Genomic DNA, 72089 nt, shown 5'->3' with positions numbered 1-72089 from the left:
AATGTGAAAGTTGTAGGCAGGGTGTGTTGCATCAGCCACAACGTGCAGTTAACGCCCAAGGAAGACATGGGGGGAAGGACACCCGCTAGTACTTTCACGGCAGCACGCTGTAGAACTAGAGTATAAATATCACGAGTACGCAGACCGTAGTGACAGTTGAGCAACTGCGACAGCCTGCCTTCAAGCCGACCATGAAGACCCTGGTAAGTGCAGGCGCTTACCATAGAGCTCACAGCTGAGCTAGGTGTGTGGCCGGTACAACTACACGCCTTACTTCGTGCAAGCGTCCGCTCTCTTGAACAACAGGTAGGACGTCCATTTCCGCTTACAGAAACTTTCATACAGCAGCCCAACATCACATAAATATGTGATTTCTATGGTTTGCTTCTCCTTCCAGAAACTAAGTGGCTACACAAGATTCAATTTCTGATCACTAATAATGATATAACATTTAATTCTGAGATTTTCCTTAAAGATGCAAGTCTATCGTTGGTCAGGTCCTACTGGCAGTTGTCGAGGAATCACAGTGCCGTGGAGATAGAGTCGAATTCAGAAATATGTCGTTCAGAATCATTCCTCAGTAAGTAGCATTTTTTAGAATTTGTGTAAACCCTCCAAATAATTCAGTGAGAGAGTGAATCTTATACTTCTCAGCGGAAATGCCAAAGATCAAACGATCTTTCCGGTGACTAGACGTTAATCCTGACAGCTAACACAGCTTAACAATAGTACTTCTCTATTCGTCCGTGTGTCTGAATGCTGTATTATTATTATTACAAATTATGGAAAATTTAATTCAGTATGTAAAACAGGCTGTAAAACATCAGAACATATAACAGTTTTTACTGTAAACGTTTGCTGTAATCGATTCACTGTGAAAAGGCGATTTTCACACTAATGCAATTCTATTATAAAAAAAACTGTAAACGACGGTTCGGTAGTAACCCACTTCCTCAAGCAGTAGGAAAATTCTACTCCCATCTACAACTGATAAAAATTACCACCATTTGTTGTATGCAAGTTTATTCCGCATCGTTACTAGGTACATAGTGTCTCATCACATATAATGACCTCTGAATTAATGGAAACTGACAATTCACCAAATAGAAGCATTCCTTGGACTCTACAAAATGCTTCTTAAGGTGAATACTACCAATAAGCTATTGTAATGCAACTGAGAGGAATAAACGTTTCCAAGCAGATGAAAAGTAACTAGAAGTACATATACTGAACATAGCAATGTACTCACATAGGCCCAAATTCACTGGGTAGCCTTTAGGTCTGAATAACAAAAGGGAGATGCATTCAATAAGAAATAAAGTATGAACCAGCTGTAAGAAGAAGCGTACACTATCACAAAGCAACGCTGTCTGGTCAGATATTATAAACTCTTAGATACGAGGAATGCTGGCTAAAATCCGGTCAATTAAGAGGATTGGAGGTAGCACTTGGCTTTTTCAGATCAATATGTACGAGGGTTGTCCAGAAAGTAAGGTACGATCTGTCGCGAAATGGAAACCACAGTGAAAATCAGAAAAGTTTTATTTGCAACAGTTAGGTACACCTTCACAGTCGCCTCTCCAACTTCGAGTGTTGTCGTAGTGTTGTATGAACTTTCCAATATCCTCGACACAGAAAGCAGCCGCCTGTGCTTCCGGACAGTTATCTGCACTGGCCTTCACCTCGTTGTCTGTGGAAATTTTTTGTCTTCACAGCCAGCGGTTCTTGTGAGCAGAGATGAGACTCAGGGGGAGCCAATTACAAACTGTATTTTGAGTGATCAAACACTTCTCATTGGAAACGCTGCGGGAGCATCTTCATTGCCCCTGCAGTGTGCGGCCGAGAATTGGCATGAAGAAGGAACTGCTCGACAGTTGTGTTATGTGGGCTGCATGACACAGGCGAAATCTCTAACCAGGCTCTCATACCTGGCGGGAGACGCTATTCTCTACGCATCTTTACGAGCTCACTGTTCACTCAAAACTGAAAAGAGATATGCGACACGATGGACGCTCATACTAGAGACACTGCCCAACACATCTGTGCAAAGCTTTACCGGCTTTTCCCAGTGGTTTCCGTTTCGCGACCGATCGGTTTAGGTCTGTCCACATTCGTTCCTTTTAATGTGTGTCAGGGCGCTGATAACCTCGACGTTGAGCGCCCATAAGCCCCAACACACACACACACACACACACACACACACACACACACACACACACACACACACACACACCGATCGGAACCTACTTTCTGGACAACCCTCGTATGTTCGATTTCAGAATTCTCTGAAGGGTTTCTTGGGGTGATGGCACAGGTAGAGGTTTCGCCACCTTTCTTTTTTCGCATTACTCTTAACCACACATACGTGACACTGCAGTCTGCATGGAGTGCTCACAGAGTTCAAATTATGGCGTGACCTACAGACTCTATAGAAGATGAAGAAAAATATCTTGCTACTATGGTCAGGATATGGGACGTACAGTAGAGGAAAGTTTTCAAATAGCCATAGGCCAGAAATACATAACTGTGGAGCTACAAGCATAACTACCTCAGCCAAAGATTTTGGGTTCGAGACGTTGAATGGTGTATAATTTTCCAGATAGCCGTTTGTCACAGATGTACCATTGTGGAAGTGAGGTCTAAACGACTGTCAATGATGAGCACTAGGAAGTTTGTAAGTATAACCTATGTTTCCATGGCTAATAATTGTACTAGTTTCAGTATCCGCTATCCTGATCTGACCTTATTAACAGGCTGTTTTTCTCCTCGCTATATGTTACTATATTAACATTATCGTTTAGGCTTACACTACTCAATTACGCAAAAATGGCTTTAGAGAGTTGGAAATAATGGGCAGAAACAATTCACAGATTTCGAAACATTTCATGTTAAAAGACTGTCGAAGAAATACTTTCAGAGGCCGCTGTTGAAGCTTTGTGCAAGCCTCTTGCGTAAGCTACTGTTGAAATTTTGTGCAATCTTCTTGCGTAGGTTGTTATTTGTTTTGTCTACCTTTATCTCAAACTATAAATGGTGAAATCACTGGATGCGTGGGTTCCACAGATCATCCTGAGCGTGGTGCTGGCCGTGGCTGTGGCGAAGCCCGGTTACCTGGGGGCTGGACTGCTGGGTGCTGGTCTGGCAGCCCCGGCCATCGCCGCCCCCGCCGCCATCGCCGCCCCAGTCGCTGTCGCCGCTCCCGCCGCCATCGCCGCCGCCCCCGCCTACGCGGTCGGTCCCCCCGCGCTGATCGGCGGCATCGCCCCCTCGATCGCCGCCCTCGGTCCAGTGGTGGCTGGAGCCCCTGGAGCCCTGGCTGCCGCCGCCCACCTGCACGCCAAGGCTGCCCTGCTGGGCTGAACTCGACAACACCGTCCTCTGCTGTCCACCGACTGACAGTCTCTATGTCCAATTGGAGGCAACAACACTGAGGCTGCAGACAATGATGTATATAGATATTTATCAATAAATATGCAAATTTACACTTCATTTTATACAGAAATTTCAAATTTATTATTTGTTGAGAAGACATCATGGCACTGTTTCGTGAATCGATACTAAGAACGTTTTGCACCAACTATCAAATGTGTGATATTTTTATCACAACACGTTTCAGTACTAGGTTTTCCTACTATTAAGTGCTATGAAACAAGGAAATAAATTGATAAATCGCACCCTTACACGTACTGAGATGAACATAAATTATTTACATGGTACTGCATTGTAACCTGTCTCAAGGCATCTATCTCATTAAGCACCATCAACAGTAAAAATCCAGCAGCAAACGTGCTTGGTCAAACATAAAATACTTCCCAGCACATCTCATGTTGGCGTGTTATACTCTCAAAGCAGTTGCTGTCGCCTGTCCAAGCTCCATACTTCTACCATAGGATAAAGACACATTAATTCGGGGGCCAATGAGGCCAGTTATAAGTAGGAGAGGCGGACCTGGAGGAAAATTAATTAAACAGTTCAGCGAGATGCTTCGACAGTGACACAGCTACAACGAAATCTTTTGGTTAAGGATAGTAGGGAGGTGGCACAACCGATACAAAAGGACAAATTATATGAGGACACAAGGCTGGCTTTATTGGAAGTAACTAATTTGTATACACCTGTGTCAGTTGAGGAAACGACAGACACGTTGGAAAACAGCTTATGTCGGCATGGTAAATTAAAAGAAGTTGAAATAGATGTATTTGCAGAATTACTAAAGATTGTCTTCTCATTCAACCATTTTAAATTTAATGGTAAATTTTATTTACAGGAGAACGGTTTAGCAACTGATTGTGCATTATCAGGGCAGGTCACCGTTTTCAAATGCATATGAAACTGTTTCCTTAAAGGAAAATGATAAGTACAATGACTGAATACGTATGTCCAGAAGATATGCTGACGTTTTGGTTGTAGTGTATCATGGATTCGAGGAAGAAACAAGTGAATCAGTGAGTGATCATAACAAAATGCATAGGAACACAGTACTTACAGTAGAGCATGAACAACAGGGAGTTTTTAATTATTGATTTGAAGATCTAGAATAAGAATAACGGGCATGAGATAGGAATATTTAGGAAATATACCTTTACAGGTGCAGCAACTGACAAGACCTCACGGCATCCCCATAAACACAAAGTGCCATTCTTCAAAAATGTTGTGCACAGCATTAATTCCATCCCACTAATTCTCTTAGAACAAGGATGATGAAACAAAAAAATAACTTAGGTGAATTTCAGTAGAAAATGGTTTTGATTCACCTATAATAGATTGAATGGATGCAGCCATAGGGCGTATAAACCAGCAAAACGAGGGGAAAAAAAAAACGCAGAAATATAGAGATATGCCTTAATGTAGAGTTACTTCATATGAAAACGGTAAGGTTATTTCACAAGAAAGGGCGAAACTTGGATTCAGGATGGATAACAAACTTGAACCAAGGCTAAAGCTTAAGATTGGCACAGGAGGGAACTGGATGGGGAAAGCGAGAGTTCGTGAAATGAAGTGTCAGGACTATGGAATGAATTAAGTACAGGAAACGGGACGAAACTTTAAAGTAAGGTTTAAAGACCAATATTATAAAGAGAAAGGCTCGTCGATAGTGGAGAAACTCCTAAAGAATGAGCAGAATTCATTGGGTAATGTGAGGGTATTGCACTTTTAGGATAATGGATAGCTGTTAAATTTAGAGGAAGGGAAGACTGTTTGCACTTTAAGGAGGGAATGCTTGAGCGTGCTACAAGAGAAGACAGATGTGCCCAAGGAGCATTTCTGAATCCACTTTAGTGATGTACTTCCTGGGAAGCAGTCATCAGTATATTCGAAACAGCGACATTGAAAATAAAAACTGACAGTCTTCAGTCTTCTGACTGGTTTGGCGCAGCCCGCCACGAATTTCTCATCCAGTCTCTTCTCCTTGTCAGCGTTTTTCAAATATTCCTTTCCTCTCTGATTCTGCGCAGATCCGCCTCATTCCTTACCTTCGTTACATTCTCACCACCGAATTATAATTTATTTACCATGATCTACTTGATGACAGAGTATATATGAATTATACAAGGGGCCTTCAGTAAGTAATGCAACTTTTTTTTTCTCGCCCAGTTTCAGATGAAAAAATTCGGGATTGCTTGTGGGACATCGTGGAATATTTCCGCTTCAGCCACTATAGTATCACGAAGTCCAGATAATGATGGCTCTATACTTAGACTTAAAATAGCTTTCGTGACGGACACGCGTTCCACCGTACAGCCCGGATCACGCATCTCCCGACTTCCCTCTGTTTGGTCCAATGAAGGATGCACTTTGCAGGAGGTTGTACGTGGATCATGGTGAGGTTATTGGCTCAGCAAGACATTGGCTCCAACGTCGACCAGTAGGGTGATACAGTACAGCCATGCAGACTCTCCTAGTTAGGTGGTGCAAGGAGTCACATGGAACAGAGATTACGTTGAAAAGTTGGGTATGCAGCCAAAAGAGTGGGCAATAATATGCTGTCTTAAATATTGAATAAAGCCGATCTTCTTTCAGGGAAAAGAAGTATTGCATTACTTATTGAATGCCCCTCGCAAAAGGTAATGGTAGTGGGAATTACAGGAAGAACTCCTGTAGATTGGCTGTACCATACAAAAATTTTCGAGCATTATGAACAGTTCTGACTCACGAATGACCATTGACGCAAAGTTATATGCGGGAAGGAAATTGAGGCTCACTCAGTTCACAATAAATCAGCGAGAAAATGTTTAAAACTACAGTTTTCTGGCATGTATATACGAGTACGCGACGTTTCTTCCACGACACACTTGTCTGAATGTCAGAGAAAGAAAATGTAAATAATTAAAAACTGAGGCTTTAAACATAAAAATATGTCTGAACTAGCAGCAGAGCCAGAGGAGATATAGTAGGAGATCATTCCCTTTCTGTTACCGGAGATAAACGACAAAGTTCATGAATTTACTAAAAAACTTACCTAATATGCCATGCCACCCTGTAGCTTTATCTAGCCAGTGGTTTCCACATATTCATTTCCTCGTCAGTTCCAGAAAGGACCTCCTTCTTTCTAATGTTATCAGTCGACTTCATTCTGTAATATCACGTTTCTAACAGTATGATTTCCTTCTCTTCCGTCACTCACTTCTATAAATCTGTGCTCTAGATGGAAATTTGTTGACATTTGTGTCACGTTCTATACTAGTAGACTGATTTAACCAAGATAATCACTCTTTGCTGATCCTAGTCAGACCCTGTACATATTCCTTTCATCGTCCCCATTACATTAGTTTGCTTCCTAGAAATTGGAATAACTCCACATCGGCTACTGCGTTTTTCCTGATTTTGATGTTATGTTCATCATTAAAGTCATTTTTGATATCCCTCAGGACTTCCTTCTCTCATTGTATAATCCTCAATTAATGTTCTGTGCTCAGTAGACTGTTCATTTCCTGTACTTCTTCCACATTTCCATTAAATATAGTAGAGTTATCAGCGACTGTTATCAGTAAGTTTAAATCTCTCATTTGCAGATTTATTTTGTTTTCGTCACAGTTTCTTCGATTCCCATACAGAGGAAATTACTACATGTTCCTCTTCCGTCGATAAACTTAAGTATTATTTTGACTTCTATTCCTTTCCCGACTATTAATTTACAGTTATCTTCCTAGTAGATACATTTGTCTTCCCACTTCTGCGGTTGCCCTATTTAGGATTGTCCTGCTCAACTTGAATGTGTATTGTACTATTCTTTATCGTAGTGTCTAAAACCTGAGCATAGCCTTTCGGTCTAGTATCTGAATTGCGAATCTCTGCCTCACCATAATGTAATACAGCTGGGTCTTGAAGAGCCCCCAGGCGTTTTCTAAGCCTACCTTATCTCCTTGTGATTACTGAACAGTGAATCTGCTGGTACTAGCTGAAATTTACTTCAGTGCTCAGGAAATCTATTCTTTTTCATTCTTACAATCAGGTTCAAATTATGCTATAGTTCTAACCTCTATTCCTTTCCTGACTATGGCGTTACAATCCGCTATGAATAATAGATTTTACTTTTTGAGTTCCCCACTCACGCCCTCATATACTCACACTGTCTCTTCTTCATCTGTTTGTAATGTCGGCATGCATATTTGAAATGTTGCTGTTACTGGCTAATGGTTCAAATGGCTCTGAGCACTATGGGACTTAACATCTGTGGTCATCAGCCCCCTAGAACTTAGAACTACTTAAACCTAACTAACCTAAGGACATCACACACATCCATGCCCGAGGCAGGATTCGAACCTGCGACCGTAGCAGTCGCACGGTTCCGGACTGAGCGCCTAGAACCGCGAGACCACCGCGGCCGGCTGCTGTTACTATTGGGTTGCTGTCGCTTTTGTTGTTAATATCAGTTCATATTGAATGATCAAAATAAAATTTGAATTGTGACGCAGTCTTTGCTCTATCTTCTTACTCACAACGAATCCTACTCCCATAATACCATTTTCAGAAACCCTTAATGATGTCTCACAACTAGGTTTGGGGTAGATTTAAGGGAAAAACATGGAAGGTGGGTTGACATATTTTGTCATGTAATACATTTCATTACTTAAAAACAACATTAATATTAGAATTTAAAATGTTATTAAAAGAATCAGAATTCTCAGTAAAGCTTGAATAGGCTCAAGTCATTAAAAAAAATCTTTAACAATTGTACCATTAAGAGCAGGACAGGAAAACTGGAAGTACAGAGATCCCAAAAACAAGAAAAGTCACGTAAACTGGGCGTGGCAGCAAACAGGTTCAACAAACAATTTTACCAGCCAAATGAATTACAAAAACAGCTGTTAAATGTACTAACAAAATTGCTAGCCTAGGTAACCGTCACACAACTGGGCAACTTTCATCCAAATAGTGGAGTGATCACAAGAAATGATACTGTTTGTAGCTGTTGGAAAGCTGCTTAGCAAAGCATAAACCTTAATAAGGAAATGACTTAAGCAATAAAATACATAGTCCCTCAAACAGACCAACTGGGAAGGTATAAAATTTAAACGTAAATGCCCTAACGTATATTCCAACAACCCTCCATAAATGTGCAGTTGCCCAAAGTTCACGATAAGTTGAAAGTACATGCAATTCAAATGTACTTCAACTGGTATACACCCGCAGAAATGTTGACACAGCCCTTAATAACTATACAATTGCACATAATTCAAAGTAAGCTGAGAGATGCAGCAGATGACTACCACAGACCACAAGTAACGAACAGCGAAATTTCAAGGCAAGTGTAATAGCTAATGACTGTGGATCAAGGTAAGGTATGGTAGTTTCTATTTATAAGTCACAGATCTTAGGCTTAAGGCGCTGAGATGTAGTAATAAGAGTGCCAGCTTTAAACAAACAGTTACAGAAGTATAATGAGGAAGAATCTCAGGTTTGGTAAACACGCCTTCACATTCAGAGCTCTTTTAATTCACCAAACAGATCCAGCTACTGGTAACTGCTTAAACGGTGACAAAACTCCGTGGCACGTGTAAAACGATCAACTTTACTTGAGCCACCACGACGCGACTGGTAGGGGTGGCAGACTGCCGGTCAACCCAGACGTCGAGCTATGGTGCGAGTGTCACCGCTGTAACAAACAAACATGCCTCAGCTCTGGACCCAGGCAACAGGAACTCCGCCAAAGCTACCCTGCCAACAAACTTGCGCAAATAAAGCTTCTCACAAGAATGGCCAGGGAGTAAAACAAACATAAATTAATGGTAAAGCAGGTACCAATACAGGTTAAATTTAACTGCTTCCGCCGTGTCATCCTCAGCCCACAGGCGTCACTGGATGCAGATATGGAGGGGCATGTGGTCAGCACACTGCTCTCCCGGCCGTATGTCAGTTTCCGATACCGGAGCCGCTACTTCTCAATCAAGTAGCTCCTCAGTTTGCCTCACAAGGGCTGATTGCACCCCGCTTGCCAACAGCGCTCGCAGACCGGATGGTCACCCATCCAAGTGCTAGCCAAGCTGGACAGGCTGTAAATTCAACTAAATACTTAGGGACTGTAATTAAAAATAACCTAAGCTGGAACGATCACTTAGATAATATTGTGGTTAGAGCTTACCAAAGACTGCGATTCCTTGGCAGAACATTTAGAAGGTGCAACAGGTCTACCAAAGAGACTGCTGTGCGGTTTGGGATCCGCATCAGATGGGACCGACGGATGACATCGAAAAAGTACAAAGAAGGGCAGCTCGTTTTGTATTATCGCGAGATAGGGTAGATAGTGTCACAGACATGATACGTGGATTGGAATGGCAGTCATTAAAACACAGGTGTTTTTCGTTGCGAGGGGATCTTCTCATGAAATTTCAATCACCAGTTTTCTCCTCCGATTGCGAAAACATTCTGTTGCCACCCACCTACATAGGGAGATATGATCATGAAGATAAAAAAAAGAGAAATCAAGGCTCACACAGAAAAATTTCAGTGCTCGTTTTTCCCGCGTGCCGTTCGAGAGTGGAACGGTGGAGAGACAGCTTGAAGGTGGTTCATTGAACCATCTGCCAGGCGCTTTATTGTGAATAGCAAAGTAATCACGTAGATGTAGATGAGATGTAGATGTAACTTCGGTGACCTGACGGGAATCGGTGTTGCCACTGCGGCAAGGCTGTTGGCCTACAGGTCAAATCAACATTCCCTAAAATTACTAGCATTCACAAGTGATCATATCAGCGCCTGCTGGTGCAAACATACACATGTACTACCTTGCCTCGCACACAGATCACGCTACAATTTATTGCCTTCACGGAACGTACCACAGGGAATACTCTTACACTTCCACGACAAATGGCCTAGATCACAAGCTGCAATTAGTGGCACTGACCAATGGTCAAACGCTCATAGGCGCGTTAATATCTAAAGTCAAATTCCATATAAAACAGACATGGCCTTACAATTTCAAGTACACAAAATAAGAGATCAATACTTAACTCCACTCAGGTGTGAAGAAGACGTGCCTTGAAGGTTTCCAGCCCGGGTGTTACCGCCCCCAACACGTATAGGCGAACGTCGAGGTGCCGTAAACCCCAAGTTTGCAGAGTAAGCCGGGAACTTGACGAGCATGTTGCTCGCGACGTCCGTCATTCTTCGTGCCGCCCGGCGCTACCAGCTCTTAAGGGACCTGCCCGGGCATGTCCCCGACAGATTTAACCTTATACCGCTTCTCGAGACCCTCGCCGGACAGCAGGAGCCCCCAAACAGCCACAATTTGCCAGTCACGTGCCCTTTAGCCAACTGATCCTCAGGTCCCGCCTAACCAACCGCACACACATCTCGACCAAAGACCTTCGTTCGCGACACTCAGTGGAATCTATATCGGCAACCTAAGTAGGTAGCGGCGCCAGTGGAATGTCGTAGCGCCAAGATTAGAGCCACCACGGCTCACTTATCTTCTTTCCATTTAACTTTAATGACTAGTTGTATCTATCTAGAGCCACTGCATTTCCCTTGTGTGGCTTTCTTATTTCCTTTCTGTATTTCGACTTTTGCACTCCAACTCTTTCGTTTTAAATTTTTTTTCTCATACTCACCCTTTGCTTTGTAGTCCCCTTCTAGGTATCCTAATGGGAGAATAATCGGGAATATTTTTCCTCTGGATAGATTATCCTGACTCCTCTTCAGTTCCAGACTACATTTCCTGCGGAGACGAATCACACTGTGTTGATGTATCGATTTCCTTTGCATTTTGAATCCCCATGCCGTTGATCGTTGGTGATTAGGGACACTTTACTACTTCAAGGATAAGAGCGTGGCCTTAACTTCAATTTCCTCTTCCGCCTACCTTGATAAGGCGGAAGGCAGAATTATGGTGACTTCCTATACCGAAAGTGATCGGGTGCCATAGCTGATGATTTTTGTTCAGAATCCTAGCAAACACCTGGATTGATGCAAAACTCGATGCAAAACACTGGTTTCCGTGTGCGTTGTTGGATCGAAACACCGAAGACAAGAACTTCTATCCATTTTGGGGTAGCGCATAAATCTGGGATTTTGATATTGTAATAAAATGCTAGGGGACATAGAAAGCCGTCTTTTTATTCGTCGTTCGACAGATTGTAAATCACAAGATTTTCCAAAACAAAATCTAATATTAAGGGGTGCGTTCGAAAAACAATGTATTTTTTTTCTGAAAATAGTTAAGTTTTATTTTGGATCCCAATACACCTTATTATCTCCACTCTTTCGGCTACGAAACCGTGTTTTTCAATATAATTTCCGTTCAATGCGAAGGCCTTACCTCACCGTACTGGGAGGATTTATATAGCCATATGGTACCACTTTACTGGTCGACATTGGAGCCAACGTCTTGCTGCATCAATAACCTCCCCATCGTACTCGATCATCCTCGTAGCGCTTCCCGTGGTGTGCATCCTCCATTGGGCAAAGCAGCGGGAAGTCGGAAGGTGTGAGATCCGGGATTTAGGGTGGATGAGGAAGAGCGGATTTTGCGCGACCTTGTTGCGGTGAGAGACGCCTCGCTGAACAACTCACCGTGCTTTTGATCGCTGTCAGGTATCCGTAGACATTCTGCAAGCGCCTATGAATATCTACGATGCTTGGCTTTTCGCCAAAAAATATTAGTGACAGCTGTCTCCTTTGAACTCACCTCCGTTACAGACACCATTTTGAAGGTTACCTATAGCGCCCCCACCTGCTGGAATTTCATGAAACTGTAGGGGCTGAAGCGGGAACATTCAACGATTTCCAGCAACAGGTTCCGCGTTCTGTCGAATGAATCGATAAAAAGGAGTGTTGCATTACTTACCGAACACCCCTGGTATAATAGATTTCAAGTGTGTCCACCACAACTCGTTGATGATCAACTGATTGTCATCAGATGCTGTAACTGCCACTGCTTACAGTCATCTTTATGGCAAACTCACAGCTCTTACTTTCGAAGTTGCCAGCGCAGGTATTAAGCCTAAACAAAGGCTTATACCTGTCTCCACATGCGTATACTTGATTCACAGGAATCCACAGTGATTTGTCCTTAAGATGAGTACCTGTTCTGTCTAGAACCCAATAACAACAAGCGCGTACTTTTAATACTGTAGTGTTCCTTACATGACACTCGGCCAATTTTTTTTATTTTGATGATCTTCGGTGTGACGTCATAAGCGAGTGACTGCGTGTGAGATCGCTCTCTAAGTTTTCATATATTTTTAGGTTTCAGATACATATTTTAACGGTTTTTGTGATAATATTTACTATATAAGTGACGTATTAGTGGTTTCTTCATTCACCTCTGCCTTTCTTGTGTTGTGACCTGATATTGGTGAGTGTTTCGTATCGAGCAACTTAACCTCTTGCCTGTGTTTACATTCCGCGCCGACCAGTTGCAGCTGTAGCGGCGCATCGAAAGCTAAGAAGTAATTAATTGTTTGTGTATAGTGGTTTATTTAGGAACTTTAGTAGTCTTCAACCGGTGTTCTTGGTGTTTTCTGGTGAAATAATTTCAGAAGAACCTTTTGGGAACTGTTGTCAGCTTCGTTACTGTGTCATTAGACGTTTGATTCTTTTTCTGTATTAGTCTTTTGTTATATTCACATTTGTTGTTTATTAATACTGTTAATAATAGTAGTTACTTCCCTTGTAGAGTAAGTTTGTGATTATTGTAGTCAGGTTTTTAACATCTTCTTATTGTAGTAGCGGAACTTAGAAAAAGTAAAATTTTACCATGAGTGAGAAGTGTGGGCTTTGCCGTAGGTTCTTTGAGTAGTGGATTGCGGTGTGAGACTAGTTCGAAGTATTTTCACTGGGGGGAATGCAGTGGGGAAGCCAGTGGGCATTCTGGTGAGATCCTCTCCTGGAACTGCAGGTTATGTAGCAAGAATAAGTTGATAGAGGAGCAGGAGCGTAAGATCTGTGCCCTTCAGGCGCAGTTGAAAAACGCACAGGCGGAGCTAGATAGGATGAGGAGGGAGAAGGGAGTTAGGGAATGGAGCTGGCTGTTGGCAAGAGATCTGCTAGGAGAAGGAGATTTTAAGATAATTTTACTATTGGTGTTTGCAATAGATATGACCAACTGTCAGAGTCTAGTGGAGAGGAATCTCTAGTAGCTGTAGATGTAGGAGGTACGCAGCAGACCTCAGTAGTTACTGTGCCTAGAACAGTTTCAAAATCGAAGAGGAAGAAGAAGGTTCTGCGGTTAGGTAGTTCTCATGGCAGAGGTGCAGGCCAGCAGTTGCAGAAAGTGCTGGGGAGTGAGTACCAGGTCACCAGCATTGTGAAGCCTAATGCAGGGTTGGCTCAGGTGACTGTTAACATAGGGGGGTTATGTAGGGATTTTACTAAAGAGGATCAGGTAGTGATTGTGGGTGGGGCTGGTAACAGTATTGATAGGGATGGGGAGTATAACAAAGATGGTGACCTGGAAAAGATAGCCACTCAGAATGGCAACACGGATGTGCATTTCAGCGTCACGATCGGCCTCATCTTAATACAGCCGTCAGGCGTAATAACATGAGACTTGGGGGGTGCGCTGATGACAGAAAGCATGGGTCACATTTCAGTGGTGTCGGTGGAGTCTATCAGCAGGATGGGTTTCACTAGACATGGCCTGCACCTCAACAGGTATGGGAAGGGGAGGTTGGCAAAGCTTATAGGTGACAGCATAGGTGGGGTTGGTGGGATCACTCATGGGAAAATTCCTGCAGTAGTGGGTGTTAGAGCTGCACCTTTTTTAGATTGAAGTCAGCTGATAGGTATTCCTGCTTAAGGGAAGTCTCTCTAACAAGGGAATCACTTTTGACAAAGCTTAGGTATCCGAGTAATGAGGGAATTAGTATATTTCATCAGAATATACAAGGTATTAGAGATAAAGTTAGTGAACTGCTTATAGATGTTGACTCTGAAATTATTGGTATATCTGAACACTTCTTAAATAAGGAGATAATTCAGAGGCTTCCTTTACCAGGATACAGGTTGGCTGGCAGCTTTTCGAGGAGCTCTTTGTGGTGTGGGGGAGTAGCCATGTATGTGAAAAACGGTATCCCATTTGAGTCAATTGATGTTTCAAAGTACTGCACTGAAAAGCTGTTTGAATGTTGTGCAGGTGTTGTTAAATTTAACGGAGCTAAACTTCTAACTGTTGTTATTTACAGATCCCCAGACTCCGATTTCACAACATTTTTGCTAAAGCTAGAGGAGGTTCTTGGTTCACTTTATAGGAAATACAAAAAGTTAGTTATATGTGGTGACTTCAATATTAATTGTATAAGTGATTGTGCAAGGAAGAGGATGCTGGTAGACCTCTTTAATTCATATAATCTTATGCAAACCGTGCTCTTTCCAACGAGAGTGCAAGGGAACAGTAGAACAACCATAGACAACATTTTTGTTCATTCCTCATTACTAGAAGGGCATTCTGTTAGCAAAAAGGTGAATGACCTTTCAGATCATGATGCACAAATTTTAACTTTAAAAAATTTTTGTGCTGCAACACGTGTTAAATATAGTCATCAGCTGTTCAGGAAAGCTGATCCAGTTGCTGTAGAGACCTTTGTAAACCTTATAAAGGAACAAGAGTGGCAAGATGTTTATAGCGCTGATACAGTGGACGATAAATATAATGCTTTTCTCAAGACTTTTCTCATGTTCTTTGAAAGCTGCTTTCCGTTAGAACGTTTAAAACAGGGTACTAGCACAAACAGGCAGCCTGGGTGGCTGACTAGAGGGATAAGAATATCTTGTAGAACAAAGTGGCAATTATATCAAAACGTTAGAAACAGTCAAAATCTAAATGCAGCAGCCCATTACAAACAGTATTGTAAGGTGCTTAAAATGTTATTAGGGAGGCAAAAAGTATGTGGTATGCAGATAGAATAGCTAAGTCTCAGGATAAAATTAAAACCATATGGTCAGTCGTAAAGGAAGTTACTGGTCTGCAGAGACAGGTCGAGGATATAGAATCAGTGCATAGTGGGAATGTCCGTGTTACTGATAAGTCGCATATATGTACAGTATTTAATAATCACTTTCTGAATATAGCAGGTGAACTAAATAGAAACCTAGTCCCAACAGGGAATCATATAGCGTTCTTAGAAAAAAGTGTTCCGAGACTGTTACCTGAAATGCTCCTCCATGATACTGACAATAGGGAGATTGAGTTAATAATTAAATCACTAAAGACCAAGAACTCTCATGGATATGACGGGGTATCTAGCAGAATACTGAAGTATTGTTCTATGTATGTTAGCCCAGTTCTCAGCCATATCTGTAACTTTTCCTTTAGGAGTGGTCGGTTTCCTGACCGATTAAAGTACTCGGTAGTGAAGCCACTTTATAAAAATTGAGGCATTGATAATGTTGACAATTTTAGACCTATTTCTATGCCATCGGTGTTTGCTAAAGTTATCGAGAAGGTTGTATATACAAGGTTACTGGAGCACTTAAATTCACATAATTTGCTGTCAAATTTTCAGTTTGGTTTTAGAAATGGTTTAACAACTGAAAATGCTATATTCTCTGTGAGGTTTTGGGCGGATTAAATAAAAGGTTGCGAACGCTAGGTGTTTTCTTTGATTTAACGAAGGCTTTTGACTGTGTTGACCACAAAATATTACTGCAGAAGTTGGACCATTATGGAGTAAGGGGAGTAGCTTACAATTGGTTCGCCTCTTACTTTAAGAACAGAAAGCAGAGGGTAATTCTCCGCAATATTGAGAGTGGTAGTGATGTTCAGTCCCAGTGGGGCACTGTTAAGTGGGGCATTCCCCAAGGGTCGGTGCTGGGGCCACTGCTGTTTCTTATTTATATAAATGATACGCCTTCTAGTATTACAGGTGATTCAAACATATTTCTGTTTGCTGATGACACCAGCTTGATAGGAAGGATCTTGTGTGTAATAATGAAACAGTAACAAATAATGTAGTTCATGAAATAATTTCGTGGCTTGTGGGAAATAATTTGATGCTAAATCACAGTAAGACTCAGTTTTTACAGTTTCTAACTCACAATTCAACAAGAACCGATATTTTGATGAGACGAAATAGGCATATTATAAGCGAGACGGAACAGTTCAAGTTCCTAGGCGTTCGGATAGATAGTAAGCTGTTGTGGAAAGCCCATGTTCAGGATCTTGTTCAGAAGCTAAATGCAGCTTTATTTGCCATTAGAACAGTATCTGAAATAAGTGACATTTCAACACGAAAAGTAGTCTACTTCGCATATTTTCATACGATTATGTCGTATGGTATTATTTTTTGGGGTAATTCTTCTGATTCAAAAAGGGTATTTTTGGTTCAAAAACGGGCTGTTCGAGTTATATGTTGTGTAAGTTCGAGAACCTCTTGTCGACCTCTATTCAAAAATCTGGGAATTCTGACATTGCCCTCACAGTATATATTTACTTTAATGTCGTTTGTTGTTAGCAATATTAGCTTATTCCCAAGAGTTAGCAGCTTTCACTCAGTTAATACTAGGCAGAAATCAAATCTGCATGTAGAATGCACTTCCTTGACTCTTGTGCAGAAAGGAGTGCAGTATTCTGCTGCATCCATTTTCAATAAGCTACCACGAGAACTCAAAAATCGTAGCAGTAGCCCAAACACTTTTAAGTCTAAACTGAAGAGTTTCCTCATGGCTCACTCCTTCTGTTCTGTCGAGGAGCTCCTGGAAGAGCTAAAAAATTAAGCAAATTGCAGTGTTACATTGTTGATTTTCTTCATTTAAACTTACGACTTGTCACCTGAATATGTTTTTTTATATTTCATTTTATCTGTTTCTAATATCGTATTATAATTTCATGTATTGACTCGTTCCATGACCATGGAGACTTCTCCTTAGTTTGGTCCCACGGAATAATAAATAAATAAATAAATAAACAAACCTCTTTCCTGCTCACCAAGAAGACAATCAAGAAATGAAGTAAACGATCACGACTGGGTGGGTATACGAGATAGAACTGGGGAACCGTCGGTGGATGGTCCCAAGCAGTATTTCAATATACTGGCGTTTGGTGTTCAAGGCCCCGCATTGCAGAATATGTGTGAGTAACAGTGACCTGAGCGTTTTATCTCCCTGCTGTGTTGCGAGATCTAGAGAGTACATTGTGAAGACTCGGAATTAGTGACTTCTGTGACTTTGTGATAGTTCCTTGAACTGTTCATTTCTGGTGTTGTGCACATATCGCTGCGGTTATGAGTGTGGTACTTTTGTATACGAATTTAACTCGAGGACACAGACCCTCAACAATATAGTCTGTTTTTGCCGCGTGAGTTTGGCATTTACATTGGTGTCCGGAATTAAAGCAACAAACCGTTATTTTCCCTTCCTGTGTCTAATTCACGATATAATCATACAAACTGTCAACCAGATGTCCGTACGATTGTGTTCTGCGTAGAAGATGGCTTTCCGGTCAACGGACAATCATGCCAACAATAACGTCGGGGCACCTATGATACGAGATAGTGTTTTCCCGGTAGCCGCACATTGACATTTTCTGTGTACACAGTCACAGACAGTGCAGTGTGGCACAAACTAGATGCCTACCAGACTCTCTGCGGTGGAGGGCCAGACAAAGAAAGGAAGCAGGACAGTCGCAAACTGATTTGGCCCGATGGCTTAATGTGAATCGTTCTGTTGTTTCTCAGACGTGGCGACTGTTTGTAGAGACCGAAATTGTATCCCGAAGGCCAGGGCATGGCCGACCAAGTGTGGCTTCAGAAGAGGAGACCGTTATTTGGCTGTAAGTGGGTGACATTGCCGCCTTAGTACTGCATGGGAACTGGAACGTGAACTCGCGGCATCCATGGAGGTATCGAGGCAAACGGCAGAATGGCCTTTATTGTCAGAGACCTGTTGTATGTGTACCTCTGATGCATCTTCACAGAAGAGAACGTCTAGAGTGGAGTCATCAACAAGACACCTCAGAGGTCGAACACCGTTGTTTTCATAGATGAGTCCCGATTTAGTCTGGATCCGGCCGTTGTAGCCGAGCGGTTCTAGGTGCTTCAGTCTGGAACCGCTCGACCACTACGGTCGCAGGTTCGAATCCTGCCTCGGGCATGGATGTGTGTGATGTCCTTAGGTTAGTTAGGTTTAAGTAGTTCTACGTTCTAGGGGACTGATGACCTCAGACGTTAAATCCCATGGTGATCAGAGCCATTTGAACCATTTTTAGCCTGGAGAGTGATTCTCGATCGATTCGCATCGGAAGAGAACGTGGAACGCGAGTTGTGGAAAGCGACTGAGATCCAGGAGGATCCGTAATGATGCGTGCAGAGGTTATGTTGGCCACTCGAACCCCTCGTTATGATATATATGGGTGACGAGGTCGTGGGACCTCATCCGCAGTTGCGAGATGTTGTGGCCGAGACGTTGTACTGATGGACGATCATGCTCGACACCATAGAGCATGGGTGGTTCACGTTTTCTTGGAAACGGAACATATTGCACGCTTGGGGTGGTCCGCTCGCTCTCACGACTTGAATCCTGTAGAGCAAGTCTTGGATGCACTATGAAGACGGCTTGCATCACATCAGCATCCACCATGCACTCTCCGACGCTGCGAGCAACGCTGGAGGAAGAATTGGCGTTACCGCCCCAACATGAGACTCATGACAATTCACTGCATGCTTCATCGTTGTCAGGCCTGTATTGCTGCCAGAGGTAGTCACACCCCGAATTGACAGTTGTCGGAATGTGTGTGCAAATCCGTTAAGTTGGAAGAAACCGTTATGCATTTTGCAGTCATTTGTGTTCTGTATTCTTTACACTGTTTATAATTTACTATAACCTTTTTATAGTGTTTTGTGACAAAATAAACGCAACCCTGCAAAATTTCCGTTCATTACTTTAATTTTGGTCACCAGTGTATTTGCTAGCCGACCGACCTCCTTCCCGGCCTCTCGTTTCAATCAGAATGTATCAATGTCGAAACAGACCACGTTAGGGCTTGTGCAATGGAAGGGTAGCAGGTGAATTTTAGAGGCTGCAGCGTCGTTGAAGTCATTCGGAATGTGTGAATGTCTCTCCAGACAATATTAAAGCTTGTGCACTGAAAGCGTGGCAGTTGAGTTTTACAAGCTAGGGCGTCGTTTAACTCGGCGACTGGTCAGACCAAGACGGTGAGCGCGAGTCATAGTGGCTCTAACTTGGCTAGCCGCCACTACCGTGAGTTACTTATCCTTGAGGCGTTGTGTTTTTTTGCTTTTCATTTATATGGTAGAAACCGTTGCAGAACTAGGAAATCAGTGACTAAATTACAAACCGGTTTACGTTTATAGTTGTAATTGTTCATTAAACCTATATTCATGTGAAAGCAACACAACGACAGACAGAGTCCTTAGCAATTACTGCACACAGTGTTACTGTAAAACGTTAATTTTCTTGTGGTTAACTGCTGAAAAATTCACAAGTCCACCCCGCTTCCGTTTAAAGATAATATTCGCTGAAATATAAGTCACAAAGTTTTACATGTCCCAGCGTTTCACCAGGCTACCTACTGAAATATTAGCAGGTCCACACACTAACAGCTCTGATGTAAAATCTACGGCACAAATTGCATGAAAGGCCAGGTGCGTATCTGTAAAAAAGTTAAGGCTCGCCCTGCTGTCAAAGTACCTGCAAGTCTAATTGGGTAACTGCTCAGCGTTAGAGTCCATAAACTAAGTTTAGAAACTTTACTAAGTTTTCAGAACTCACGTGTAAAGTGTTAGAAGTAAGCGGCACTGTCGCCCTGAAACTCTCAATCACTCACGGCCAGGTTCTCATTCAAACCAGCAAAAAATAGGCAACGTTTGGAATTTTTTTGAGACTCTCAAAAGATATACAAAGGATCTGTTTGGGGATTAGCTTTGACCTTTATTTAAGATTTTTCGTACAAAACCTAAGAAAATGGCATCCATAATCATACTCTGCAAGTTTGAAATGAACAGACTGCGTGCAGTGTAGCTCCTCAGGAAATTTATGCGAGCTTATGTCTAAAAAAAATGAAATAGCCTTAAATTTAACAATACGGTGCTAGCTCGACCTCTGAGTTCGCTTTTTGAGGGTTTGTTAAAAAACTTAGTAAATTTCATATATTACAGGTACAAGCTCTCAAGAAATCTGTTTACTTTTCGGGGTTCAAAGGTAGAAATTACCAGGCTTAGCCGTTTTTATTTTATTCTGCACACAGACTTCAAAAATTGTTTCTCGATAAAAAACCTGTTTAAAGTTTAGCGAAAAAATTTACGTGTATTAATATTTCGTTTTCCATAAAACTACATGTTATTATCTATTTTGATGTCTCCGAATGCAAATCTAAAGCTAGAGTTTCAAAATTAAAAATGACTATTCCAGTATGACGGACAAAAAATTGTGCTTGAAAAATCTTGACCAAAATTTGACCAGAAAAGTGTTTTCGTTACTTCCTTTTAATGTTCAATTTCAGGACCGTATGTCAACACTTCCTTTGACTCGAATTGTTCCTGGAGAGCAATTACCTCGTTCTTCTTGGCGAGAAAAGCCAGTATCGTTGAGTTGGGTATGGTGCATTCGGCAGCTTTCACATATTATTCGTCAGTTGTTTCAGCGAACAAGTTTACATGCGTACTGCAGTATAAATCATTATGTGAGCGTGCGTCACGGCACGACAGATTTTCTACCAGAGCCTGGCGCCTCCGGCTCAGAGAGTCCAACGGCACAAGTGTCACTACTTCGAGCAATGAGCTGTAGAACATTCTGTGACGCATAGATTAAAATGCCGTTCCGTCCCAACATTCTAGACACATATACCGTTCAAAAATATGTAATAAAATAGAATTTTCGAGCATTTTGAATGAGAACCTGGCATTAAGATTCGAATGTCATTCCACTCAAAAAACTATAACTCTTTACTCGGCCAACTCCACAAGTTACCTGTCCAGAGCCAATATTACCGCATCCGTAAATGCATTCTGTCATTACGAAATTCCCAAATTAACCTTTTGCTAGAATACATATCACATAAGAATTAGGATAAAAGACCAGCAACATTGGTGTGATGTCGTTAGATTATAGCTGTGGTCTATAGTCCTCTTGTCCTCCCCCGAGCTGAATGGTCAACGTGGTTGATGCCCGTGTGGAGGACCGGGGTTCAGTTCCCAGACTCAGCCTTGTGAGGTCAGTTGAGCAGCTACTTGAATGAGAAGAGGAAGCTCGTACGTCTGGAAAGACGACAAAGATGAGGAGATTGGTGTGTTGACGCTACGCAGCTCCATACCACACTCAGATCACGCCACTGGCTGAGGATGAAGTGGTAGGTGGTCGGTTCCGATTGGCTCGTCTGTTACCAGAGTGGTGGAGCTATCCTTCTTCTCCTTTTTTTTTTTTTTTTTTTTTTTTTTTTTTTTTTTTTTCCATTCACAATTTAATCAGTGGGGCAGTACAAAATTTAGATCAGCATGGATGGGTACTGCGACTTACTGATTCATAATTCCACTACGTTTACTGATTTGTGATTTATTTTGCGAAGCAATACGTCCTTATTTCTCGGAATTAACAGTCGACCACACAATACGAAACGTATTATCTTAATTATAATTCGGAAACTGTGCTTCGACAGAGCTGTAAAAGTTCTTTTTACTGGCACTTGCTTAATTAAAATCGCTTAAGGTTTTGACAAGTTATTATTTGATTAATAACTTTAAAACCTGTATTGGACAACCGCCAAATATCACACAGTTTATAGAAGATGGCTTCGAAGCTCGGAATGTGACAGGAGTGTCATTTGTCGACTTATCAGTGGCGTATGATAAGGTCAATCATCAGCTACTATTAATGATGGTCTACAATCTGACCAAAGATTTAGGTCTAACCAGACTCATCGCCTCCCTTCTGCAGAATCGCAGGTTCTTCGTCGACTTTGAAGGACAGCGTAGTCGAAGGAGACTAGAGAAGAATGGCCTCCCACAAGGAAGTGTTTTGGCTTTAATTCTGTTTGATATATACACAAACGAACAACCTATAGCCCCAAACACCAGGAGCTTCTTATATATTGACGAAACCAGCTTAAACCAAGCCCCTCAAAGACCGAAGTGTGTGCTTTTCATTTGAGAAAGAAGGAAGCCTCTCGCAAGTGGAAAACAGTATGGTCAGGGGTCGAACTGGATCGCTACCAGACTCCAAAATACCTAGGTGTGACTCTTGTCAGATCTCTCACTTTCAAAAAGTACTGCATGAAATGCAAGTCGAATGTTTCCACCAGGAAACTGGCCCGATCGCAGTGGGATAGTCAACCTGAAACAATCGGAACGTCTGCAATGGCACTATGCTATTCTGTTGCAGAGTATGCCTGTCTAGTTTGGTATAATTCAACTCATGTCAAGCTGGTGGATGTAACTCTCAACCAACTACGCAGAATTATAACATGTTGCTTGAAAACCACTCCAGTCGAACGGTTTTACCACGAATAACACCACAACCTGTTCGAAGAGAGATAGCTACAAACAAGAAAAGAAGGGCAGTGAACTAGAAATTACCCATCCTCTGTATGGGCATGAACCGAATCTGCAACGAATGAGGTCAAGGAAGAGTTTCCTTAGGACATCGGAGGAACTTAGAAACCACTGCTGGAAAAGCTAGGTTACAACTATGGAGGGCTACGACCTGCCTTCTCCCTGGTTGGAAAAGAGTTGTTGAAGACTTACCTCCAGGCCATGGAGGGCAATGGAAAACTTGGATTTCCCTGAATAGACTGAGATCCGCAGTAGGAAGATCAAAAGTTATCTTGGCAAGATGGGGATACACTGATCCAAATGGTATACGGTGTGACTGTGGAGAACAGACAGCTCGGCACATGTTTCGGTGTCGATTGTGCCCAGTCTCTTGTACAGAAGATGATCTTCAACAAGCAACAGAAAATGCACTGCAACTGGCCAAGTTTTGGTCAAAAGCAATTTAATCATAACTGTGTAAAATGTATGTACATGTATCTGTACGTTTCTGACGCGAGAATAATAATAATTTATTAAGTCAATACATATTACCAAAGAGGTGCACTATCTTAAGTACTATTCTCTCTGCCGAGTGGATGTTTAGATGCCCTTTCTTGTGACGTTTTTAGCTTTTCTTTGGTGTTCTTGTCTTGCTAGTAACTCTAGTAATTCCAGTTTTATATATTTTGAGGCCGTGAAATGACGTTTTGGCCACTGGCTCTGCATCATGATGGTGCCTAACACCACCAGCATTCTGCCACCGCTAAGCGCATGGATTTTTACCCACCTCACAGATACACTCCAGACTACCACCGCTCTGCTGTTACCTAGCTTAATTTACGGCCTTTCATTCCCCCCCCCCCAATTGCAGAGTTGTGTCACTTGCTAATTATCAGAAATCTCCAGTCGCTAGCATCTCGAAAATGATGCTCGCCTGTTTCCAAACTTGCTCCCAGCGCCCCCTTTCACTTATCAAAACAGGACATTTCTGCAATGTCTCGAGTATCCCACTTGCTACTCCAGAAGTAGGTTCGGAAGAAGTATCGAATTTACCTACAATTCTGGCTGCAAGAAAGTCGTATTTTTAGAAGTGCACAGAAGATTTTTAAAACTGTTAAGTTGTAGTAGCCCTTGAGACCCTACATCCCAGGAATGGAGCCAAAAAAACTTTAACAACGAACGAGGTGATCCGCGTATGTCCTGTTGCAATGGTAGCAGCCGAATCGGCGAGTGTTGTGACAGCCAACTCAGCGAGTTCTGGCAGCTGCGGCGCCCCTGTTGAGTTGGACGAGCTTTGCACTGTCGTCATTAGGTGGCGCCACCTTTGAGACGCGATGACTGGCAGACCTCAAAGTACGAGAAATCCTGAGTGCAGGTGAGCTGGCAGAGGCTCTGACCTCACGGCTGGAAAATCCTGAAAGTTTGAGTGGACGTGGGATGGTATCCGCCATGACCAAATGGGCTGAATAAAAAAAATCAAAAAAGGAAAACAAAATAAAAACTAAACCAAACCATTGACAAAGAAGGCAATCACAAGTAAAGGCGCGAACTCTATACTAGATTTAGTTTCCAAGTTATTTAATGTTAAATGTTTTACATATAAAATTATCTTTAAAAATTAGTAACTCACTAAAGCCTTAAGCGATTCATACAAACATAGTGTCTATGGATAGGGCTCAGTGCGTACTTCTATACCGTTATGGTAGATCTTCTGTGAATATTACGTAGTTTAAATTACAGGCCGGAATGTATATTCTAAATGAAACATGAAATGGTGAAATCTGGGAGGTATTCCCAAATAAATGTAATTAGTTTAGTTGTTCAATATTTACTGGTGATGTTACGAGATAAAATAGCATCCGTATGAAGAAAAACACTAAACCATTAAACTTACACAAAGACTACGATCAGCACCTAAAAGCTGATGATATTTGGGTCCAAATTCGTGTATAATACGTGTATATAAGATCAAATTTATAGTTTAGCTATGTGTTCGGAAGTCGGAAGGGTACGAGTTTTAACCAATGTAATTGTGAGGCTATAAGTAAAGGTGCACGTTTTCGCATGGGTCACTTTGCAGTCAAGAGTCAGACGGAGTCACAACAGGTCGCCTCTTGTGTGAGTATGTATCAAAAATATTTTCAAAGTATTTGATCATGGACATGCAAAAACTTCACGTGTGATGATCAAGAGATCTGAGACATTTTTAGCTTGTGAGTACTTAGAAAAATTAGCTTCAGGTGGTCTAGTTGCGTTGGGCCTTGTAATATTTCCCGTGTGTCAGTCAGAAAGACTTTGAAATATTTTCAGTGTGAGGACTCTGAATAACTTCGGGTTCGGCGACTTAGTCTACATTTACAAATACTGTTCTGCAGTTAACTTTGATAGTGATCTGCAATTACAATATTGTCAGTTCGTGAGCTTGGAATTTCAACCTTAGATTTAAGCACAAGCAACGTTAACTACTTTTCGTGGATTTTCGAAAGTTCAAGCAAATACTTGACACTGGTATAATTCTACTTAAACTCCGCATAGACAGATGTTATTTCAATAATGAACGATGTAGGGTTAAGACGATGGATGCATTGGTTGGGCCCTGGATAGTAATGTAGCCAAAATTATGAAATCCATCCTCGCATCAGGACGCCCTACCAACAGCGTTTATTCTTGTCTTCATTCAATTTTTAATTTGTTCTGTTGGACATGGTGGTTCCCAAATCGTTAAATGCTGATAGCAAAATTATTATCATTGTCCTCTGTCAATTATTTATCAAACAGGTACCAGCAAGTAGGACTTTTAATGAACATTCATTATCTTTTAAACACTGTGCATACCAATCGACAGAAAATCGTCGCGTAAAACATTTCCTAGAATTCACCAAGGAAGTGTTATAAAACCTCTGCTGTTCCCAATCCACATAAACGATTTAGAAAATAATCTGAGCAGCCCTGTTAGATTGTTTACAGATGAAGCTGTCATTTCCTGTCTAGTAAAGTCATCAGAAGATCAAAACCAAATGCAGATTGTCTTAGGAATGGCATCTGAATGGTGCAAGAAGTGGCTGGCGCTTGTTTCTCAGTAAGGGAAAGTGTGAAGTCATCCACAAAAAGAAATCTATTAAATTTCGACTATTCCACAAGTCACACAAATCTAGGGGCTCTCAAATCGACTAAATACCTAGGAATTACAGTTACGAACAACTTTATTTGGCTCAATAACATAGATAATGTTGTGAAGCAGCAAACCTAAGACTACGTTTTAGAAAATGTAACAGGTCTACTAAATAGACTGCCTGCACTACTCATGTGTGTCCTCTGCTAGAGCATGGCTATGCTGAGTGGGATCGTTGTCAGTACTGACGGAGGAGATCAAAAAATTTCAAAGAAGGGCAACTCGTTTTGTATTACCACGAAATATGGGAGAGAATGTCACGTGTATGATAAGCCACTTGGGATGGTAGTAATTGAAACAAACGGGTTTTTTCGTTGGGAGGAGATATTTTCACGAAATTTCAATCAGCACCTTTCTCCTCTGAATGTGAAAATACTTTACTGTCGCCAGCCTACGTGGGGAGAAATCATCACAATAAAATAAAAGAAATCAGAGTTCATCAGAGCTGTTATAGAGTGGAATCGTAAATAAATAATCTGAAGGTGGTTCGAGGAACACTCTGCCAGGGGTTTAAGTGTGAACTTCACAGAGTAGTCATAAAAATAGAAGTAGTTGTCGATAGATTAATGGGTACAGGTGCGGGACTGGTTCTCAGTGAACCGACTCAGTACGCAGCGCAGCTTCGTGTCTCAAGGCAGTTCAGCGATCTGCAACGAACTTGTCGCCAAGTGCCGGGCAGTACCGGCTCGCTGCAATTACTGAGTGCTGAGCAGCCAGCTGCAGGGAAAAGTGGCGCGGAGCCAGCGGCGAGTTGCAGCCGCGGTCACTGCCAAACAGCACGCCAGGTCGCGCTGCACTAGACCAGTTCACCACAGCTGGCAACAGCAGCAGTCCTCAGCACTAAGGAGAGTGATTTGCAGTTGCTAGCCACAGCAATGGATCACGAAATTTAGAAACCAACAGTTGACTGTGCGTCTATGGCTAGTAGTCCATTCAGTTTCTGTTCTGTAAAAAATTTTTTCCTCAGCGGTGTTTCTTCGGGTGCTGAATCCCGAATTGCATTTTGCTGCTTTGTAGAAGGTCGGATTCCCAACGAAAAAAGCAAAAAAAACCTCAACATTTTTACTCTTTTTCCAGTTACTTACTTATGTCGCGGAAAGTATGCGTTTTGTACAAAATTAAAGAAGAAAAAAGCTCCTACACTGTTCGCTAGTACTGTTTGATGAGTGGATCGGCGCTACAGCGCTCTGAAAAGCAGCGATTTCTTCGGTAACATAACAAACACCGAATCTCACCCCTTACACTTCGAAAAATATACGTGTTATCACTAGAGACCACCAGGCCACTAACATTAAATTTTCCTATAAGTAGGGAAGGAGACAAACGAAAATTACGAGCCGTGCGGTTCTAGGCGCTACAGTCTGGAGCCGAACGACCGCTACGGTTGCAGGTTCGAATCCTGCCTCGGGCATGGATGTGTGTGATGTTCTTAGGTTAGTTAGGTTTAATTAGTTCTAAGTTCTAGGCGACTGATGACCTCAGAAGTTAAGTCGCATAGTGCTCAGAACCATTTTTTTGAAAATTACGAAAAGTGCCATCTGCACCCTACACCTGTCTTTCTCTGGCCGGCCCTATACATTCGTTATATTACACTTAAAAGAGGTTGATTTGAATCAACTTAAGGGCGCAGCATGTTGCATGAAGTCATTAACAAATTACATTTACAAATTTAAGGTACATGTCACTGAATAGAAAGACACATTTGAAATCTGTATGCAGTAACGTATCATGAAATGAGTGAATCTCGAGAGCAGGATCGGATCATCACTTCGAGTAGGTTCTCTACTTGTAAAAGAAAGAAGCATTTACTGACAGAATGTATATAGAAAAGGCAGATAAGTTGTATAGTGAAAGTCCGCAGTTCGTGGTCGTGCGGTAGCGTTCTCGCTTCTCGCGCCCGGGTTCCCGGGTTCGATTCCCGGCGGGGTCAGGGATTTTCTCTGCCTCGTGATGACTGGATGTTGTGTGATGTCCTTAGGTTAGTTAGGTTTAAGTAGTTCTAAGTTCTAGGGGACTGATGACCATAGATGTTAAGTCCCATAGTGCTCAGAGCCATTTGAACTATTTTGTATAGTGAAAAAAAACTATCGATGTATGAAGAAATACCGGCCAGTGGTAATTAAGTCAACTACTCTGTTTCAAAGATTGGTTGTCGCCAAACAGTCATACGAAGAAGTAGAGGATTGCTTAACCTAAAAATGAGCTCCACACACACTAGCTTTATTTGATCAGAGTGGAATGCGAAAAGGCACAACATCTGTTTTGTACAAAGGTTTTAAATCGCTTCCAGACGCCACACTGTTCGGCAGCAGTACGTTATATGTGACAGATGGTGCCGTTTTGTTGCACAAATTCGTATGGTCGAGTAGGCATACAATCGAACAAATCGAGTAGTCAGATGGTTGCAGACACACAGATAGTGCTGACATCAGAATCTCGACTTTGACACCCAAGCTTGTCGCCATTTTCGGGAAAGATGTTGACTTTCCGGTCATCATAATGGGTTTCCAAACTCCCATCAATATTTAATCCCTCGCGCCACGGTGATTTACAACTCTCAGCTCCTCTACTATCCGAGAAGTACAGTGGAGAAGCGTGTTGCCAGCCACATGCTCTTCCCCATAGACCTCAAGCTCTTCCCCTACACAAAGAGTGGTGGCGTCTCCAAATCCACGTTATTCAACCAAGGCAAGGTTAAATTTCTCCTGATCCTCTTCAAATATCAGTATCTCGAATCATACATTACCAAATGTACTGACCTTTCAGCCTAACATTACGAAATAACAGTTGCCAGTGAAATATAACTGATTGCTCTTTATGGTAATGATTTCCCGACCACACACTCAACAATCTGAGGTACAAGCAATATGTGACATCAGCATCGCAAAGCATCATCAGGAAGAAATATGGCATCCATACCTCCCACTGCAGCTCTACAACAGCTCTACAAATTTTCCATCAGATGCAGTAGCGGATCGGAAACTATGTGGATCCAGACCCATGAGGACAGAAGTTGCAAAAATATGGATTGGCTCCCATTACACACTGAATCTCCCTCCCCCCCCTCCAACCTCCTCCCCCCCCCCCAACACTTATGACGAAATTGAATGTTATAGTTGTCGCTTGTAGCAAATTTAATGCACTTTCACGTTCTGTATGGGTGTCTGTTGGTAACGTGCACATTTTTCGAGTTTTAGGTTTCGGGAGTGGCCGTTATTTACGTTTTTGTAGCATGGTCAAATATCGTAGCTTTTCAGTACGCTCTAGCGCCGATACCGCTCTTCATAAAATTAAACTGGACTTGTAAATTTTGTAGGAAATAGTACCTAATTTTCTATGGGCTGTATATCTTCGAAAAAAGACATATTTTTTGAGATAGAATTAAAAAACTGAAAGAAGTGCGAGGATTTTAAAGGTTTCTGTGTTCTTCGTTGTAAAGGCGACCTCCTACAAGGCATCATACATTCGGATTAGCACCCAAATAAACCTATATAAATGCTGAGAAAGAAACTTCCGCAATTTTGTTATGGAAAAACCACCACTTGACTGAGCTGTAGTCGGAGTGAACCTCATTGTCCGCAAGGCAGGAAGAGGTAGAGGAGCTGAACACGATGGAAATGCTTCGTTCGCTGATGAGCCAGATGGACAGTTTAGATAGTTCTGCGGAAACAAAACATAAAATTCTATGGGGGTTTAATACAGTGAACTACAGGTTCGGTTGAAAGATTCTTGGATTTCAGAGAGAGAATGGATCAGACATTGCGTCATAAACCTGGCCTTCAGGGTAGCAATCAGTGAAACAATCAGAAGGATTACCATTATAATGTAAATGACAGAAACTGGGCAAACAATCCACAGAAACAGAATAGAAATAGGAGTCATAATGAGAGTTAGAGAGGAATCAGGGGAAAGTTCGGTGATGACTGCAGGAGCCAGAGGGGCCATGGGAAAGTAATTACAGGAATGAAGCAATGGCAATGAATGGAAATAAAGCTAGAAACTGAATAAAGGTGGCAACAGAGACACGATTGAGAAATCTGAATTCTGTTCCAACTAGTGTCTGCTTTGGGACAAGACGGAACGTAAGAGATGGGAAAAAGAGACTGAAGAATGATATAGGCACAACAGCAAGAGATATTGTAGTAATGAAAGCAAGGAAGCAAGAGATGAGAGGATATATGCGACAGAGGCAGTCATAGGAAATAACAGTGTATTTTGATGCTGGTTTAGGTAAGATGATAAAAGGAATTCTCATTAGAAAAATTTTGGCAGAGAAGTTAGAGAGCAAGTGGAAGGAATTGATATTAGGCCCTATTTAATGAAAAGGATGATTGTATTGCGAATGCAGAGGAAAACAGTGTTGCTTTGGCATCTCTGTACAGTAATGAATCAGATTCAACTGTGGATCATGATCAATCAAATAAATGAGTGTTATGGTGTTGAAAATGAGAGTGTAGTTTGCAACAGAAATGATATTGAGTTAGGTGAAATGGAATCTACTATAGTGGAAGTAAATCTTAATTGTCTGGCGGCAATAGTGCCTGAATCTAACGTTGGTTTGAATAGGTGTATTCAAGGAGGCACCTGCTCCAGTGATGTGATGTGGTCAGGATGTTTTTCCTGTATCAAATGGCAAATGGCGTTGGTGGTGATTTTTGTGATATGCAGTATATAACTGCATATAATGATGATCTTTGTAGTCAGGCAGTTATTCCTGTATAAGACGGTGTTGGTGCTGTTTTTCGTAATATGCAGAATATAGCTGCAGATGATGTTGTTTTTCTATTAGAGACTATTAATCCTAATGATGTAAATTCTGTAGCAAATTGTATGACTGAAGAAGTGGGACATGCATCTTTATTGTTGAACCTTGAGAGTAAGATTTCAGCTGATTTCCCTTCTAAGGATTGGACAGCCGGGTCCGGATGATTACAAAACTGGGCACCTGAAGATCAGAAGCCCAGTAGACATGAATATGTTAGGCAATTCAAGAAGCTAAGTGAAGAGAATTGTGAGTACAAGGACGTTTTGGAAGCTGTTGCCGGCCGGAGTGGCCGTGCGGTTCTAGGTGCTACAGTCTGGAGCCGAGCGACCGCTACGGTCGCAGGTTCGAATCCTGCCTCGGGCATGGATGTGTGTGATGTCCTTAGGTTAGTTAGGTTTAATTAGTTCTAAGTTCTAGGCGACTGATGACCTCAGAAGTTAAGTCGCATAGTGCTCAGAGCCATTTGAACCATTTTCTGGAAGCTGTTTTCAAACGAAATAAATAGGGATAGAAAGTAATTTTTATGAGAACATTGACAATAAGAAAAAATTTGAATTTTCAGTCACAGGAGTCAGAATAAAAGATGCTACTGGGAATTACAATGAGCCAATAAGAAAGGTAGTAGCATTGTTTGTAGACATCGCATTTCTTGCGTGCCGAATCTGAACATAAATATGGTGCCAGGCAAAGACTTACTGGTTAATCAAGGGGAAAACATTGCTTTTAAAGAAAAGGCACTTAAAATAAATGTTGGAGATGCCAGGAAGAAAGTTTAGTTTAAGACTGATTTGACTGGGAAGGAGTTGGTGGCCAGCTTATGTGTGTACACTGATAGTCCAAAACATTATGGCAACTGACCATCGCGTCGCTGGATGCCCCCTGGTGACTCTGCGGACACGTGATGCGGTAACAAAAGTATGTAAGCGGAGCAGACACTGACGAGAGATCACACTAGCGAAGGTATGGGCTGCAAATCGGGAAATCCATTGAAACAAGCGACTTTCACAAAGGGCAGATCATTATTGCGCAGCGCCTGTAAAAGAGTATCGCGAAAACGGCGAAGATGGTCGAATGTTCACGCGCTACTGTCGTGAACATGTACAGAAGAAGTAGAAGGGCAGTGAAGCTACCACTTGCCGGTAAATATATAATATTATACGAATTGGAGGGGTAGAGAAGCTAGAAAATTTGGAAAGTAAGATGCAAAGATACAATGCATTTGTAATTGAAGGGACAGTGAAGTAAACAGAAAGGAGATAATCATTTCTGTTAAGAAGTATGTAGGATTATTTTAACAGCAGCACAAGAGAGTATAAGAGGACTAGGATTCATTGTTAGCAAGACAGGTCAGAAAGTGAGTTACTTTGAGCAATTGAGTAATAAGATTATTCTCATGAGAATCAGTAGCAAACCAATCCTAACAACAATAATTGAGATATGAATACCGATGTCACAACCAGTAGATGAAGAGTATGAGATAATATACGAGGGCTTAGACCAGGCAACTCAGTATATAAGCCGGCCGAAGTGGCCTTGCGGTTAAAGGCGCTTCAGTCTGGAACCGCAAGACCGCTACGGTCGCAGGTTCGAATCCTGCCTCGGGCATGGATGTTTGTGATGTCCTTAGGTTAGTTAGGTTTAACTAGTTCTAAGTTCTAGGGGACTAATGACCTCAGCCGTTGAGTCCCATAGTGGTCAGAGCCATTTGAACCATCAGTATATAAAGCGAGATGATAATCAATTAATCGTGGGGGACTGGAATGCTGTGGTGTTGAAAGAAACTGAAGACGGTACTACGGATGAAATAGTGGTAAGAATGAAAAGGAGAAAGACTAATTAAACTCTGCCAGTAGTTGCGAATACGCTGTTCAAAAATAACGAGAGAACGAGTTACACTTCGGAAAGGGCTGGAGACACGGGAAGACTCCAGCTGGATTACATAAAGTAACAGAGAACCCGAAATGTGGCACTGGACTGTAAGGCTTAATCAGGAGCATTGCGCAGATAGTACGAAGTATCTACGGTCGGACAACTTATATAATAAATTATGCACACAAAACCTCCTCGTAAATCAGTCTGCCTGTTAGTGAAAGCCGTATTATAATCCCTACAGTAATTCTTGAGATTAGTCTCCACATGCGGACAGAAAAAGGCGGCAAGGTACTTTATATCGTCCGTCCAGAAAGGTCATTGACTGATTCTATTCCTTGGGAGTAAGCAACGTCAGAGCAGTGACTATGGTGGCAGTTTGGACTACATCTGCATCCATACTCCGCAAGCCACCTAACGGTGTGTGGTGGAGGGTACCTTGAGTACCTCTATCGGTTCTCCCTCCTATTCCAGTCTCGTGTTGTTCGCGGAAAGAAAGATTATGTGTATGCCTCTGTGTCGGATTTAATCTCTCTGATCTTATCCTCATGGTCTCTTCGCGAGATATACGTAGGAGGGAGCATTATACTGCTTGACTCCTCGGTGAAGTTATGTTCCCGAAACTTCAACAAAAGCCCGTACCGAGCTACAGAGCATCTCTCTTGCAGAGCCTTCCACTGGAGTTTATCTATCTCCTCCATAACGCTTTTGCGAGTACTAAATGATCCTGTAACGAAGCGTGCTGCTCTCCGTTGGATCTTCTCTATCTCTTCTATCAACGCTATCTGGTACGGATCCCACACGGGTGAGCAGTATTCAAGCAGTGTACTGTAACCTGCTTGTTTTATTTTCAGATTGCGTCTCCTTAGGATTCTTCCAAGAATGAATCTCAGTGTGGCATCTGCTTTACCGACGATCAACTTTATATGATCATTCCATTTTAAATCATTCCTAATGCCTACTCCCAGATAATTTATAGAATTAATTGCTTCCAGTTGCTGACCTGCTATATCGTAGCTGAATGATATGGGATCTTTCTTTCTACGTATTCGCAACCCGTTACACTTGTCTACATTGAGATTCAGTTGCCATTCCCTGCACCATGCGTCAATTCGTTGCAGATCCTTCTGCATTTCAGCACAATAACTGTAAACAACAGATGTGCATCCGACAAGTCAGTTGTGAGCAGGCAGTGTTAATCAGTGGAAATGTCACCGTAGTGCGCCAACGTTGTTGCCTCATAAAGTGCAATGCAGGAAAGTGCTGAAGATATTCCGTTGAGTGTTTAGAAAAAGAGAAAAGTGTGATCCAAGTTTTTATCGCACAGCTTGACTCCTGCACTAAAACAACGACGCGCTGATGACTAGCGCAACTTGTCTGAAATGAAGAACGCGCACAGTTCCTTTCTAGGAAAATCGTCAAGCGTGACGAGACTTGGTATTATTAGTACTAACCTGGCACAAAAAGACATAGTGCAGAATTTGGCGCTGAACGTTCACCAAGACCGAAGAAGAAAAAAATTTTGCCTGCCAATGTGGCCGAGCGGTTCTAGGCGTTTCAGTCCGGAACTGCGCTGCTGCTACGGTTGCAGGTTCGAATCCTGCCTCGGGCATGGATGTGTGGGAACCATTTCTTGAAGGAGCAAATTTGAGGCGAGGGTTGAACAACATTCCAAAGAAAGACCTTAGTGTCGCTTTAACTTGTTTGTGCGAAAATTCTGTTCGTTTTACTAAAGGGGAGAAGCGTTTTTATTAATCCAGTTTCGAAACTGGTTGGACTGACGAGGTGTATAAATTCTGGTCAAGTTCTGCTGCGGTCTGTAGCTGCGGCGGATCTGTACGTTACTGCTTTCCCAGTCTGATTCTGTCTCTGTTCTACAACTCCTTTCATAACCACAAGATTTCATTCCAAAATGCCTGTTAAATGTGGCACAGATAAAAATACGTATGTTAAACTCACCTTCCTCGTGAATCAGTTTGTCTGTTAGTGATTACAGTAGCGATATCCCTACAGTAGTTCCTGAGATTAACCCTTACATACAGTCGGAAAAACACGGCGTGTGACTATAATTTTAACAGGTACATATGCAAAAAATTCTGAGAATGTAGATTTGTGGTAGTGAAGGTAGTGAACCATGGACTCTAGGAAAAACGGAACAGAGGAAAATCAGAGCATTTGAGATTTGATGCTACAGAAGAACGTCGAAAAATTAGGTGGATTGGTAAGGTAAGAAATGGGAAGGGGGGTGTGTTTCCACGTAGATTCGTCGAGGAAGATAGAAATTCGAATACATACAGAAAATGACTGGGGACGTATGTTGGAAGTGCTACTTTGAGACGCAAAGCTTGGCATAGGAGAATTCGTCGTGAGCCGAATCAAACCAGTCGAAGGACTAATGACTAACAAAAAATTAATAAATAAATAAATAAAGAGACCACTCAAATTAAAAGGTATCGTCTGGAAGAATCAGAGTGGAAAGAAGTGGGATATTCAAGGGCTGAAGAATGATGAGAAGCATTCAAGGTTCTCTGAGGCTGTAGATACAGGGACACTGAAAACTGAAGAAGGCATTTGGTGAAAAAAGAATGGACATCTCTAAAAAGGGCAATCACACAACTTGGACGGACTAATATACTGAGGAATGATGAGATGCATTCAAAGTTCTCTAAGGCTGTAGATACAGAGACACTGAAAACTAAAGAAGGCATTTGGTGAAAAAAGAATGGACATCCCTAAAACTGGCAACCAGAAAACTTGGACGGACTAATATACTGAGGAATGATGAGATGCATTCAAAGTTCCCTGAGGCTGTAGATACAAGGACACTGAAAACTGAAGAAGGCATTTGGTTAAAAAAGAATGGACATCTCTTAAAAGGGCAGTCACACAACTTGGACGGACTAATATACACTCCTGGAAATGGAAAAAAGAACACATTGACACCGGTGTGTCAGACCCACCATACTTGCTCCGGACCCTGCGAGAGGGCTGTACAAGCAATGATCACACGCACGGCACAGCGGACACACCAGGAACCGCGGTGTTGGCCGTCGAATGGCGCTAGCTGCGCAGCATTTGTGCACCGCCGCCGTCAGTGTCAGCCAGTTTGCCGTGGCATACGGAGCTCCATCGCAGTCTTTAACACTGGTAGCATGCCGCGACAGCGTGGACGTGAACCGTATGTGCAGTTGACGGACTTTGAGCGAGGGCGTCTAGTGGGCATGCGAGAGGCCGGGTGGACGTACCGCCGAATTGCTCAACACGTGGGGCGTGAGGTCTCCACAGTACATCGATGTTGTCGCCAGTGGTCGGCGGAAGGTGCACGTGCCCGTCGACCTGGGACCGGACCGCAGCGACGCACGGATGCACGCCAAGACCGTAGGATCCTACGCAGTGCCGTAGGGGACCGCACCGCCACTTCCCAGCAAATTAGGGACACTGTTGCTCCTGGGGTATCGGCGAGGACCAGTCGCAACCGTCTCCATGAAGCTGGGCTACGGTCCCGCACACCGTTAGGCCGTCTTCCGCTCACGCCCCAACATCGTGCAGCCAGCCTCCAGTGGTGTCGCGACAGGCGTGAATGGAGGGACGAATGGAGACGCGTCGTCTTCAGCGATGAGAGTCGCCTCTGCCTTGGTGCCAATGATGGTCGTATGCGTGTTTGGCGCCGTGCAGGTGAGCGCCACAATCAGGACTGCATACGACCGAGGCACACAGGGCCAACACCCGGCATCATGGTGTGGGGAGCGATCTCCTACGCTGGCCGTACACCACTGGTGATCGTCGAGGGCACACTGAATAGTGCACGGTACATCCAAACCGTCATCGAACCCATCGTTCTACCATTCCTAGACCGGCAAGGGAACTTGCTGTTCCAACAGGACAATGCACGTCCGCATGTATCCCGTGCCACCCAACGTGCTCTAGAAGGTGTTAGTCAACTACCCTGGCCAGCAAGATCTCCGGATCTGTCCCCCATTGAGCATGTTTGGGACTGGATGAAGCGTCGTCTCACGCGGTCTGCACGTCCAACACGAACGCTGGTCCAACTGAGGCGCCAGGTGGAAATGGCATGGCAAGCCGTTCCACAGGACTACATCCAGCATCTCTACGATCGTCTCCATGGGAGAATAGCAGCCTGCATTGCTGCGAAAGGTGGATATACACTGTACTAGTGCCGACATTGTGCATGCTCTGTTGCCTGTGTCTATGTGCCTGTGGTTCTGTCAGTGTGATCATGTGATGTATCTGACCCCAGGAATGTGTCAATAAAGTTTCCCCTTCCTGGGACAATGAATTCACGATGTTCTTATTTCAATTTCCAGGAGTGTACTTACGAGGGAAGTAACGATGAAGAAACGCTGAGTAACAGAAGAAATATCTCAGCTGACCGACGAAAGAAGAAAGCCAAAAAACAAGAGAAAGAAGTCCAAAAATCCTCCGTAAAAGTCATGAATACAGCAATACAAGTCACTTGCAGATGAAATAAAGAAGAAGTGCAGGGAATTTAACGTGAAACGGCAGCAGAAAAAATGTGAAGTGGACGAGAAGTAAATGGTCTTCGGAAGTACGGATTCAGCATTTAGGAGAGTATAAAAAATGAAAAGCAAAGGTGTGAACACTAAGACTGTAGTATGAATTTCGTAGTTAAATGTAGAGAGAGGAAGGTAGAAAGAATACAATGACGGCCACTGCAAGGGAAAGGCACTGCCTGCTGTCGTGATGGAAGAAGAATTGTAAACTGATCTGGAAGACAAACGTCCTTCATTGTTACAATAAGAGTTTGACAGAGCTGTGGAATATGTGTTACTAAATAAAGCAGAAGGCACAGAAAACACTCCTTTGGAATTTTGATAATGACTGGGCAATGTGGAAATCAAAAGACTCTTGAGGTTGATGAGTAGAATCAATGAGAGTTGAGAAGTACCATTAGACTTTCGGGAAAACATCGTCCACACAATTCCAAAGATATTAGGAACAGTTACGTGCCAGAATTAGCTTAACATCAACACAAAAGCTCTAGAATTGAAGTTGCTGACATGAATAATCGGCAGAAAAATGGAAAAAAAATTGAGGATCTCTTGGATGAAAATCATTTTGTGTTTAGGAACGAAAAAAGCACATGAGAGGCAGTCCTGGGCTTGATAGTTGAAATAAGGCTTTAATAAATCAGGACATGTTCGTACGGTTTCTCGTACAAGAAGCACAGTGTAAATGTATGCAAGCTGTTTGAAATTGTGAGGAAAATTGTAGTAATCTATGGGAAAATACGGATAATCTGCAATTTGTATAAGAAACAAGAACAAATAATCAGAGCAGAAAAACAAGTACGAAGTGATCAGATTAAAAACGGTGTAAGACAGAGTAGCACATGTTCACCTCTTGCTGTTCGGTCTGCGCATTTGAACCGTGTCGTTGGCGACGGTTCCTGTTTTTCCCTCGGTTTACTCCTGTTTGGAGTTTCCGCGCCTCCCTAGAGGGCGTTGCGGAGCCTCCGCGAGCGCTCCGCTAGCGCGCCCGCTGGGAGGAGGCGCTGTGTGCCGTGCCGAGGGCGGACGAGGAGTTGAGACAAGTGTTTGGCCCTGGACGACCGTTTTGCAGCGGGACGCTCGGTCCCTCTATGCTAAGTCTGGATGGGCCCAAAAACCTGGGGCGTGACGACAAAACAGGCCATAAATCTGTGGACAACGTTTGGTTTCCGTTCATGGGCTGGGAAAGTTATAAATTCAGTCTCCGGCTGCCAATGTCCTCAAGAAGCTGGTGTCGTCACCAAAAAGTAAGATTTTTCATCTGGTTACTGCAACGGCCGTCGTCTGGCGGGGCCAATCTCCCTGTGTTGTGGGAGCTAATAATAACTGTGTGGCAACGTTTGTCTGCTTTGAGTTTGTGATCGGAAATTGCCTTGCGTGTGCGTTACTGCCCCCTTGCACGATCGTGCATTTGAACACCATGTTGACTTAAAGCCCGTGTCTTAAATAAAAAAAAGGAAATTTTTAGACTGTGGACCTTCTGCAAGCCGTTGTTTTCCCATGGACGGCGTAGTCACTGTTTGGATAAGCACATTGTAAAATGTTAAATAACCTTGTCCTGTCTGGCGGACAGATAGAGCCAATTAATTTTATGGATGTCTGAAATGCGAGCATATGTTAATGTTCGCCAATATCTGTTGTGTTTTAGTACGTAGGCATATTGAATTTTAATTGTTGTTATTGTGTATATATTCTTGTGTTAAGGAGTTTAGTCCCCGCATCTACATCTACATCTACATCTACATTTATACTCCGCAAGCCACCCAACGGTGTGTGGCGGAGGGCACTTTACGTGCCACTGTCGTAACCTCCCTTTCCTGTTCCAGTCGCGTATGGTTCGCGGGAAGAACGACTGTCTGAAAGCCTCCGTGCGCGCTCTAATCTCTCTAATTTTACATTCGTGATCTCCTCGGGAGGTATAAGTAGGTGGAAGCAATATATTCGATACCTCATCCAGAAACGCACCCTCTCGAAACCTGGCGAGCAAGCTACACCGCGATGCAGAGGGCCTCTCTTGCAGAGTCTGCCACTTGAGTTTGTTAAACATCTCCGTAACGCTATCACGGTTACCAAATAACCCTGTGACGAAACGCGCCGCTCTTCTTTGGATCTTCTCTACCTCCTCCGTCAACGCGATCTGGTACGGATCCCACACTGATGAGCAATACTCAAGTATAGGTAGAACGAGTGTTTTGTAAGCCACCTCCTTTGATGATAGACTACATTTTCTAAGTACTCTCCCAATGAATCTCAACCTGGTACCCGCCTTACCAACAATTAATTTTATATGATCATTCCACTTCAAATCGTTCCGCACGCATACTCCCAGATATTTTACAGAAGTAACTGCTACCAGTGTTTGTTCCACTATCATATAATCATACAATAAAGGATCCTTCTTTCTATGTATTCGCAATACATTACATTTGTCTATGTTCAGGGTCAGTTGCCACTCCCTGCACCAAGTGCCTATCCACTGCAGATCTTCCTGCATTTCGCTACAATTTTCTAGTGCTGCAACTTCTATGTATACTACAGCATCATCCGCGAAAAGCCGCGATGGACTTCCGACACTATCTACTAGGTCATTTATATATATTGTGAAAAGCAATGGTCCCATAACACTCCCCTGTGGCACGCCAGAGGTTACTTTAACGTCTGTAGACGTCTCTCCATTGATAACAACATGCTGTGTTCTGTTTGCTAAAAACTCTTCAATCCAGTCACACAGCTGGTCTGATATTCCGTAGGCTCTTACTTTGTTTATCAGGCGGCAGTGCGGAACTGTATCGAACGCCTTCCGGAAGTCAAGAAAAATAGCATTTACCTGGGAGCCTGTATCTAATATTTACTGGGTCTCATGAACAAATAAAGCGAGTTGGGTCTCACACGATCGCTGTTTCCGGAATCCATGTTGATTCCTACATAGTAGATTCAGGGTTTCCAAAAACGACATGATACTCGAGCAAATAACATGTTCTAAAATTCTACAACAGATCGACGTCAGAGATATAGGTCTATAGTTTTGCGCATCTGCTCGACGACCCTTCTTGAAGACTGGGACTACCTGTGCTCTTTTCCAATCATTTGGAACCTTCCGTTCCTCTAGAGACTTGCGGTACACGGCTGTTAGAAGGGTGGCAAGTTCTTTCGCGTACTCTGTGTAGAATCGAATTGGTATCCCGTCAGGTCCGCAGCTTTTAAGTGATCTATTTAATAATATTTAAGGTAGTGCTAGATTTTCTATTTGGTAATCCGCCTAGCCACGACTGATGTAGGTTGCTCGGTCTGTCTGAAATGTTGGGCCTACTGGACAGAGACCATTGTTGACTTTCTCTCCTCAGCTCCGAAGTCCTGTATTGATACTACGGCGGTAGTTCTGCCGGAAACTCACTTGCAGAAGTTATCAATTTTTGTGAGCACAAATAAAGCTACCTTTGCTTCTGTAATCTTCGTCTTCTGGCCAGCAAGCTTCGGTTAATGATTAAAATTCACCATCCCTGTCTTTGTCCAACTTAGTGGCTTGTGTTAGACGAGTTCCCTTTCCAGTTCGGGAAAATGTTTCCTGGTGGAGCCATCTTCTTTCCCGAGCCACGTTTAGGTAAGAGTTACCCGAGTGTCTATTGCCACTCAGTGTCCCAGGAGAACGAGATAAGAGGTTAATTATCTACCCCACCATTATGCTTAGAAAGGCGAATTAGAGTAGTTCTGAATAACCTAAGTATTGTGCACTATTAAGATAGTTCTAGGTTTCGAGAAATTGCTGTCTGGTAAAATTAAGCCTTCTGTGTCGGTAATCAGGCGTATTCCACGATCCAAAATAGTTATAGAAGTGAAAGATTTGGTTTTGATACATTGCTGAGACATGACTTAATTATTTGCTACTGATGTTAATTGCTTTAAATGAATCTTCTTTAATTTGTGGTTATAACTCTCAATGGGTGATCGTCCTTAATGGCGTAACATTTAATGTTCGTCTGATTGTCCCCCATGTCACTTCCTGACTTCATTCGGAGACTGAAATTGTTTATGAGACTTTATTAACCGTTGATCTTTATTGTTTATGGTCTTAAAAATATTTTGATAAAAAGCAATAGTTTTAGATTCCTATTGTTTATTAAGTAATTCTTAATCTATATAGCAAATATTACGAGTGCAAATAGTCTCTCATTGTTACACTTGCTTGTTCTGTGGTTTACACTGAAGGGTGTGACAATAAATACAAAATCTAAAGTGAAGCGTTGGGGCAAATTAATTATTTCCCTTGTCATTACCGTTAAAGATAACTGACTGTTTGTCGCTTGTTACTGAAATTGGTTGGGAGAACAGTTTATTGATTGACCCCATAGAAAGAGTATGTCAACATCGAAGAAGCAATAACGGAAACTAAAGACAGGTTCAGGAAAGCGATAAAATCCTAGGAGAAAGAATGTCGATGGTACGTTTCGCTGATGATATTGCTATCTTCAGTGCGAGCGAGTAACAATTACAGGGCATCCTGAATGTAATATACAGTGTACTGAGCAAAGAAAATGGATTGATAGCAAACCAAAGAAACATGGAAGCAATGAGGAGCAGGAGAAATGAAATTAGTGATAAACTTAATATCGAAATTTAGGTCCACAAGTAGGAGAAGAGAAAGAATTGTGATATCTTGGTAGCAAATACATGATAGACGAAGTAACGTGCATGTTGTTGTGGTCTTCAGTCCTGAGACTGGTTTGATGCAGCTCTCCATGCTACTCTATCCTGTGCAAGTTTCTTCATCTGCCAGTACCTACTGCAACCTACATCCTTCTGAATCTGCTTAATGTATTCATCTCTTGGTCTCCCTCTACGATTTTTACACTCCACGCTGCCCTCCAATACTAAATTGGTGATCCCTTGATGCCTCAGAACATGTCCTACAAACCGATCCCGTCTTCTGGTCAAGTTGTACCACAAACTTCTCCCCAATCCTATTCAATACTTCCTCATTAGTTATGTGATCTATCCATCTAATCTTCAACATTCTTCTATAGCACCACATTTCGAAAGCTTCTATTCTCTTCTTGTCCAAACTATTTATCGTCCATGTTTCACTTCCATACATGGATACACTCCATACAAATACTTTCAGAACTGACTTTCTGACACTTAAATCTATACTCGATGTTAACAAATTTCTCTTCTTCAGAAACGCTTTCCTTGCCATTGTCAGTCTACATTTTATATCCTCTCTACTTCGACCATCATCAGTTATTTTGCTCCCCAAATAGCAAAACTCCTTTACTACTTTAAGTGTCTCATTTCCTAATCTAATTCCCTCAGCATCACCAGACTTAATTCGACTACATTCCATTATCCTCGTTTTGCTTTTGTTGATGTTCATCTTATATCCTCCTTTCAAGACACTGTCCATTCCATTCAACTGCTCTTCCAAGTCCTTTGCTGTCTCTGACAGAATTACAATGTCATCGGCGAACCTCAAAGTTTTTATTTCTTCTCCACGGATTTTAATACCTACTCCGAATTTTTCTTTTGTTTCCTTTACTGCTTGCTCAATATACAGATTGAACAACATCGGGGAGAGGTTACAACCCTGTCTTACTCCCTTCCCAACCACTGCTTCCCTTTCATGTCCCTCGACTCTTATAACTGCCATCTGGTTTCTGTACAAATTGTAAATAGCCTTTCGCTCCCTGTAATTTACCCCTGCCACCTTTTGAATGTGAAAGAGAGTATTCCAGTCAACATTGTCAAAAGCTTTCTCTAAGTCTACAAATGCTAGAAACGTAGGTTTGCCTTTCCTTAATCTTTCTTCTAAGATAAGTCGTAAAGTCAGTATTGCCTCACGTGTTCCAGAGTTTCTACGGAATCCAAACTGATCTTCCCAGAGGTTGGTTTCTACTAGTTTTCCATTCGTCTGTAAATAATTCAAGTTAGTATTTTGCAGCTGTGACTTATTAAACTGATAGTTCGGTAATTTTCACATCTGTCAACACCTGCTTTCTTTGGGACTGGAATTATTATATTCTTCTTTAAGTCTGAGGGTATTTCGCCTGTTTCATACATCTTGCTCACCAGATGGTGGAGTTTTGTGAGGACTGGCTCTCCCAAGGCCGTCAGTAGTTCCAATGGAATGTTGTCTACTCCGGGGGCCTTGTTTTGACTCAGGTCTTTCAGTGCTCTGTCAAACTCTTCACGCAGTATCGTATCTCCCATTTCATCTTCATCTACATCCTCTTCCATTTCCATAATATTGTCCTCAAGTACATCGCCCTCTATATACTCCTTCCACCTTTCTGCTTTCCCTTCTTTGCTTAGAACTGGGTTTCCATCTGAGCTCTTGATATTCATACAAGTCGTTCTCTTATCTCCAAAGGTCTCCTTAATTTTCCTGTAGGCAGTATCAATCTTACCCCTAGTGAGATAAGCCTCTACATCCTTACATTTGTCCTCTAGCCATCCCTGCTTAGCCATTTTGCACTTCCTGTCGATCTCATTTTTGAGACGTTTGTATTCCTTTTTGCCTGCTTCATTTACTGCATTTTTATATTTTCTCCTTTCATCAATTAAATTCAATATTTCTTCTGTTACCCAAGGATTTCTACTAGCCCTCGTCTTTTTACCTACTTGATTCTCTGCTGCCTTCACTACTTCATCCCTCAAAACTACCCATTCTTCTTCTACTGTATTCATTTCTCCATTCCTGTCAAATTGTTCCCTTAAGCTCTCCCTGAAAACTTGTACAACCTCTGGTTCTTTCAGTTTATCCAGGTCCCATCTCCTTAATTTCCCACCTTTTTGCAGTTTCTTCAGTTTTAATCTACAGGTCATAACCAATAGATTGTGGTCAGAGTCCACATCTACCCCTGGAAATGTCTTACAATTTAAAATCTGGTTCCTAAATCTCTGTCTTACCATTATATAATCTATCTGATACCTGTCAATATCTCCAGGCTTCTTCCACGTATACAACCTTCTTTCATGTTTCTTAAACCAAGTGTTAGCTATGATTATGTTGTGCTGTGTGCAAAATTCTACCAGGCGGCTTCCTCTTTCATTTCTTAACCTCAATCCATATTCACCTACTATGTTTCCTTCTCTCCCTTTTCCTACACTCGAATTCCAGTCACCCATGACTATTAAATTTTCGTCTCCCTTCACTATCTGAATAATTTCTTTTATTTCATCATACATTTCTTCAATTTGTTCGTCATCTGCAGAGCTAGTTGGCATATAAACTTGTACAACTGTAGTAGGTGTGGGCTTCGTATCTATCTTGGCCACAATAATGCGTTCACTATGCTGTTTGTAGTAGCGTGCATAATATCCAAAAAAACTCTACTTTTATCAAACACTGGCTTTAATTTGAGGAAGAAATTTCTGAAAATGTACATTTGTAGCAACGTGTTGTATGAAAGTGAATCAGGATTGTGAGAATACTCTAAAAAGAAGAGACTCGAAGTATTTGAAATGTGCTGCTACAGAAAGGTATTGAAAATGAAATGGACTGATAAGAGATGAGGAGGTTCTCCCCCGAATCTGTGAGGAGGGAAATGTACAGAAAACTGACTAGATGAAATGACGGGATGATAGGAGGGCCTTCGGGGCAAGTGGTAGTTAAGAGGCAGGCATAGCAGAGATAGCCGCGCTGGACTGCATCACTCCAGCCAGAGGACTGATGATATCACATCCACTCCACCGCTACCGAAAACAGTGTATTTAAATTATTCAGTTAAAACTGTAATTTGTCATACTTGGTGTGATCAATGCTCTGTTTGATTATATGCGTAGTGAAAGTATCTTTGTTTCTAGTGTTTACAAACTAGTGTTCCTTGTCAACGATAGTTGTTTCCTGACAATGGTCGGAAGCCGATTCAAAATCAACAAACATTAGTAGAACGAAAACTCACTTAGTTTGTTTCTCAGTTTTAAATATCGGAATTGTTCTACCAATGAGAGACGGAAGAATCCACAACTATATTACAAGCAGTGTAAAGGTTCTGAATCAGTGACAGTTAGTGATACGGTAATTTATTAGGAGGAAATAAGGGTTCGTAACATTGGGATAAACAAGGAAGCAATTCGTACTGGAACTGATTTCTTACGTAACACCTAAACGAGGTAGAAGATAATTCCTCACTGAGATCAAACCAACTTCACCAAACAGAAAGTGGAAAATTATTTTTCTTCTAATGGTGTAATTTGTGACACAACTGTTTCTTTCGAACTACTATGCACAATTTACATCAAATTTTATTAGAAAAATAATTATAATACAGCTACTGTTGTTGAAATGATCATAAGTGAATACGAAATATTACTCATAGCACATCTTTCATTCAACCTCTTAGGACGAGTGTACTGCAAATTTCAGATCAATATTATGAACCGCCATAGGAAAGTTAGCATGCCAGTGCCCTGCGGCTTGGATGCGTCTTATGGCCAAAAGTAAAGAATACGCTGAGGAATTGTTGAATGGAGCGGCAGCTGATATGAGACAAAAATAAAGTAGAGTAGACAAAGGGAGAAAGCGATTTGTTGAACTCTAATTCTTGGAAGACATAGTACTAAATGAGAGGAAATGATTACCGTATCAACAAAACAAGATTACGCAGCAAGAAAATAGGAGACGTCTGAAGCAGACTGCCCAACACGAGTAATATTTCCTTAAGCATAAAAAATTCAGATGCTCCCAAATCTTGACATGAAATGGAGAAACTAAATCCTGTAACAGGAGATGTGAAAACAGGAAAAGGATCTGAATGTATCTGAAGTGTGCTGTAATAGCATTATGTTAAAATAAATGAATATTGCAGTACAGAATTTAAAGTAACATAAGTAATGTAATAATACAGAAATTTATTGAAAACCCTCAACAGCAAAAGGGACAGGGCAATATGACACACAGTCGAGTATCCAGTATTACTTTAACAGGACCTGGCGCGAACAGCAGATGTGGTAGCTGTAGCGAGATAGCTTATGATATGTGCGTCGAATTATTCTGGAAGTCTGGTGTAGAAGGTTCGCAGAGTTACAAAATACTAGTACAGATCAGAATCCTACTAATTTGACAGATAATTACCAAAATAAAAGCAATAAAAATACCAATACATCTCACAATGTTGTCATCTTATAGTAAAGGAATATTTCTGTAGTCATTCATGAGAGGCAGGCAAAAGCTTTACCTTGCCTGACGTGTTTTCATTGTTTCGTCGTCCGACGGTAGGTATGTGATGATAAAGATAACGAAGTATTTCTGAAGAATGAGTGTTACGTTCTTTAATCGACTGGTGAATTATTAAATAACTTGCATTACTCAGTTACAATATTTCGTGACATATTATGTATCGTTAGAAGAATACTAGTAAAATCATCTTGTAAACAGCCAAATATCTACCAGACATGACATTGTTTTGCTTGGACATTTCGCTGCGGTTAGTAAAGACAATGAAAGTTTATTAATAAACTATCTTCCAGTTATCATTTACATCTGCCAAGGTGTACGACACTTGTATCAAGGGAATGCTCATATTTTTTATCCAAGACAATCTGTATGAATAAACTGAACCACAAATCTGTCTGCACTGCGGCGGTTTTTGTTGGTCTTTAAGGCAGAACAGAGACCTGCCAAAAACTGCAGTCGTATAAGAATTCCTTTACTTGTGATGAAATTGTACAAGCTTCCTAAGGAATCAAGATAGAAGAGAAAAATCTGTGCAGTCGTTTTCGTTGTTGCTTGTTGCACGTGGACCAGCAGGAGAGGAGACAAAAATTAGAGCGACAGTTGTTGATAGATGCTATCTGCTACCTCCCTCTATCTCTGAGATGGAATACTCATTCATTACAAATCTGGCTCCTATTGCATCAAACCATAACTGAAACCTTAATTCGTGTGATAGTTGAATGGTATACGATGCAGGTATTACACAGAGTTCGTAAGTAATTGAATAAAGTGTTGGAAACAGTCAAGACACGCTGAAAAATAATTATTTATAATTCTTTGTTCACTGACGGTTTCAGCTCTCTGATCACCTTCAGGTATCACGTAAATTTTTGAATAGTATGACATAATGGAAACTGGTAGTATATAAATGGTTACTTTATAAGTAGCTCTTGTCAGTTTCGAAATACACTAACGTAACACCGATAACTACTGTAGAGTAACGGAATTTCCGGAATATATTTGTCTAGGCAAAATATCTAACTGATATACATCGTAAGATAGCAGGCTAATGTAAGCTCAAGAAAATCCATTGCAACTGTGAAACGCTGGTACGTTGTTAAGTGGTGTAAACTGTAGAATGCCGAATGGAAGCATGCAGACGTGCATGCATTGTGTTGTATATGTACCGGATGTCAGTTTGTGGGAAGGAGTTCCATACCTGTTGGACTTAGTCGGTCAGTACAGGGGCGGTTAATGCTGAATGTGGATGGCGCTGAGGTTGTCGTCCGATGATGCCCATATATGCTCTCTTAGAGATAGATCTGGTGATCGAGCAGGCCAAGACAACACGTCGACGTTTTGTAGTGTGTGTTGGGCCACAATAGCGGTATGCGGTCCTGCGCTATCTTTTTGGAAAAACACCCCCTGAAATGCTGTTCATGAATGGCTGCATAACAGGTCGAATCACTAGACTGATGCACAGTTTTGTAGTCTGGCTGAGTGGGATAATCACGAGAGTGCTCCTGGAGTCATACGAAATCACGCTGCAAACTATAGCTCCAGGTGTAGAGCCAGTGTGTCTAGCACGCAGGCAGGTTCTCTATTGGCCCCCAACTGGCCTCGTTCTAACCAACACACATCCATCACTGGCGCCGAGGCAGAACCACCTCTCATCAGTAAGCGCAACAGACCTCCATCCTGCCCTCTAATGAGCTCTCGCTTGACGCTATTGAAATTTCAAATAGCAGTGGTTTGGGGTCAATGGAATACACGCTACACGGCTTCTGTCTCGGAGCAGTTCCTGCAGTAACCGATTTGTAACAGTTTGTTGTGTCACTGTGGCGCCAAGTGCTGCTAAAATTACTACTGCAGAGCCGTACGCCGAACACCTCTCGGTAGCGCCACTTTGTCGTCCAGAGTACGGTCTCCTTGCGACCGTACATTCTCGTGACCAACGCCGCCAGAAATCATGTACAGTGGCTACAGTCCTGCCAAACTCTTCTGAAATATCGCAGAAAGAAACTTCCAGCTCCTCGTAGCCCTCTTACAAGACCTCGTTTAAACTCAGTGAGGCCCTCATAATGACATCTTTGTCGCCGTAAAGGCATTCTCGAGTAATATGAGCACACCAAGTCCAATGTCAAAGGTAACTAACGCTCACGACCGTTAGATCGTGCATTAAAATCAGCCTTGATTTGCATCCTCATTGTGGTGCTACCAGCGCCACTCTTATGCGACTGGCGCGAAATCTGAATAGACATCATCTTTCGGATGTAGAAACACGCCTACCAACTTTCGTTTATGTTGCACCATTCATTCTTGGTGTTCCGATTTTCTTTCCATCAGTGTGTGAGGTTTTCCGATCATTATGTATCCATTCACTCTAGAGTACAGTGCATATGTATATATATACTCATTTACGAAATTTGTTATTAACTATCAGAAAGAATTCAAAAGTAATAGCAGTATACATGGCTACAACACTAGGAGAAAGGTTGATCTTCACTACTCAAGGTTAAATCTAACTTTGCCTCAAAAGGGTGTAAATTATGCTGCCACAAAAGTCTTTGGTCACTTACCTAATAGCATGAAAAGTCTGACAGATAGCTATGTAACACTTAAAAGGAAATTAAAAGAATTTCTTAATGATCACTCCTTCTATTCATTAGATAAATTTTTGTATATAGTAAGTGGGTAATTTCCCCAACCCCCACAAAATATAAAAAATATTAAGTGTCAAGTAATATTTTGTGTAATGTGATATCTTGTATAGACACCTTTTATTAACCTGACACGTTCCACATCATTACGAAGTGTCGTATTCATGATCTATGCCGGCCGGAGTGGCCGTGCGGTTCTAGGCGCTACAGTCTGGAACCGAGCGACCGCTACGGTCGCAGGTTCGAATCCTGCCTCGGGCACGGATGTGTGTGGTGTCCTTAGCTGTAAAACAGCGAGCGCCACTACTGCCAGCTAAATAAAAGATTCAAAGTACTGAAGGCACTAACTACTGATAGGCATAGTTAGCAAATGAAAGATTTTGATAGAGAACAACCAATGTATTTACCTCAATAGTCATAATATATATAGCAGTTCATGACAAATTTCAAAACTCCGCCATCTCTCTCCCCACATCCACCACTGCTGGCGGCTCACCTCCAACTGCGCAACGCTACACGCTGTTCACAGCCAGCTGCCTAACACTACAATGGCGAGTATTACAACAATGCAAAGCAGCCACAGCCTGCACACAGCACAGCCAGTGATTTTCATACAGAGGTGGCGTTACCAATAAAAAAACCTAAACAGCCTACTTACAACCTGAGAAGTTAAGTCGCATAGTGCTCAGAGCCATTTGAACCATCATGATCTATGAAACAAGTACTAATCTAATCTAATCTCTCTAATCATTAAGGAGTCATTAGCGTGATGAAGTATCTACATTTACATCTACACTCCGCAACTCACGGCGTGCGGCAGAGGGTACTTCTGGCACCATTAACTTTACTTCCATTCATGTTCTATTAGCGAATGACTTATGCGTGAAATAGCTGTCGGTAAACCTCTGTATCACCTCTAATTTCTTATATTTTTTCGTTATCGTCATTTCGCGACACGTATGTGAAAGACAAAGGTATGTGGTCTGTTCCTTTCCGGGCCGGCCGGGGTGGCCGAGCGGTTATAGGCGCGTCAATCTGGAACCACACGGCCGCTGCGGTCGCAGGTTCGAATCCTGCCTCGGGCATGGATGTGTGTGATGTCCTTAGGTTAGTTAGGTTTAAGTAGTTCTAAGTTCTAGGGGACTGATGACCTGAGATGTTAAGTCCCATAGTGCTCAGAGCCATTTGAACCATTTTTTTGTTCCTTTCCAGAACGAGCACTCTCGAAATCTGAACAGTGAGCCTCTCTGAGTTGCCATACAGCTATACTGTAGAAGCTCGCACGTAAGTTGCAAATGGTTCAAATGGCTCTAAGTACTACAGGACTTAACATCTGAGGTCATCAGTCAGCTAGACTTAGAACTAGTTAAACCTAACTGACCTAAGGACGCCATTCGCATCCATGCCCGAGGCAGGATTCGTACCTGTGACCGCAGCAGCAGCGCGGTTCCGGACTGAAGCGCCACGTAAGTTTTTTGAGCATCGTAACACTCTCGCCCCGAATAAGCTATCTCTTGACGATCTTCTATATCTCATGAATTAACCCAATTTTGTTACGATCCCACATTAAGGATCTACACAGAAGAATCGGTCGAACAAACATTTTGTAAACCACACCTTTTGTTGATAAATTACTTTTCCTTTACATTCTTCTAATGAATCTCAATCTGATGCCTGCTCTTTATAGTTTGTTTTATGTGGTCATTCTAATTTAGGTCGCTACGGGTGGTTGCTCCTAGATATCCTCCGCTGTTTACTGTTCCCAGTGATTTCTCGCCACTATTGTAACTGAAAAATAGTCAATTTCGTCGCCTACTTATGCGCCACATGCTACATTTATTTAGGTTCGGGGTTAATTACAGTCCTTCTGCAGGTCTTTCTGCAATTTGCTACAGTCTTCAGGCGTTACAACCTTCTTGCATACAAGCGCATCATCTGCCAACAGGCTCTTCCGATTTTATCCTCTGGACCATTTACATATATTGTAAACAGTAACTGTCGTATCACACTCCCTTTTGGCATTCCTGGAGTTATCGTACATCTTTCGATTTTTTTCCGTTAAGAGAGCCGTTCTGAGTTCTGTCACCAAGGAAGTCCGTAGTCTGTCACTCGGTAAGCTCGCCTTTCGTTCAGTTAGGGACGGTACGGAACTGTATGAAATGCCTACAAGATATTAAGACATTTTGGTATCCATCTGGGTGACGATGTCTATAGAGACATGGATCTCATGGACGAATAGGGCGCGCTGATTTTCGCGAGATCTCTACTTGAATTTTATAGAGGAGATTTTTGTTCTCCTGAAACTTAACACGTGCACCTTGAACTAATTTCTTAAATATATATAAAAATATAGTAACTTTTATGATTGGTGCTCACCTACACAAAAAGGTGAAATTTCCAACTGTACTACCAAACTGTCTGAGTGGGATTCACTTCCGTACAAATACTTCGAGTTCTAGCGAAATATATGCCTATAATTAATCATCACAGTGACTCGTCGACAAATTAGCCCATTCACCTCAGTACTATTGAGGAAATATCGCTGCCTTACGAGCGTTGTATGCACTGTGTGTTGCATCAGCCTCGACCCACGGTTGGCGTCCTAGGAGTACATGGTGGGAAGGACAGCGGCCAGTACTTTCACGTCAAGGCACCGCCGGACTACGGTATAAATAGCGTGGTACCCGGAGCACAGTCACAGTTCAGCAGCTGCAACAGCCAACAGCCCCAAGAGCCGACAATGAAGACCCTGGTGAGTGCAAGAGCGTCATAGAGTGTTCACAGCTGGTCTCGGAAACGTGTGATCACTATGATGTGGCTTGCCACACATACTTATGTACTATGGAACACACAATTTGTTTTTGTGGTTTCCATACTGTTCCATGCTAGGCATGTGGGAGGACAGTTTCTTAGAAAAAGCTGACTGAGGCAATACATTACAGCTCGAGTGCCTTCTAACCAGATATCTTCTCACCATGGTTTATATTATCAATCGATTACCTAAACTACACAAAGAACTTTTGTAATGGTTCTAAGGAAACTGGCATTGCTAGTATATTGTAGTGTTATTGCTTCATCAAAATTATTATGAGATATTCTGCTAGGACTGCTTAGAATAAGATATCCATATGAGACAGGTTCAGTGCATGTTATATACACATTTACTTTGCCCATAAAGGCTAAACACACAACAACAGGAAATTGAGTTGAGTTTCTCCTAAAGGTATTACCATTATCAACTAATTTTAAAACCCACAAGCAAAATATAGCAAAATCATGAAATGAAGACTTCTGACAACGCTCTATTCTACTTTCAGTAAATTTAGGAGTGGGTTACTTTCAGAAACGACCAACGTGCAACTGAAATCCAACGTAATCTAGTATGAAATCATCATTGAGCCATTCAGGTACAACAAATTCTGCTGCGCTATCAGAATATAAATTTCTTAAGCAAGAGGAACTCTGATACAAGTAATAGAGGGTAAAAATAAATAGAGGATATGGCTTATTTAAGCAGTGCTGGGATAGGCAGATTATGGAGTGAGACACTGAAGGTGGCATATGAGTTTTTGCTGTTTGGACACCAAGATAACTGACGTATCAGAAATAGTATAAATGTCGTGTGACGACGGCCTCCCGTCGGGTAGACCGCTCGCCTGGTGCACGTCTTCCGATTTGACGCCACTTCGGCGACTTGTGCGTTGATGGGGATGAAATGATGATTACTAGGACAACAGCACATCCAGTCCCTGAGCGGAGAAAATCTCCGACCCAGCTGAGAATCGAACCCGGCCCCTTAGGATTGACAGTCTGTCGCGCTGACCGCTCAGATACCGGGGGCGGACATATCAGAAGTAGATAGGGTATTTAATGCAAACTGGCACTAGAAAAAAATGGGTTTTGGATAAAGATGTGTGTTAACATGAAATACAAATTTATATACAACTGCATCGTTTATGGAGATATTTGTCAGGACTGTAACCTATTACACATGCAAAACGAGTAAAATAAATCCATACAAGAAGAGAACAGAAGCTTGTGAAATGAGGTGCTGCAAAAACCTAATGAGGAGGAACTGAAAGGAATTATGAAAAAAAGTATGACATTAAAGCGATCGGTTGATGAGACTTATCCTGAGGAATCAAGGGATCACCAGTTTGATTACAGAGGAGAGCGTGGGGCAAAAATTTTTAGAGGGATGCCAAAACTTCTCTACAGTAAGCAGGTACAGATGAGTGTAGGTTGCAGTAGTTATGCAGAGATCAAGAGATTTGCACAGGAGAGACTAGTGTGAAGACCTGTAGCAAGCTGGTCCTCAGATGAAGCACCACTGCAACAGTATGAACAAATGGTTCAAATGGCTCTGAGCACTATGGGACTTAACATCTATGGTCATCAGTCCCCTAGAACTTAGAACTACTTAAACCTAACTAACCTAAGGACAGCACACAACACCCAGCCATCACGAGGCAGAGAAAATCCCTGACCCCGCCGGGAATCGAACCCGGGAACCCGAGCGTGGGAAGCAAGAACGCTACCGCACGACCACGAGATGCGGGCTATGAACAAATGGTTTTAGCTCAAATTCCTTTCGGTCTTAGATAGTTATGAATTCTTATACGCAATGAGTTTTCCACCATGCTTATATTTTGAACTGATCCGAAAATCAGAAGGTTAAAACACAATAATGAATATGATTTTTCTGTCCCATAGATCGTCCTGAGCGTGGTGCTGGCCGTGGCAGTGGCGAAGCCCGGCTACCTGGGCGCTGGACTGCTGGGTGCTGGTCTGGCAGCCCCGGCCATCGCAGCCGCCCCCATCGCCGTGCCGGCGATCCCGCAGCCCCCTGCCAACATCATCATCGGACCTGGCGGTGTGCCCCTGGACACGCCTGAAGTGGCGGCAGCCCGCGGCGCCCACCTGGCCACCGTAGCTCAGACGCGGGCCCGCGACGCCATCATCAACTCGGCCGCCATCCTCGCCGCCCCCGCAGCCATCGCTGCCCCCGCCGCCATCGCCGCCCCCGCCGCCATTGCCGCCGCCCCCGCCTACGCGGTCGGTCCCCCCGCGCTGATCGGCGGCATCGCCCCCTCGATCGCCGCCCTGGGCCCAGCGGTGGCTGGCGCCCCTGGAGCCCTGGCTGCTGCCGCCCACTTGCAGGCCAAGGCTGCCCTGCTGGGCTGAACTGCACTCCACAACCACTTCTATGTCGACTGAGCACATATAAATATGTCTTAGAGCTTTATATTAGAGCACCACACAGAGGCTACAGAGATATTTATAATTAAATTTACAAATTTACTTTCGTCTTCTCCTCTCTGGAACCTACTTATTTAATCCATAGTTGTACAGTGCAAAACGGTTAATCGCCTAAACGATACTGGATACACTGTATACACTATCGTTGCAATCCCTGCTAATCAGTCCAGAAAGGTCCCATAACCTTCTCCAAGATGTCAATATAGGTATACCTCTTCTTAAAGCACGCATTTACGTGAGTGCCGTTATTGACAATGGGTCTGGGTCAACAAGTTTTCCTGATATGATATACTTCAAGCTGCTAACAACAATACTCTGGTCAAATAATTTATCGGTATGCAGCCGCGTGATATCATCGGTAACTGCCGATGTTTTGACAGGTCACCACTATGTCATCTTCAAGGTAAAACTGCAGCACGTAAGCGCTATGCTAGTTATCTTAAAACCTCGATTTTCTGAGCAATTCCGGAAGGATAACACACAAGAATTCCCACACACAGACACACACACACACACACACACACACACACACACAAACACACACACACACACACACACACACACACACACACACATTGTCAGCGCCAACATATCATCCAAAAATGATCCTCACCAATAAATTAATAACAAAGGTTAAGGTGGCATTAACTCTGCCCGTCTGCTTTTTGATAATGGAGAGAACAGGTTTCGAAGCAGAAGGAAAAACTTCAGTCTCTACTTGCAAAGTTAAATGGCTCTGAGCACTATGGGACTTAACATCTATGGTCATCAGTCCCCTAGAACTTAGAACTACTTAAACCTAACCAACCTAAGGATATCACACAACACCGAGTCATCACGAGGCAGAGAAAATCCCTGACCACGCCGGGAATCGAACCCGGGACTTGCAAAGTTACTTGCAGATTTAATCTCAGCTGCTTCCTTAACAACACTATCCCAGTAGATGCCCGAATCTCCGGGTTGTTATAATCCTTAGGATTTTCTGCAATAGCCGATTGTCTCGGATGTTGTAAGTCTATGTGACGCTTATGATCAATACACGTGTCTTCCACGGTCCTGATTGACCAATGTAAAACATGCCGCATCTGCAGGGAATTTGATAGACACCCAAGATCATTTTCAAGGGAACCTAAAAGACGCTAATCTAGGATGGAGGTCAGAAAAAGATTGAAATCATATATCCTCGAAATGCGAACAATGTTATTGGAGATGATGTCTGCATAAGGCAGAAAGGCCGTAGACCTTGGCAGCAATTAGGTATTATCATCACTCATCTGGTTCTACGTTGGTCACTAGGGCAACGTACGTCTCATTTGCCTTTCAGTATATCCATTCTGATGAAAAGTGTCCTAAAGAGGGTTCATAAGGTTGAAATGGCTTTGAGCACTATGGGACTTAACTTCTGAGGTCATCAGTCTCCTAGAACTTAGAACTACTTAAACCTAACTAACCTAAGGACATCACATACATCCATGCCCGAGGCAGGATTCGAACCTGCGACCGTATCGGTCGCGCGGTTCCAGACTGTAGCAAGTTCCCTATACAATCCATATGTGACGATTAGGCTGGATTTAACACAGCGTGTACCGAAAACCGACACACAGGGACCCATACCTGCACAAACATTAAAATCACCACACGAGCCAGAAAAGAGGCATGATTAATACGATCGTAACGCGAGCAACGCGAATGTGTGAGCAGCAGCACATCAGACGCGAAATGCAACACTTAGAAAGTGTTCTGAGGAGCAGTGGGGTACTCCACAAGTTATATTACAAGTATAACAGAGCCAAATATTAGGCGAAGAGACAAATCGGAAAAATATGTCGGGTACGACCCTTCTGCCATACAATCCCAAAGTGACGGACAGAATTGGCCTATATTGCGCAAATAAGGCGAAAACACTATTTACGAACCGACAAAGATGATCGAAGGGAGTCTCAGATCAGCAAAGGAGGGAAGGGGACATTCTTGCAATGTAAGGAGTATACCGCATACCATGCACATGTGGCCAAGTTTATGTTGGAATGGTTCAAATGGCTCTGAGCACTATGGGACTTAACATCTGAGGTCATCAGTCACCTAGAACTTAGAACTACTTAAACCTAACTAACCTAAGGACATCACACACATCCATGCCCGAGGCAGGATTCGAACTGGCGACCGTAGCAGCAGCGCGGTTCCGGACTGAAGCGCCTAGAACCACTCTGCCACAACGGCCGGCTAAGTTGGAATGACTGGAAGATCAATCAACACCAGGATCATAGAACATAAGCGACATTGCAGGTTGGGGCAGGTGGAGAAATCGGCTGTGACTGAGCGCGCTCTGTGTGAGACGAACCACGTAGTAAAATTCGCCGACACGGAAGTTCTGGCTGTAGAGAAGAACTATCACACCCGTTTGTCCAGAAAAGCTATAAAAATAAATAGCTTCAACAGGAAAGAAGAAAGGCTCAAGGTAAAGGATCCTGGCTTCTGGTGCTGCAGCGAACGACTGTCGCAGGTAACAAGAAAACCGTAGCGGAAATGATCGCTGAGAAGCCCTCGGACGTTGGTGCGCCGCGTACAGTCGAGGACAATACGAGCGAGACCCCTCGCCTTTTCGTTATGCTGATCCGCACAGCTAGTAACCTTCCCACAGAATAATTATTAACTGAAAATCGACCATGAACCACACAGTAATATTAATTAAATAGTGAACCAAGAACCATGAATAAACTCCCCACAAAATTAATAATTAAATGAATTTTTCTAATATTGTAACCTCAGAACAAAATTGATTTTAATGTAACCTCTGAACAAAATTGGCTCACAGCCATTTGAACCATTTTTTTTTGCTTTCTGGGATCGCTAGACAACATACAAACAAATCGTGTTAAAGAATTTTATTACAAACTGAAGAAATACCAGTCGGGCGCGGCGCGTATGTCCTCTTCGCATAGGGGCCGTTGCTGTCGCGTTGTCATCCTGGAGAGGGGTCGTTCCGTGCGAGATTGGCTGACGTTTTCCCACAGCCCTCTTTGCTCTATCGTTCTCTGCTGGCGTGCTGGTGCTTGTCTTTACACAGTAACATTCTTCCTCCCCTCCCCGCCCCCCCCCTCCGTCTCCCAAAGCGAAGGACCGTCGTCGTACAGGGAGCACGACAACGGCGGAGGGGGTAATAGCGTGGGACGTTGTGAGGGGGACTAGAGGCTGTGGCTGATGGGGACATCAGTCTTCCAGTCCTATCCAGCCTTCGCTCTGGTGGAAACATCACTCGAAAAACAGCCACAGGATTCGGAAGACTGAATTATGGTCCAACTAGTGTTCGCTTTTGGTCAAGACAAAATGTAGGAAATAGGATCAAGAGATGGAATAGTGATTATAGGCACAATAGCAAGATATTTCGTAATAATAACAGCAAGGAAGTAGTAAAAAAAGAAGATATATGGGATGGAGGCAGTCATACATAGGAAATACTAACTTTTTTGGAGGTAAGATGATATAAAGAATCCTCATAAGAGAAGTTTTCGAATAGAGGTTAGAAACCAGTGGGAACGATTTATGTTCGGGTCTATTTAATGAAGGCGATGGTTGTGTTAGAAAGGAAAATAGTATTGGTTTGGCATCTCTTCTAAATAATGAATCAGATTCAGCTGTGGATCCTGAGCAAATAAATGAGTATTGTGATGTTGACAATGAGAGTTTAATTCGCAACAGAACTATTATTGAATTGGAAGAGATGGAATTTCCTATGGTGGGCGTAAATATTAACTGTGTAAGGGGCAATAAAGTCTGCATCTATGGTTCTTTCAAGCGGGTATCTCCAAGGAGGCACCTGTTCCGCTAATGTGGGTGATTTTAATAGTGCTAAGTAGTGTTCCTGTATCAAATGGTGTTGATGGTGACTTTTGCCATATGTGGTATATGCTGCAGATAATGATGATCTTTGTGGTCAGGCGGTTGATCTTGTGTAAGATGATGTAGGTGGTGATTTTTGTAATATGCAGAATATAGTTGCAGATAATGAAGTTTTTGTGTTAGAAGCTGTGAGTACTACCAGTAATATTATTGATGAAAATTCTGTTGCAAATAGTATGAATGAAGAAGTGGGACAGGTACCTTTATTTGTTGAACCTTGATAATAAGAAGGGGGCTGATTTTGATTTTAGAGATTGGACAGCCAGGGCCAAGTGGTTTCAAAACTGGGTACCTGAGGATTGGAAACTTAGTAAAAATGACTATGCTAGGCAGATCAGGGAGGTAAGTGAAGAGAATTGTGACTACAAGGATATTTTTAAAGAATTATTTAAATGGGACAAAAAATTTTAAATTATTTTGGCGAGATTATGCATTTATGATGAGGAAAGGTAGTATAGCAGCGAGGGTAACAATCCATTCAGTGAAAATGATAACAATGATGATGAGATTCAAACCTTCTTGATATTGGATATTATTTGAAAACTTTCACCAGCAGTTGATACTAGGCACTTGGAAGAAAGGAAGTTCTGATTTTGGGAGAATGTCAGGGGTATTAAGTGTAGGAAATTGAAAATTTGAAGAAGCTTTTCATATGTTAATTGCTGAGTGTGATGAGATAGAACCATTTGGTGTCAATGAGATGTGTTCTATGATAAAAGACTGTGTACAAGAGGTGGAATAGGACCTTTTAGCAGAGAGTAAGATATAATTTTGTTGATAAGGTTCAGCCTTTAATAAATACTGAAGTGGGGGAAGTATATGAGATTGCTTTTCTGGATACTGGGAGTTCTACTTGTGGGACAGCAGACTATTTTTGTGAGCACATTAAGTATGAGAGAACAGTTGAATTTTCAGTCACAGGAGTAAAAATAAAAAATGCTACATTGAATTACAATAAGCCATTAAGAAGAGAAGTAATATTAGTTGTAGACAATTCATTTCGTATGTACCGATTTGAGCATAAATATGGTGCTAGATACAGATTTACTGGATAATCATAGGGCACACATAGATTTTAAAGAACAGGTATGTGAAGTAAATGCTAGAGTTGAGAGAAAGAAAGTTAAGTTTAAGACTACCTTGACTGGGAAGGTCTTGGTGGCCAACTTATGTGTGTACACTGACATGTCAGAACATTACGATCAGTGCCCACTGCGAGGCTGGCTGCCACCTCGTGGGGCTGCGAGCACGTGACGCAGTAACAAAAGTATGTAGGCGAAGCAGACACGGAAGGGAGATCAGCCTAGCGAAGATATGGGCTACAATTGGTGAAACCCACTGAGCTAAGCGAGTTTGACAAAGGGCAGATTATTATTATGCAGAGCCTGTGGACGGATATATCGAAAACGGAGAGGTTGGTCTAATATTCACGTGCTACTGTCGTGAGCATCTACGGAAAGAGGTAGAAGGACAATGGAACTAACACTAGGGGCGCAATGGTTCGTCCACGACTGTTCAGAGAACTAATGGTTCGGTGGCTTGTCTGTTCTGTAAAGTAGTGCACATAGTAGAGCAAAAGTTAGCTTGTAGTTGACTTCTGTTTTTGAACATAATTATGTGTATGTGTTTAGGGATAAGATTTTTGGGGAAGCCGTGAGAGTGAGGCTACACTATGCAAGGAGCAGATGTTAACAGCCAGAGTGGTGTTGAATTAAGATGATGGATGTTTGAAGTGGATAATTTTCTTGTGATTATGTTAAAATTCTGTGGATCTTATTGCCTTGCGTGTATGTTTTGGGGACAAGTTTATTGTATATAGTATGTTAAGTTTTATATTTTTGGAGGTGTATTTTTTGCTGTAATATGTCTCTTTCGTGGGTATATTTTGGGGGTAAATCTCTTGGGAAATTGTTAGATGTAAGAGTTTTGGAGGGTTAACTATATGCATTTTTATTTGATTGTGGGGGTTGAAAGTATGAGCTACAAACCAAAGAGAGAGAAAAGTGTTGTTCAATAAGCTGCAAAAGCTGTAATTATAGAATGATAAATGAAAATGTGAATATGAAAATACAAAAAGATTGTATTAAAATGAGAATTATTGCATAGTTTAGTTACATGGTTAATTTTGATTTGGACACACCAATACTTCTTTTGGTGCGTGGGAGTCCAGCAGGTAATTGAGGAAGGTCTGCTGATGATTGTGTAAAGAATATAACAGCGATATGAAGTTGTTGCTTACGATGCTTGGGTCACTTTAATTTTTGCGAAATATATTATTTTGGTTTGCGGGGTTGTCTATTCTTTGTGGTTTGATTATGTTCAAATACAGTATGTGTGCTGCATAGTTTAATATGTTTTTTTTTCATTGTCAATCAGCTATTAAGATACAGCAGTCAAATTTTGGTTTGCTTAAACTAAGAATTAGTTTGCTTACTGACAATTGCTCATGACACCATTCATCTGTTTAACATTATGAGTATCATTATTTACACCACATTTTGAGTTCACTTTAGATGGAGAAACTTGACAGTGGCTTGGGCTATTCTAGCTTCGAAAGGAACACGTTATTGCTACAGAAACAGAAAATGTGAATTTGGCATACATTCTTTGCGACTACTACAATCGTTCTAAGATTTGGTTTTAGGTTTTCTAAAGTCTGGATTGCAGAGGGGGGTGGGTTTCCATCCAACCTGCCTTTGATATTCTGACACATGTAAGTAACAGGTTTATAAACGCATCACGAGTTGCGCGATGGAAATACGACTAAGTTGATACGTGCAACATACATTAACTTAAACGAACGTTTGAAAAAATCATGGTACCTACTTGAGATGCTGAAACAACAGTTTCGGTCGACTGACCATCACCAGATTCATAAAAAGTATTCACAGAATCATGTTACGTGAAATATAAAATCATTACCGTCAGATGATAAAACAATGAATTAGATACTGTTATCCTATCTTAATAGAAATTATGTTGTCAATATATAAAAGCTGTTTTAGCTAATGCACTTATTCATGTTATGACTGCAGTCAGCATTAGCACTGTGAACAGGTTCATATAAAATTTTAAATGGCGAAGCATCATGTGAACTGAGTCGAAATGAGAAGCGGTCACTTCTGCTATTAAGAGGGGAGAGAAACATCTATTCATGAAGTTGTTTGCTGGGCACTGCTGCAAACGGCCATGTGGCGAGTGTCATGAGATGAGCAGTGAGATAGTTTTATGTGGACTTGGAAAATTCGTCGTAGTTTACTAAGTCATGAAACAGAATATTTTGGATGATGTTAAATTTTCTGTATGTTGGCAGGCACTGGTGATATTTGATAGTTAATAGGTCTCGGGACCTATAAATATTGCGATTTTCTTTGGATTGACAGTTGTCGAATTAGAATTATGCAAGTTCCCGGAGATGTGGGTTTTTCGGAGGCTGCTTTGGACGTTAAAACCTTTTGGACCAAGTTTGACATGGAATACTTTCACACGAAGCATGGATAAGGCATCAAATAGAGCGTTGATCATTGGTCATGGTAAGAACATGGGATTCGCATCATGTTACTGTGTTGAGGAACTAATACCTGCAGAGGTAATTTAGTATTTCTTAAAAAGATCCCTTTCACTGCATTGTAATAAGAGAGGCGTCACAGTTACAGTGACTGATTACTCCTTTAGATTTCATTGGGGAAGAATTTGTAAGTGAACCTTTCCTCTCTGGGCCTCCTAGACAACCCTAATTAATAGAGCCCTACATTATTGATAACTTCTCATTAAGAGATGAGCATCAAGATCGAGGCATGCCCCAAAATAGTGATACTCAACTACTATTTTCTCACATGTACAGGGTGTTACAAAAAGGTACGGCCAAACTTTCAGGAAACATTCCTCACACATAAATAAAGAAAAGATGTTATGTGGACAAGTGTCCGGAAACGCTTAATTTCTATGTTAGAGCTCATTTTAGTTTCGTCAGTATGTACTGTACTTCCTCGATTCACCGCCAGTTGGCCCAATTGAAGGAAGGTAATGTTGACTTCAGTGCTTGTGTTGACATGCGACTCATTGCTCTACAGCACTAGCGTCAAGCACATCAGTACGTAGCATCAACAGGTTAGTGTTCATCACGAACGTGGTTTTGCAGTCAGTGCGGAGTTGGCAGATGCCCATCTGATGTATGGGTTAGCGCGGGGCAATAGCCGTGGCGCGATACGATTGTATCGAGACAGATTTCTAGAACGAAGGTGTCCCGACAGGGAGACGTTCGAAGCAATTGATCGGCGTCTTAGGGAGCACGGAACATTCCAGCCTATGACTCGCGACTGGGGAAGACCTAGAACGACGAGGACACTTGCAATGGACGAGGGAATTCTTCGTGCAGTTGACGATAACCCTAATGTCAGCGTCAGAGAAGTTGCTGCTGTACAAGGTAACTTTGACCACGTCAATGTATGGAGAGTGCTACGGGAGAAGCAGGTGTTTCCGTACCATGTACAGCGTGTGCAGGCACTATCAGCAGCTGATTGGCCTCCACGGGTACCCTTCTGCGAATGGTTCATCCAACAATGTGTCAATCCTCATTTCAGTGCAAATGTTCTCTTTACGGATGATAAAATTGTAAATTTTCACAATCAACATGTGTGGGCTGACGAGAATCCTCACGCAATTGTGCAATCACGTCATCAGCAAAGATTTTCTGTGAACGTTTGGGCAGGCATGGTTGGTGATGTCTTGATTGGGCCCCATGTTCTTCCACCTACGCTCAATGGAGCACGTTATCATCATTTCATACGGGATACTCTACCTGTGCTGCTAGAACATGTGCCTTTATAAGTGCGATACAGTATGTGGTTCATGCACGATGGAACTCCTGCACATTTCAGTCGAAGTATTCGTACGTTTCTCAACAACAAATTCGGTGACCGATGGACTGGTAGAGGCGGACGAATTCAATGGCATCCACGCTCTCCTGACCTCAACCCTCTTGACTTTCATTAAGGGGGCATTTGAAAGCTCTTGTCTACGCAACCCCGGTACCAAATGTAGAGACTCTTCGTGCTCGTATTGTGGACGGCTGTGACACAATACGCCATTCTCCAGTGCTGCATCAGCGCATCAGGGGTTCCATGCGACGGAGGGTGGATGCATGTATCCTCGCTAACTGAGGACGTTTTGAACATTTCCTGTAACAAAGTCTTTGAAGTCACGCTGGTACGTTCTGTTGCTGTGTGTTCCCATTCCGTGATTAATGTGATTTGAAGAGAAGTAATAAAATGAGCTCTAACATGGAAAGTAAGCGTTTCCGGACACATGTCCACGTAACATATTTTCTTTCTTTGTGTGTGAGGAATATTTCCTGAAAGTTTGGCCGTACCTTTTTGTAACACCCTGTATAAATGCCTAGTGGATAACGACGGAAGTTCGACGAGACTTTTTCGCGGATAATGATGTTATATATAAAGAACTCGCAAGGGGAGAAAACTGTGCCAAGTCGCAGGAACACCTGCTGAGGACCGTCGTTTCGTTCAGTGATTGGCAGTTGACATTCGATGTGAACAAACTGAAGGAATCTCAGATAACGAAGCACAAACATTCTTTAGTGTATAATTAAACAATCTCAGAACAATCAGTGGAGCAGTCACATCCATAAAATGTCTGGGAGTATAGGTATGGAGTGATTTAAAGTGGAGCCATCTCATAAAACTAATCGCGGATAATTTAGATGCCAGATTCATATGAAAAATTCTCAGGAATTGTAAGCCACCCCAAAAAGGAGTAGTTTACAAAACAATAACTCAACGAATACTTGAATAATGCCGACCAATACTTGAAAATTGCTCGTTAGTCTGGGATCCGCACCAGATGGCACTGAGAGCTTGAGTGGAGAAGATCCAAAGTAATACAGCGCTTTTCGTTGCAGATTCATTTAGTAATCAGGCGCCTATGGAGAGTATCAAATGCCTTGGGTCACGATCTCGACTGGAACAACTGCTTGAATTTTTGAGCCGTGGCGACTGGCGCTAGTTATGCTCCACTTGCGTCGCTGATATCGACACTCGTGTGGTCTTGTATCTCTGACTGTTCCGCCTTTGGTTTTCCGGCTTGGCGTGTGGCTGAGTGCTCTCTCTGGTCGGCGTTCAGCGAGGCAACGTGTTTTGAAGGCAGGCCCTCACCTCTATCCGCTGTGCCTAGGACTCGCTGTCCCCGCCGTCACTGCCGTTTTGCTGTGAGCCGGGTAGATGGAGCTGATTAGTCAGCGCGATTGCGTGCGAAAAGGTGGCGTCTTCTCATCGCGTAACTGGAAGCATTAAGTTACGTATGATTCGTATTCTGCTGTTAACCTGTGAAGATTTGTGGGACTTATGGTGACGTGTTACATCTACCGGAGATCCGGTAAGGATGGTTCTGAATAAGAGAGTGTTATACGGAATTTACGAAGTCTACGGGTTGGATGTGTTGTTTCCGCGGAGCTCAGTTTAACTAAAGTTTTACTGATTGTTTTTAAGGTTTCTTGCAGTGTTAATTTTTATGTAGTATGTTAATTAGTGTGCTCTTGGCCCAGTTTTGATTTTAGACTTACTTTGATATATGAAGAGCAGAGCATTCGATTAGTCAGTTTCATTGTGACCACTGATAAGCCTTAAAAGGCCTTTGTAGGATTAGACATTGTCACATGATCCTGCCCGTCTTACTCTCACACCCTCTATGGGTGCTGTACTTATGTAGTATTCCCTTGTGTGTATTTGGTCTGCCACTGTGTATTCTGACTTTAGTTTTAGTCTTCTATAGATGACGGAAGCGCTCTTTCTGGTCTGGCCTGTGGTCAGTTTGCCTTGCCGTGCGGACCCGGCCCTTGCTTCCCTGGCAATAGTGTTGGCGTCCTACTTGACAGTAACCTCACTGCGGGTCCATGCGGAGCCTTGGCCAACTACGTAATTAGCTTAAACATTCTATTATTGCTGTATTTCAGTTGGTGTTGTTAACCTTTCTCATGAATATGTTTACAAGGCAACTTCATCCAGTTGTTTTTTAAGAGTTGACCTTTTCATTTGTTGATGCAGCTAGCAACTGATTTAAATCAAAGTTCTGAAGATCCTGAATTTGTGTGCTTTTACGTTTGTTAGAATCATTATCTTCACGGGTGTAAATGATTTAGAAATTTAAGTAGAAGCTTCTGCCATTTGTGAAAGCCAGTTGTATATTTTCTTAAGAAGACAAAGGTCCGAATTAAAATTTTATATTGTTATTCTGAAATTTGTTCTTTAGTAGAAATTGAAGTTATGTACCAACCACAAGTTGGTCCATCCGTAAAGATCCCTGGCATCCTAGGACCTCTTACTTGAATATTGCTCGTCAGACCGGGATCCCTACCAGATGGGATTGAGAGCGTGAATGGAGAAGATCCAAAGTAGTACAGCGCCTTTGGTTGCAGATTCATTTGGTAAGCATGTGCCTATGGATAGTAACAAATGCCTTGGGTCCCGATCTCGACTGGAGCAACTGCTTAAATTTTTGAAAAAAAAAAAAAAGATTCTTTAGCAAGTGCGGCCGAAGACTTATGCATCAGTTAGCACCCTCGTCCTACCAACGACCACATGAAAGAGAGCGTTGCAGTGGTTGGAGGATCCGAATGGCCCCTTTCCAATGGGGTGATATAGTTCCATTAAACTTGGAATAATCTGCAATGATCAACGGCATGGTCACGCAGAAGACATCGGTAACCGCTCCGTTACAGGTGCATAATTTGTGTACTCAGGTCATGTGGTCCACAATGGAGAAAGCGTCATGGTGACATCTCCACTGCCGAAACATTCCGAATCAGTTCCCGATTCGGATCCGTGGGACAGAATGACGAGGGGGAGGCAACAACGAGAAAAAAGTTGAATATCTAACATTCTACAATTTGGAGGCCAGGGAAGCTAGAAAATTTGAAAAGTGAAATTCAGAGGCACTGTGCAGGTGTAGTGGGGTCAGTAAAGTAAACAGAAAGAAGATAAGCATTCCTGTCTTGTAGTAAATATGATAATATGAACAGCAGCAGAAACGAGGATAAGGCTACTAGGAATCTTCGCAAATAGGAAGGTAGGTCAGAGAATGGGTTACTTTGAACAATTGAATAATAAGATTATTCTCACTAGAATCTCCAGAAAACCACCCCCAGCAAAGATAATTCAGATATAAATAACGATCTCACAACCAGAAGGTGAAGAGATTGGGAGAATATATGAAGGCATAGAACAGGTAGCTTATTGTGTAAAGGGAGATGGCAACCATTTAATTGTGGGGGACAGGAATATTGTGGTGTTGTAAGAAACTGGAAATGGTGTTACTGGAGAAATTATGCTAAGAATGAGACCTCCGCCAGTAGTTGGGAATACGCTGTTCAAAAATCTCAAGAGGCCGGCCGAAGTGGCCGTGCGGTTCTGGGCGCTGCATTCTGGAACCGCGAGACCGCTGCGGTCGCCGGTTCGAGTCCTGCCTCGGGCATGGATGTGTGTGATGTCCTTAGGTTAGTTAGGTTTAACTAGTTCTAAGTTTTAGGGGACTAATGAGTTGAGTCCCATAGTGCTCAGAGCCAATGTCAAGAGGAAGTGGTACACTCGGAAAAAGGCTGGAAACAGAGGAAGACTCCAGTCTGGTTACATCAATTAAGAGAGAACTTGAAATGAGGTACTGGATTGTAAGGCTTAATCAGGAGCATTGTGCAGGTAGCACTAAGTATCTACGGTTGGCCTACTTATATAATACATTATATACACAAAACCTCCTCGTAAATCAGTCTGTCTGTAAGTGAAAACCGTATTATAATCCCTACAGTAATTCCTGAAATGAGTCCCCACATACGGACAGAAAAAGGCGGCGAGTTACTTGATGCCGACCGTCCAGAACGGTCAGAGACTGATTCTATTCCTTGCGAATAAGCAGCGTCAAAGCAGTAACTCTGGTGGCAGCTGGACTAAGAACTGTAAACAACAGAGGCGCCTTTGACATGCCAGTTGTGAGCAGGCAGTGTTAACCAATGGAAATGTCACCCTAGTGTGTCAACGTTGTTACGTCACAAATTGCAATGCAGGAAAGTGCTGAAGATATTCTGTTGACTGTTTAGAAAAGGAGAAAAATGTGATCCAAGTTTGTATCGCACATCTTGACTCCTGAACTAAAAACAACGATTCGAAGATGACTAGTGCAACTTAAATGAAACGAAGAAAAATCATCGAGTGGCACGTCTTGGTGTTATCAATAGAAACCCACTACAAAACGACGTAGTGCAGAATTTGTCGCTGGACGTTTTCCAACACCGAAGAAGGAGCAAATGTGACGCGAGAAATGAGCGACATCACAAACAAAGACCTTTCTGACACTTTCACCTGGTTGTATGAAAGTTCTAGACTTTTACTAAAAAGAGGAAAAATTTTTAATAATCCAGTTTCAAAACTTCTCGGACTGACGAGGTGTATAAATTCTGTTCAAGCTTCACTACGCTGTGGAGATGCGGCGGCTGTCTACTTTAGTGCTTTTACAGTCTCATTCTCTCTCATATCTGTCATATATCTCCTCTCATTAATACAAAGTTTCACTTCAAATGCCAGTTGAACACTCATCACTACTATAATTATAAACAATAATTGTAAAATGTACGCAGCATAGAAACCTTCCTCGTGAATCAATTTGTTAGTGGGAATCGCATGAAAATCCCTACAGTAATTCCTGAGATCAGCTCTTAAAAACAAACGGGAAAAATGGAGGGGCCTTTAATTTTACTATGTATAGATGAAAAAATTTCTGATACTGTACGTTTATGGCACTGAAAAATGGAATCTACGAAAACGGAACAAAAAAGTATCAAAATATTTTCGATGTGGTGCTGCAGAAGAATGTTGAAAATTAGTTGGACTGAGAAGGTAAGAAATGGGCAGGTTGTTGGGGGAGAGGGTGGGGCCAAGTTCTTCATAGAAGAGTCAAGGAAGAGAGAGATTGCAATACATCAAGGAAATAATTGAGGACGCATGTTCGAAGTGCTACTCAGAGACTCAAAACTTGGCACAGGAGAAGAATTCGTGGTGGGGCGAATCAAACCAGACAAAAAACTTACGTCTCAATTAAAAAAAAATTAAGAGTCGGCAGAAATTTAAAGGTCTCGTCTGGATGAAAAAAGTGGAAAGGAGTGGGATACTAGGCATTATGATGTGCATTCGAACTTCTCTGAGGCTGTAGGTACAGGGACACTGAAAACTAAAGAAGGCCTTTGGTTAAATAAGAATAGATATCTCTCAAAATCGCAGTCACTGAACTTGCTTGAACAATGTTTTGGGGTTGGATGAGACAATTGAAGTTTATCAGTTAAGTGTATTTCAATTACCATTTACGTCTGTTAAGGTCTACGAGATTCGTATCAAACCAGAACTGATATTGTTTGACCAAAGTGTATTTCAATTACCACTTACGTCTGTTAAGGTCTACGAGATTCGTATCAAATCAGAACTGATATTGTTTGTCCAAGAAAATCTATACAAATAAACTGATATACAAATCTGTCTGCTCTGCGGCCGTTTTTGTTCGTCTTTAAAGCTGAACAGAGATCTACGACACACTGCAATCATATAAATATTCCTTTACTTGTGATATAATTGTACATGTTTCCTAAAGGGTCGAGATAGACGAGAAAAATCTGTGCAGTCGTTTCCGTTGTTGTTTGTTACGCCTGGACCAGTAGGAAGGGAGACCAAAATTACAGCGACTGTTGTTGATAGCACTCTCTGCTCCTTCTCTCTCTCTCTCTCTCTCTCTCTCTCTCTCTCAGAATTGAAAACTTACAAATATGGCCTATATTCCTGCAAACAATACCTGCAATCTCTATTCGTATGATAGTCGAATAGTATACGGTGCAGGTGCTACTCACACCTCGTAAGTAATTGAATAATGAGTTGAAAACAGTCAAGACATGTTGAGAAAGTAATGGTTTTTTTTACAAGTACAATACTTTTCTCACTGCTGGGTTCAGTCCTTTGGTCACCTTCAGATATCAGGTAAATGATACCTGAAGAGGATGGTATAATCGAAACCGGTAGTATATAAAGTTACTTTATAAGTAGCTCTTGCCAGTTTAGAAATACACTAAAGTAACAAAAATTGCAACAATAAAAAATAATTAATGTAGAGTAATGAAATTTGGGGGTTATATTTTTCTAGGCAACATATTTAAGTGATTAACATTGCAAGGTGACAGGCCAATGTACGGTCAAGAAGAGATATGGTATCTGTGCAACGTTGGTACAATGATAAGCTTTGCAACCGCCAGAATGTTGAACGCAAGAATGCAAACGTGCTTGCATTGTGTTGTACATGTGGCGGACGTCAGTTTGTGGGATGGAGTTTCATGACTGTTGCACTTTGTCGGTCAATACAGGGGCAGTTAATGCTGGATATTGATTACGCTGAGGTCGTAGTTCAATGATGCCCATACATGCTCGACTGGAGATAGACCGGGTGATCGAGCAGGACAAGCAACATGTCGACATTCTGTAGAGCATGTTGGGTTACAATAGCTGTATGTGGGCGAGCGTTATCCTGTTGGAAAGCAGCAACGGAAATATTGTTCATTAATGGCAGCATAACGAGTCGAATTACTAGACCGGTGTACAATTTTGCAGTTACTGTGAGTGGGATACTCACGTGAGTGCTCCTGCTGCCGAACGAAAACACACCCCTGACCATAACTCCAGGTCTAGGTCCGGTGTGTCTAGCACGCAGACAGGTAGTTTATAGGTCTTCAACTGGCGTTCCTCTAACCAATCTACAGCCATGGCTGGCACCGAGGTAGAACCGCGTTTGATCGGAAACGTGATAGGCTTCCAACCTGCCCTCACATGAACTCTCGCTTGACTCCATGTTGTTATTATTGTGGTCTTCAGTCCTGAGAGTGGTTTGATGCAGCTCTCCATGCTACTCTATCCTGTACAAGCTTCTTCATCTCCCAGTACTTACTGCAACCTACATCCATCTGAATCTGCTTAGTGTATTGATCTCTTGGTCTCCCTCTACGATTTTTACCCTCCACGCTGCCCTCCAATGCTAAATTTGTGATCCCTTGATGCCTCAAAACAAGTCCTACCAACCGATCCCTTCTTCTAGTCAAGTTGTGCCACAAACTTCTCTTCTCCCCAATCCTATTCAATACCTCCTCATTAGTTACGTGATCTACCCACCTTACCTTCTTCATTCTTCTGTAGCACCACATTTCGAAAGCTTCTATTCTCTTCTTGTCCAAACTGGTTATCGTCCATATTTCACTTCCATACATGGCTACACTCCATACAAATACTTTCAGAAACGACTTCCTGACACTTAAATCTATACTCGATGTTAACAAATTTCTCTTCTTCAGAAACGATTCCCTTGCCATTGCCAGTCTACATTTTATATCCTCTCTACTTCGACCATCATCAGTTATTTTACTCCCTAAATAGCAAAACTCCTTTACTACTTTAAGTGTCTCATTTCCTAATCTTATCCCCTCAGCATCACCCGATTTCATTTGACTACATTCCATTATCCTCGTTTTGCTTTTGTTGATGTTCATCTTCTATCCTCCTTTCAAGACACTGCCCATTCCGTTCAACTGCTCTTCCAAGTCCTTTGCTGTCTCTGACAGAATTACAATGTCATCGGCAAACCTCAAAGTTTTTACTTCTTCTCCATGAATTTTAATACCTACTCCGAATTTTTCTTTTGTTTCCTTTACTGCTTGCTCAATATACAGATCGAATAACATCGGGAACAGGCTACAACCCTGTCTCACTCATTTCCCAACCACTGCTTCCCTTTCATGCCCCTCGACTCTTATAACTTCCATCAGGTTTCTGTACAAATTGTAAATAGGCTTTCGCGCCTTGTATTTTACCCCTTCCACCTTCAGAATTTGAAAGAGAGTATTCCAGTTAACGTTGTCAAAAGCTTTCTCTAAGTCTACAAATGCTAGAAACGTAGGTTTGCCTTTTCTTACTCTTTCTTCTAAGATAAGTCGTAAGGTTAGTATTGCCTCACGTGTTCCAACATTTCTACGGAATCCAAACTGATCCTCCCCGAGGTCCGCTTCTACCAGTTTTTCCATTCGTCTGTAAAGAATTCGCGTTAGTATTTTGCACCTGTGACTTATTAAACTGATAGTTCTGTAATTTTCACATCTGTCAACACCTGCTTTCTTTGGGATTAGAATTATTATATTCTTCTTGAAGTCTGTGGGTATTTCGCCTGTGTCATACATCTTGCTCACCAGATGGTAGAGCTTTGTTATGAATGGCTCTCCCAAGGCCATCAGTAGTTCTAATGGAATGTAGTCTACTCTCGGGGCCTTGTTTCGACTCAGGTCTTTCAGTGCTCTGTCAAACCCTTCACGCAGTATCTTGTCTCCCATTTCATCTTCATCTACATCCTCTTCCATTTCCATAATATTGTCCTCAAGTAGATCGCCCTTGTATAAACCCTCTATATACTCCTTCCACCTTTCTGCCTTCCTTTCTTTGCTTAGAACTGGGTTGCCATCTGAGCTCTTGATATTCATACAAGTGGTTCTCTTCTCTCCAAAGGCCTCTTTAATTATCCTGTAGGCAGTATCTATCTTACCCCTAGTGAGACAAGCCTCTACATCCTTACATTTGTACTCTAGCCATCCCTGCTTAGCCATTTTGCACTTCCTGTCAATCTCATTTTTGAGACGTTTGTATTCCTTTTTGCCTGCTTCATTTACTGCATTTTTATATTTTCTCCTTTCATCAATTAAATTTAATATTTCTTCTGTTACCCAAGAATTTCTATTAGCCCTCGTCTTTTTACCTACTTGATCCTCTGCTGCCTTCACTACTTCATCC

At 42.2% G+C, this 72089-nt stretch overlaps 2 protein-coding genes across 2 annotated transcripts; both read left to right on the top strand.

Annotated features, from left to right (window-relative positions):
* The first annotated feature begins 164 nt into the window (after nucleotides 1-164).
* On the top strand, nucleotides 165-3489 carry LOC124789047 (cuticle protein 63-like). The gene is made up of 2 exons (XM_047256338.1): nucleotides 165-203; nucleotides 3064-3489. Exons 1-2 carry the CDS (start codon nucleotides 192-194, stop codon nucleotides 3358-3360), a joined length of 309 nt encoding a protein of 102 aa, XP_047112294.1. The 5' UTR covers nucleotides 165-191; the 3' UTR covers nucleotides 3361-3489.
* Nucleotides 3490-51736: 48247 nt separating this feature from the next.
* Nucleotides 51737-54366, top strand: LOC124789046 (cuticle protein 38-like). The gene is made up of 2 exons (XM_047256337.1): nucleotides 51737-51817; nucleotides 53779-54366. Exons 1-2 carry the CDS (start codon nucleotides 51806-51808, stop codon nucleotides 54247-54249), a joined length of 483 nt encoding a protein of 160 aa, XP_047112293.1. The 5' UTR covers nucleotides 51737-51805; the 3' UTR covers nucleotides 54250-54366.
* The last annotated feature ends 17723 nt before the right edge of the window (nucleotides 54367-72089 follow it).

This window comes from Schistocerca piceifrons, chromosome 3, assembly GCF_021461385.2.
Source record: "Schistocerca piceifrons isolate TAMUIC-IGC-003096 chromosome 3, iqSchPice1.1, whole genome shotgun sequence".
Classification (NCBI taxonomy): Eukaryota; Metazoa; Arthropoda; class Insecta; order Orthoptera; family Acrididae; genus Schistocerca; species Schistocerca piceifrons.
Note: the sequence above shows the minus strand (reverse complement) of the source record. Positions and strands in the feature narration are given on the sequence as shown.